Source organism: Mercurialis annua, linkage group LG3 (genome assembly GCF_937616625.2).
Source record: "Mercurialis annua linkage group LG3, ddMerAnnu1.2, whole genome shotgun sequence".
NCBI lineage: Eukaryota > Viridiplantae > Streptophyta > Magnoliopsida > Malpighiales > Euphorbiaceae > Mercurialis > Mercurialis annua.
In genome coordinates, this window is record NC_065572.1 from 66,834,495 (window position 1) to 66,896,271 (window position 61,777).

Here is a 61,777-nt window from a genome sequence, read left to right on the forward strand (position 1 = left end):
CCAAATGTCAACTGAAAATCAACACATGATCAACATACATACAACACTATAATATTATAAATATTTAAAAATCAACCATCATCAACAGGTCGTGTTGCATAATCAATTTTAAAGCATGTCGTATTTTAAGAAACATAAAATCAGCATAGTATTTTTAATAATACAAATCAAATGTTGTAGACGAAAATGAAAATGAAAAATGAAAGAAATTGCCTTGGAAAAGATTCTGGCGCAGCCTGAACCAGGAAGTCTTTCAACTTCAAAAATGGTAATGTGCATAACTCCATGAAGCAGAACAGGAGCCATCTTTAAAGCACAGTATTGTATAAGCAAAAGTTGTGTAAGATGAATGTCCAATCATGAACAGATGAAGCATTATAAGTATAACGATATCATTTATCACATGTCTCAAATATTGGTTTGGCTCAATTATTGGTTGTGTAGAGTTCAACTCATTTGTGGCTGTACAGTGTACACACTGATTCTCATTCTCATCAGTTTTAGATAAACTTGTATGTGGCTGAAAGTAGGGGTGTGGAAATATCCCAAAACCGAACCGAAAATATCAAGGATCGAAAAATAATAGTTAATCATTGACTTTTTTCGAACCGTACCAAAAAAATTATTGGTAGGATTCTGGATCTTAGATAGATAACCGTACCAAGAACCGTAACCGAACCGTATCAAATCGAAGAACCGAATTTATAACCGAATAACCAAAATTATATATATATAAACTATTATTTTATATAAAAATATAATTGTATAATTTTAAATTATATCAAATAAAAATTACTTATTTCAATGAAAGTTATATAAATTTGTTAAAGATCTAATAATTATTAAAAAATATTTTTCAAAATTTAATACAAGCAATTTAATAAAATGTTATTCTTTAAAAATAATAAAATAGTATTATCAATTTTTTAAAATTTGGATTATTTTTTAAAATAAACTTAAAAAACACGGTGAAATAAAATATATATTTATAATTTATATTTATATACTTATATAATTGAGAGAACTAAAAAACATTTTCACAAGTTTCCAATTTAGATAAAAAAAATACTTAAATAATTATTAAAAGTTGTTATTAATGGACAATTCTTATTACTTTTCCAATTTAAACTAAATATTTATACCAAATAAGTATTTTTATTAATTTTAAATTTAAGTAAAATATTTATTTAGTTTCTGAAAGTCATTATTAATAAGTAATCCATGTTAATTTTTTAAAATTGAATAAATTTTTTTACTTATTAGTTCATATTAGATTTTAGTCATTATTTATAAGTAGTTATTAATTAGATTTCGTGTAAATGCACGGACTTACAACTAGTATTTATGTAATTGAGAAAACCATAAAAACTCTCTCATTCATTATAAGTAAATATAATTTTTCTTTAATTTTCAGCAAATAGAGCATTTTAATTTTTCTAAATTACTTATTTAAATTATATTTATTTTAATGAGTGTTCTAATTTATATTAACTTCTAATATTTACATATCATAGTGTTCTAATATATAATAACTTTTACTTTCTATAAATTATTTATTTTATTGAATATTAATCTTTAAAAATAAAATTAATATAAAATTTTGACAAACTCACATTTCATATAAAACACTTATTCAAGAGTATTAATATTAGATATAGTCAATATTTTTAAAATTATTTATTTAATTTATAGTTATTTTAATAAGTGTTCTAATCTATATTAACTTCTAATCTCTACATATTAGAGTGTTTTAATATAACTTAATTTCTTATCTCTACAAATTATTTATTTTTTTGAATATTAATCATTAAAAAATAAAATTAATTCAAAATTTTGACAAACTCATTTTTTATATAAAATATTTATTTAATTTTTATCATTGTAATAGTATAGTTTGTTTGATTTTTATCTAACATAAAAGTTATTATTAACACAGTATTAATATTATAGATAGTCAGTATTTTCAAATAATTTATTAGTACTAATATATTATAGATAAATTAATATATGTGGTTCTAGTGATATCTGTATCCAACCGTGCAGAACCATTAGAACCGAATTTCTGAATCAAACCGTACCGAAAAATAAATTCTCTAAACCGAACTGAACCGATCATTAGAATGGATCTGGAAATCCCATTTTCACAATCGTTTTTAGTTTTGTTCCGAAAATTCGCTGATCCCCAGACTCCTCCGAACTGTGCTTACCCCTATTCAAAAGGGCTTATAGTTAATTGGTAATACGTGCTGGGGCCCATCCATCCCTCTGGGCTATTTTATTTGGGCTTTATCGAAAAGTATTGAATTTGTTCGATATATTGGGCTGGGTATACAAATTTCCTAAAAATAAGGCTTAGTTTTCATTTATGTATAATAAAATTTTGATTTTTTTACACATTATACGATCGGTCTCGGTGGCGGCGGGTTTCGAGATAATTAAAATTTATTTTAATAAAATATAATTCTAAATTAATTTTAATAAATTTATTATTTAAATTTAATTTCATAAAATATAATAAATAGCCAATTCTTTTTCATTTTTCTGAGGGATTAAAATTTATCACGAAGCGCAATTCAATTATCAAGAAGTGACGATAGATTTAAGATCTTTCAGTAATAAAATGGATTCGTCTATGAGCTATACTAATTTTATTTATTTATTAATGTTTGCCTTTTTATGAATATTTTACTTTGTCCTTTTTTTATGAGAGGTTTGTTGTCCTTTCTTTATGAAAGATTTGTTGTTTCCTTTTTAGAAGGAAATGTTGTCTCTTTTTTAGAAGGAGTTATATCAAGTGTTGATTGAATCGGATGATGTGAGTTTGCGGGTGTTTGGAGAAGTTTGAACGAAGAGTAATTAAAAACTGCACTTAATTCGCGAAACAGTTAGTAATTTATTTTTTATTTTCGTAAGTAAAGTCTGCGAATCAGGCAGCATGTTGTCTGTTTCATGTCAGGTCATCGGGTATAGTTTTCAAATTATCCCGAGTTTTTTACAAATGTAACGGTTTCGTATTCAATTTAATGACATCCGATGAATTCAAAAAAAAAAAATACAAGCTGGTGTTGATTTTTTTTTTTTAAAAAATGCATAGTCTAAAACAAAACAACCGACAAATAGATACATATATTAATTTTATGCAGCTGGTTACAATACTAAAGTAATAAATTGACAAATTGATCCTTAAATTTTGTTGAATGAGACCTCAATTCCATCAGCTGGAACTGGGTGCGGCAGATAAGTCATTGTCGCTTCAGGATTAATTAGTTCCCACCTGGAAAAAGGAAAATATTTTTTCAGTTCCAACCTAAAATAGAAAAAAAAAATTAAATATAGTGTTTTAAAAAATTAATAGATAACATATAATTTTATATTCATCCTCTTTTATTATATTAAATACATCACAATTAAAAAAATACAATTTACTTTTGAAAGACATTGATCAAAAAGAATAAAAATTAAAAATTAAAAATATCTAGTACATAAAAGCCATTAATTAGAATAGAATATAACATCCAAAATAAATAGTTTGTCAATTAGATTGGAGCTGAGAGTAATTAATTACTTGTATCCGACAGATAAATGGTGCAGAAGTAGTGCAAGTTGTAGCCGAGCGAGCATGTTTCCAGCACAGATTCTAGACCCGCCTCCGAAAACCTGGTAAGTTCCAGGCTTTGCGGAATTCTGATGAGATAACGGCCCTTAAGAAAGATAAATAGAAAAAGAAATATATATCGAAAGCAATCGTGTCGATTATATTAAGATTTATGAGCTTACATTCCATCTATCAGGATTAAAGCAGAGAGGATCTTCAAAGTTTTGAGGATCGGTATGCAGATAACGAGTCCACAAAACTACTTTCCACTTCTTAGGTATTCTATAACCTGAAAATTGTTAAAATGTTGTTCAACTAAATAATATGGTAATGATAATAATAATTTAGCAAATGTTTCGAATCTAGTTAAATACAAATGCAATAAAAGAAGTTACATTTTTCAGCTACTTCTTTTTTCCTGAATTGATAGATGGTTTAGAATAAAAATATAGTATATCAAAAAGTTTAGTTTTTTAAGGTAAATTGAGTTAATTTATAAAAATCTGTATTTTATAAATTTAATAAAAAATTAAATTAGACCAGCCTTTAAAAAACAAAGAGTGAAATTAAGCATAAATGACTCTGTAAAAACCTTTGTACTCGACTTCCTTGGTTACCAGTCTGAACATAACTTGTGCTACGTTGGCCATCCTTATTGTCTCCTCCACCACCTGCAAATCCATGTGTTAATTAAATTTTATTTCATTATTAAGATCAAACAAAATTTAAAAATTTACAATTTTATATCTAATAGATCCAAATTTTCTCATGACTCCATCTAGATTTGTATCCGTTATTCGAATTTCATTAATCAAATTAAATTAATTTAATTTTACGATATAAATTTAGGAAGTGGATTGACTCTTTCTTCATATTTTAGAGGATGTAGAAGTAATACCTTATTTGTGTACTTGAGTTTTGAAACATCTTCACTTGTAATGAAATCCCCTTTATTTTTGCATATAGCCATGTTCTCCTCCTACTTGATAGAATTCAAATATTTAGTATATGGTGTAATTAAGAAATAATTATAAAATAAATTATGAACTTTAGCGTATTTAGCACTTGTACCCTTAGTTTTTTTAGAACTTGAGGAAACTTGGCAAGATAATAAATAGCCCACATTGAGACACTGGAAGTAGATTCATATCCAGCAACAACAAGGCTCACAATGTTATCTACTACCTCTTCCTCACTTAATTGATTTCCCTCTTCATCTCTAATCTCCATTAACCCATCCATTAGATCATTTGTAATTCCATTTTTGTCCTTGTTGTTTCTCTTCTTCTCTAGTAGTACCCCTCTAAATATCGTATCAAGTTTTTTTCTACACTGTCACGTTGATCGTCATGTCAGTTTTATTTAAGGTGACAATTTATATAGCAGTATATATATTCTTAGAATATGCTAACACCGATTGTCAAATCAGTTTATCTTGATCCGAAAAAATTGAATTTTTTGTCTTTAAAGGAAAAATGAAGTTCTAATATAATACCACTTTGATATAAATTAATGTTTTGGTTTCAAATTGAAATATAAAATAAAATTTAGTTACCACTTAAGAATTTAACCTAATATTTTTTAAATTTAAATCATGACTTATTGTATGTGTAATTAGTTACAACTAACCTGAAGAGCATGATGATAAGCAGTTCCAGGAAAATTCAGTGGTTGAGCTCTAATGCCCTTCACCAACCCATAAAACAGCTTATCCATGGTATCCAACATGGGCCCTGGTTTCAAGCTTCCAAATAATTTTCCAATATTCTCAAATGTCACCTGTAAATCACCATTTATACATTACTATATCATCACTCATGAAATGTACAAAAGTAATCAAAAGCTTTTCTCCATCAAATATTTGATTTTTTGTTGTTTCGTTGAAAATAATATTGTGATTCGTTTATCTTGACAAACAATATTATTCCACAAATCGGAAAAGATAAATCTGTTTAAAAGAAAGCGCATGACATACGGGCATGACTCGGATCATTTCAGTTTATATCTTTATGTACTATTTCTGTTTAATCGAAATTTAGAGGGAAAAAGATCATTTATGCTCTTAACGTTTAACTCAAGGATCAAATAAGCTGGCAACGTCTAAAAAGGTTCAAATAATCCCAAACGTCTTAAAAATTGAACAAGCAGTCCCTCTGATTTTGACAATCACACCCCCAACGTCTCATTTAAAAGTCAAAATAGGGGTATGATTGTTCATTTTGTTAGACATTAGGGGCAATATTTAAACCCTTCCGGACGTTAAGGGCTCACTTGATCCTGTAAACAAACCTTAGGATCATAAATAACCCTATTTCCAAATTTTCATTTTTTTTTTTTTGCTTTTTTTTTTTATAAAATGCACCAAAACGATATATTAATCACTAAACTCCAAATACAACTCAGAGAAAATTACAAAGCTGCACTCAAAAGAACAGCGTATTATAACCTAACATAGTATAAATTATGAGCTTAATTATTAAGTTACCTTCTTGGTTTCCTTATATGCATTGATCTTACCGCTCTCCGCCCAAGACTGGAGGGCAGCCACCATGGCAGGTTGGACTTGAGCCGCTATGCGGCGGAGAGCATCAGGCTGATTGATGGCGGTGGTGACGTAGCTTCTGAGTCTGGCATGAGCTTTTCCATGAACTGCAACCAAGCTCTTAGAACCCACAGTTTCCACGTTTGGCCACTCCAAAATGAATTTATCATCGGATTGCAGTATAAATTTATTCACCGATGGTAAAAATGCAATGATCGATGGTGATCCAAACAGATAACTTCGGTATAATCCTACTCCGTCACCATACCTAGCGAAAGTGAAATATTGGTACGACATAGAATTATGAATTTTTTATATATATATTGTGACATAATGGCATTATATAGCTATAGTTTTAATGAAATTGACGAATTAACCTTTAAAAATGATTTGCGACTGTTTGATTCATTAATTTTACGAGTTCTGATAATCATTGAGGTACTAAATAAAAAAGATATAAATCTAATTGACAAAATAAAATATATTCTAATGGAAAATTAGTCCATAGCAAAAAACATTATTTAAAAATAATCAATCTTATTTTATAAAATATTATGTCTTATTATTCAAATAAATTGTTAGCGTAGAAAATTTTATGAATACATTCTTCACATATAGACTGTTTTATTATAAAAATTAATAGAAGATATGTAACTATTTAATTAGACTCCTCAATTATATTAGTTGCTTTTTTCCATATAATTTTCATAGTTTATAAAATTGATGATTAAAATAATTAAAAAAACTAAAAATATTTATATCAATTTAGTCAAATTATGGATACAAATAATCATTTTATCGGATACTACTAATTCGTGATTGAGCAAAAGCGATCTTACTTGCGTCTTTTATAATTGATGAAATCATCAGGACGACGAAGAATTTTGAAGTACCAAAAGAAGGTGAACATTTCTCCAAAATAGGGAAGGCCCATGTGGCCAGGTGGTAACTTTGCACAATTATCACCGGAAAATCTAAAATTGATCGGAAAAACATACCAAATTTCATTCCACCACCATAGTAGCAATCCCAGTAGTGGCAAACCCCCCAAAACATATCCCAACAGGTTCTCCATCAACTAGTATTACTTACACTAATTATAATTAGTATAAATGAATGAGTGTGTATATATATAATTAATTTGCAATTGCATATTGTAAATAGAGCTTTCGAAAAGATTCGTTGAATTTGATTCCCTACTTAAACTTTACAAATTGACAAACAAATTGTCCCAGTCGTTTTTGTTTTATTAGAAAAAAATAAAACAAATTAGATGAGTCCATTTCAGTAATTAAAAAAGTCATTGTATAGTGAATATACTCAGAATATATAGTTTGAGTATCGTTTCTTTGCTAGCTGCTAAATCAATTATATTATGATGGTATGATCAGGCAGACTGACTCAAATATTTTGCAGTTATATATCTAACTTAGCTATACTATTTTTGTAAAATGATTATCAATTTTTAAATTATTATACTTTAATAATTCAACATTCATTTTTAAAATATAAGAGATTATCCGATCATTTTAAGCCAACGAACTGCCACATAGATAAATTGGAAATGATTTGATTTAATAACCTTCCATTTTTAAAAAATAAATATTGAATCATCAAAATATAATAGATTAATTTTGATAATCTTTTCTAAAAAAGTAGCATAGTTGGGTAATTGTAAACTGAAATTGAAGGCAGGTGGACGGAATTTTAGTTTAAATCAAAATTTTATATTTATTATATTATTTATGAACGGACAATTAAATCCTAAGATTTTAAATATTTTAAATCTCGCATCCACAAATTTATAAACTCAAACTAATAGAAATTAAAAAAATCAAAAGATAATTACTTTATAAATTAATCAATTCATATAAAAATTAACACAATGATAATAAAAAATAAACTAGACATTCAAATAACTGAAAATTTATAATTTATTAAGTGCTAAATACTAAGGCATAATAGGCCAAACAAATCAAACCTTTCAAACTGTTTTAGTTCTCACTAAAGCTTTAAAATTTTATAATTTTAATCCAATTTATAATGTTTCGAAGCGATTCATTCAAATCCCTCTAATTACGCTTAAATTGTAAAAATTAAAATTTTAGTTAGAATTACAAAATGTCAAAAAAAGGTCAATTCACGGCGGCATAATTTTCTAACAACATGAAAGGCATGTGAAATTGAACACACACTATTAAATCGATTGAGTATTGATTAAAATTGATGCCAATGTTTGAAGTTGAACTAAAATTATAAAACTTTAAAGCTTTAGTTAGAATTATGAAAAGTTAAAAGGTTTATATTTTTCTAAACGATTAGGCTAAATATTAATGAATTTTAAAAAATAAACGAACATAAAAAATTTGTAAAAATTAATACTTACATTATAATTATCAAAAAATTATGTCAATTAAATTAAAATTTATGATTAATTAATTTTTTATTTTATATAGTGATTTGTATTAATGGTTGTCACATAGGTAAAATTATACTTAATTTATTTAATTAGAAAGAGTTTGCTAAAATTGAAATAAAATCCTTTCAAATATTAACAAAAATAAAAAAATTAGTTCTTTTTTTTTATAAAAAATTAGTTAGATTGATAAAAGTGTCGAATATTAATTTTTTTTGGATCATTAAACCTAGATTAAATAGATAATAAATTATCCCAAATTTTGTTTTGAAATAGAACACAATATAATACTAAAATAAAAACCAATTAATGTATTATTATATAAAAATTAAGTGTTCAGTGAAAATAAGCGGTATCATTAGAGGACCGGAGGAGAGAAAAGGAGGTCGGGAGAAAGGAGAGAGGAGAGGTAGTCGTGGGGCAGAATTAGCTGCCCCACCCTACTTCTGCCACCGGTTATAGTTAAAAGATCTATTTTTTTTGTTAAATTAATAATTTAACATTTTCCAATGAGAAAATAGCAATATCATATTGTTTTGCTAGCTACTAAATGGAATATTTTAGACAAAAAAATTAATATTCATTTTATTCTAAAATGAATAAAAATATTTCTTGATTATTAAATTTTTATAATTGCACTTATCAAAGAAATAATAATTTATGGTTGCTCAAATTTATTTTATTTTATTTTGTTTGTAAAACTATATATTTTTTATTAACATATTGAACTTTAAAACTATAAACAACTAAATGTTTTTAATGATTGCTTGCAGGCAAAATTAAGTCTAAGTGGCAACCAGATCTTTCCAAATCATGAAACAATAACTTTATTATTAACACAAAATAAAATAAAAATTTAGTGACTATAAAAATTAAAAAAATTATGATTAGTTTATTAAAAATATGGCGTGACAAGAATCTGTTGCCGTATAAACTATAGGGTAACAAGAAAATTATACAACGATAGTAGTTGCTCCTTATACTAACTATAAATTGTAAATCAAAGAATAGAAAATAATGTACGGAATTTGGAGTGCAAAAATGTCCAAATAACTTATACGGCAAATAACTGAAAATAAAATACTCAATTCATATAAAAATCAACACAGTGATAATAAAATATAAACTAAACATTCAAATAACTGAAAATTTATAATTTATTAAGTGCTAAATACTAAGGCATAATAGACCAAAAAAATCAAACCTTTCTAATTGTTTTAGTTCTCACTAAAGCTTTAAAATTTTATAGTTTTAATCCAATTTATAATGTTTCCAAGCAATTCATTCAAACCCCTCGCGCTTAAATTGTAAAAATTAAAATTTTGAGTAGAATTACAAAAGGTCAAAAAGAGGTTGTCGGCATAATTCTCTAATAACATGAAAGCCATGTGAAATTGAACACACACTATTAAATCGATTGGGTATTGACTAAAATTGATGCCAACATTTGAAGTTGAATTAAAATAATAAAATTTTAAAGCTTTAGTTAGAATTGTGAAAAGTTAAAAAGGTTTGAATTTTCTAAACGATTAGGCCACATATTAATGAATTATAAAAAATAAACGAACATAAAAATTTGTAAAAATTAATTTCACGAAAAAAAAAATTATTCAAATATAATTAAAATAATATTTACTTAAATTACAATTATTAAAAAATTATGTAAATTAAATTAAAATTTATGATTAATTAAATTTTTATTTTATATAGTGGTCTGTATTAATGGCTGTCTAATTTATTTAATTAGAAAGAGTTTGCTAAAATTGAAATAAAATCCTTTCAAATATTAAAAAAATAGAAAAAAGTAGTTAGAATTGATGAAAGTGTCGAAAATTAATTTTTTTGGATCATTAAGTCTAGATTAAATAGATAATAAATTATCCCAAATTTTGCTTTAATCATTAATAGAACACAATATAATATAAAATAAAAACCAATCCATTAATGTATCATTATATAAAAATTGAGTGTCCAGTGAAAATAAGCGGTATCATTATATGAAAGCCTGCAATCATTAAAAACATTTTTATGGTTGCTCAAATTTATTCTAAAATGAATAAAAATATTTCTTGAATATTAAATTTTTATGATTGCACTTATCAAAAGAATAATAATTTATGGTTGCTCAAATTTATTTTATTTTATTTTGTGTGTAAAACTATATTTTTTTATTAACATATTGAACTTCAAAACTATAAGCAACTAAATGTTTTTAATGATTGCAAGCAAAATTAAGTCTAAGTGGCAACCAGATCTTGCCACATCATAAAACAATAATTTTTATATTAACACAAAATAAAATAAAAATTTAGTGACTATAAAAATTACAAAATTTATGATTAGTTTATTAAAAATATGGCGTGACAAGAATCTGTTGCCGTATAAACTATAGGGTAACAAGAAAATTATACAACGATAGTAGTTGCTCCTTATACTAACTATATATAAATTGTAAATCAAAGAATAGAAAATAATGTACGGAATTTGGAGTGCAAAAATCTCCACCTATTTCTAAGTTAGGGACACTTCTGTTACAATATTAAATTCCCAATAAAGAAAAAGTACAGCAAAATCACAACTAACCTACATAATGATAGGGTTAGAACTTTTCTCATGGCTTCCTCTAAATACTCGGTACAAATTTAATCAGTCTGGTATTCTTCATGCATAGTAGCCAGTGTAGCCGCACATTGAAAATGATATTATTGCATGCATATATATTTATATATAATGACCATTCCTAACTTATGAAACAATAACTCACAAAGAAAACAGAAATGGAAGATTTGATTCGATTGCCGTCGTCGTCGTCGGTGTCATTATCTCGATCTCCTCCTCCTCCTCCACCCCCGCCTCCTCCTCCGCCGAGAAAAGTCGGAGGATGGAGAGCTATCAAATTCATTCTTGGTAAACTTTAGTTTTTAAATTTTGTTTGTGTTTTGGTGAATGTTTTGATTTGATTAACTTTTGTTTTGGTTTTTAATTTTTGAAGGTAATGAATCATTTGAGAAGCTGGCTTCAATGAGTTTGATAGCGAATATCATAGTATATCTGCAAAGTAGATATAATATGGAAGGAGTATTTAATGTAACAGTGTTTACTGTATGGTCTGGTTCTTCCAATATTACTTCTTTATTAGGTGCAGTTCTTGCTGATACTTATTTGGGCAGATTTTATACTCTTCTCTTTGGCAGCTTCTTTTCTCTTATGGTAAAATCTTTTCTCTTTTAATTTTATGCTTTTTTTTTTCACTTAATTTCCTGGATAACAATATGTTTTATTATTGGTATACCCAGATTTGAGCAATAGTTATCACTACATTTTGCATTTCCAGACTGTCCTAAATATCCTATAGCCATAAAACAATAAATTTGACCATTAAATATAGACAAAGTGAATTAACATATTCAAAACTATGACAAATTTAACCTATTAAACAAATTGTGTTAATTTGATGCAGCTATTTTGTGATTTGTATCTAGGGGTTTGCAAAAGCCAAACTAAACCTTTAAAAAACAGACTAACAAATTTAGTTTAATTTAATGTTATAAAAAAAAATATTTTTTTTGTTCGGTTTTGGATATTTAAAATTTAGTTAAGGTCTAATGTAAATCGAACTGAAAACCGACAGAACTGATCGGTTCGGTTTGATTTGAAAAAATTAATTTCTTAAAATTTTGGTCTAATTTATAAAATAATGTTTTAGTTCCTTAACTTTTATAATAAATTAGTACAAATAAATTAAAAACTTTTATATCCAATATTATCAAAATTATATATTATTATAAAAAAAATCAGGCAATTTTAGATTATTATCCAAGAAATTATGAACTTTTTAATGTATCATAAATATTAATGTTTGGCCACCGATTCTCGATTGGTCAACCACCGGTTTTTCAGCCATTAATAAATACCAACTTAAGATACTAGTATATTGTATCGCATTGTAATTAGATCTATTTTATTTGATGTTTAGACAAAATTGATATGAGCCATAATTTATTATATTAAACTGGCACATTTTTGTTATGAACAAAAATTTCCTGCAATTCATGTTGTTGGAAACTCCTGCTACTGTGTACGTGGCTAATATAGATAGGCTGCTGTTTGTTGAATGCATAACATGATAAAGAGTAATTTTACTCCTTAAATTTATTGTAAGTTCTATATCAAATATTTAGACTATATATATTTGAACAAAATTATATTGTAATAGTGGTTGCACAAAAGGCATGCTACTGTATATGTGGCAGTTGTAGATAGGCCAATATTGTTCCATCTTAACATATCAAATCTGATATAAAAAAAACAATATTTTTTAAATATTACATGCTTTAATTTAATTATTTAGACTATTTTGTACTTCTTATATTTTTTATTTTGACTAAACAACTATATCTGATATTTTTTCTCTTTAATTTTTATATTATTTTAAAAAAATAAATATTTTGTATTTTTTTAAGATGGTAAACTTATTTAGAATTATATATATAATTTTTTTGATGTGATTAGGATAATATCTTTTATATTATTAAAATATAAAATAATTTTATTTTTATTTTTATTGATATTTGAGTTAAATTTTTTAATTTTATTTTTATTTATGATAAGATATTAATAAAACATATATCATTCAAAAGGATATAATTAAAATAGTCTAAATATCTATTATAGAACTTTTACTAAATATGAGTGTTAAACAAATTATATTTAAAAAATAAAATTTTCTTTTCTGTAATATAATATTTGATTCTGTAAATAAAATTAAATTTTCTTAATCAATTATATATATAGATGAATATAAGTGTTAAACAAATTATATAATTACACTGACAATTAAAGATATTATTAGCTTTTACTAATTAAAAATTCACAATACATTATTTAGAAAAATATATATTTTACATATTTTGTAATTAATATAATGATGGTATGAGTATTTGGATTATATGGATCTTTTTATGTGATTGTTGCAATAGTAACTTTTAAATTATTAATTAATATATTAAAATTTTATTATTAATATACAGACTAAGTTTAATTAATTTAATTTTTGTATTCACGATGAAGTGTTAATATGATATATAATTTAAAGAAAAATAAAGTCTCATTATTAAAATATAATTTTTCATATACTGTAGGAATTAAACTGTAATTTTTTGCAAACTGATTTTGCAACTGAAACAGCCCATTTAGGGCTGCCACGTACAAGGAGCAGGAGTTTCCTGCAACTCAAACTGCGGGAGAATATTGTTCTTTTTTTATTTAGCATATGTTTACCGATTTCATTGTTAATTTGTTATTAATATTAGGGAAATTCTTATCTAGATCCGGTCCATAAATTTTCCATGCACTATTATTACAGATATTTTAATTTATTTTCCCTTATTTGCAGGGAATGGCAGGCATGACCCTAACGGCAGCAATACCAACCTTAACACCGCCTAGATGCCACGGATCCGGCGCCAATTGCCCCCAAGCAGATAAATGGCAGCTTGCCTTCCTCTTTGTAAGTCTCGGATTTCTGTCGATCGGAGCCGGCGGTATTCGGCCATGCAATATTGCATTCGGTGCCGATCAGTTCGACACCACAACAGCCAAAGGACGGTCACAGCTCGAGAGTTTTTTCAACTGGTGGTACTTCTTCTTCACAGTTGCTCTAGTCATAGCTCTTACAGTCGTTGTCTACATTCAGACCAGTGTCAGCTGGATGATCGGATTTATAATCCCGACCGCTTGTTTGTTCGTCTCCATTTCCATATTCTTGATCGGATATAATACTTACATTCGCAAAGCTCCGCGAGGCAGCGTTTTCGCTGATATGATCAATGTCACAATCGCTGCTTGTAGAAAGCGCAAGCTGACAATTACTTCGGATACTAAGTATTCCTTTTACGAACCTCCGATGGACGCGTCCGAGCTGCATCACAAACTCGCTCATACTGATCGGTTCAAATTCTTGGATAAGGCGGCTATGATAAGCGACCAGAGCGAACTAGATGATCGAGGAATTGCGAAGAATTCGACAAGATTATGCAGTTTACAGCAAGTGGAGCAACTGAAATGTTTAGTTGCAATCGGGCCTGTTTGGGTGTCAGGAATTCTCTGTTTTATACCAATGGATCAGCAGAATTCATTTGGTATCCTGCAAGCTATTCAGATGAACAGAACCGTTGGAAAAAAATTTGTAATTCCGCCAGGATGGATGGGTCTCACATCTATGATCGCTCTTTCGTTATGGATTTACTTCTACGAGCGGATTTACCTCCCGGGTTCGAAGAAATTCACCGGAAAAGAGAGACGAATGACTCTTCAGCAGAGAATTAAGGTCGGCATTGTAATGTCAATTCTCTGTATGTTAGTTGGTGGAGTTGTTGAGAAGCAGCGCCGTGACTCAGCTTTGAGAAACGGAACATTTACTGCCCCGTTATCAATCGTCGCGATTTTTCCCCAATTTGTCCTGTCAGGATTAATCGAAGCTTTTGGAGCGGTTGCTATAATGGAGTTTTACACCACCGGAATGCCTGAGAGCATGAGAACTGTTGCAGGAGCGGTTTTCTTTCTCAGTTTATCAATAACGAGCTATATAAGTACATTACTTATCAATATTATCCACTCTGTCACCGGAAAAAATGGAAAAACGCCGTGGATCGGCGGTCACGATCTCAATCATAACAGACTGGATCACTATTACTACCTGATCGCCTGTCTAGCAGTATTCAATTTAATTTATTTCAGCTGCTATGCCAGCCGCTACGTAGTGGCGAAAAAGCATCACAATACAGGAAGTATAAAATCGGAAACAGATACTTCAAACTCCTGCCATTATTCGAGCAATCTGAGCACTAAAGATTCAGTTCACGACGAGGAAAAAGAGTTGGAAACACGTGGCCGACATTGACAAGGAAGAAGAAGAAGAAGATTCAGACAATCGGATCGTGCAAATCCTGAAACAGAAATTCGATTGTCAGGTATAAATTTTGTAATGTTTTTAATACTTGTCTTTTTTAAGTAATTAATTTTCATTTTGAGAGCTTTTTATTTTTAGTTTGGTCCTATCAATCCTGACGATGATGGTGCGGAAGTTAATGTTATTAATTATAAATGAGTGATGTAAATATACGTACTTTATCATAAACAGATTATCAATTGGTTCAATGTCAGGATTGCAGTTTTCAGGTCGATTCAATCAATGAAAAATTTCAAATATTGTAGTATATTATTATTTAGCTTTTCCAAATTTTAAAAATTGCCTTCACCTATAATGCATATTGTCAAAATTTGATTAACAAATTGCAATTTTAGTCAAAATAAATAATTATAGCCATTAATATAATTAAATTTATTAAAAAAATTGATCAAAGCATTATACCAGTTTAGTCCAACAAGTTTATATTTTGTATCTATTATATTCAAGCAACTAATAAAAAGGAATGAAAGATCTAATTGATAAAAATACTATACAATCCAGTATCTTAAGTAATTTTATTGATAAATTACTCTATTTTGAAGAGAGAGAAAATCAAATTTTCTTTGATAGTAACTTAACTTTTAGAAAGAAAATTGATGATTGTTAAAAATTTAGATAAATTTAATGGATAACTTTTTAGATTTTTTAAGTTTTTAATTTTTTTTTTCAATCACAGAATAGTTTATCATAAAACAATTCGGGAACAAAAAGATATTTTATTTTCTCAATTGTATCCTCACCTCTTTTATTTTTTAGTTTTAATATAATTGGCACTAATTACAAAATTTATTGAATCAAACAAACAAAAAAAATTATATCTATAATAAACTTATCAAATTAATTATAATTCTAGATATATTAGTTCATTTTGTCTTAAAAATTTACATTTTACGCCGAATATAGTGGAGATTCTACTGTAGACAACAACATTAGTAATTATGATTATTATGAGTGCCAGAATCATAAATGTTTTTAAAGGGAATAATATAGATAAAATTATCATTTTGAAAGATTTCGTCGAAATTGTTCGTTTGAATTTTTTTCAAAAAGCTAATCATAGGTTCCTCTTTCTCCTTATCAAAACAGTAGAGCCGTCATACTCATTATTAAACTTGTTAAAGAGATGACATATAACGAAAGTATATCTTTTTGATCAGAGGTTGAATTGATCATCATACGAAGAATTAGACCAAAAATTAGGAGAGATATATATATTGAAAATGAAAAAAAAAAGTTTAAAAAATAAGAGAATTAAATGAAAATTATAGAAAAAAAAGTTAACTTTTAGCTTGGTCGACATCGAGGACAGGGATATTTTACTTCTGGGTTTGAAGCATTTTGATGTATTAGAAAATCTAAGTAAAGTTTGTAGAACTAATATTCTATTTTCCAATCATGAAAAGGACGGTCTGTTTATAAGTAGTAGAAGACAACATCACGCATCTATGTAAGAATCCTGCCAACATAGCAATTCATGAGCATATAAAACCAATAAATATGGGGTAATTGATCATATAAATATATCCAAACTATGGTTATTTTACAAGTTTGTAATTTAATTTTAATTTGTTTTATTTAAATTATTAAATTTCAATTTTATTTTCAACGATAAATTTTCTGATTAAAATAAATATTTGGCAGTTGAATTTTATTTTTACTTGAAATTTTAATGTGCATGAATAATTTGACATATGTAAATCTCTCCTTCCTAACATAACCCTATTGCGACGTGTCGAAATTCGGCTGCCCATATAGCCGGAAAATCTCATTTGAAATTAAATAAAAAATGAAATAAACAAAAAATTGGTAAAAAAAAATAGCAGTTTAGATACCTGAAGATGAATTACTCAACAAATATGACACCATTAGTTTCATAATTGGATCTCTAGGGATTTTGTTTGATACATATTGTAGGAATCCATAGATATTCAGAAATGTAGGTATACCTGCTTTCAAATTTATAAGGACCTGTCAAAGTCGACAATTATAATTTTGTTTCTTCCTTTTTCACTTTCAAGTGACAAATCTTTGTGTAGTCTAAGTAACACCTTGTAGATAAATGTGAAAATATTTAATATTAGTAAAATAACAATAATTAAAGATGATAAATACTCGAATACACAAATATGATTCGTCTAACACGAGAAATGTGAATTCTGCTTTAAATTGATAGATAATGGTTTTATTTTTTTATTTTAAATTATATATAGTCACGGGTTATTTAAATGATTAACTATTATATACTTCATCCGTAAATAAAAAGAATTCAACTTTCATAAAAATTAAAAATTTAATTTATTATGGTTAGATTATGATAATATTTTTTAATTGTGTTTTTAATTCTCTAAAATAAAACATTATGAATTAATGATTTACACAAATAACGCCGTTATAACAATGATTAAGAAAAACAAAATCATTGCATTGATGATTTATAAAAACTAAATCCATTATATAATATTATGTAATAAAATTTATTTGCATAAAATCATGCACTTTAACTATAATTTAATTAATCTCTATTTAAATAATTAAAATGTAGATTTAACATCGATTAAAAATATTATATTTACGACTACATGATATTTTAATAATTTTATATTTAACTAACATTATTTCTATTTATGGAACATAAAGAATAGTAATTTTTATAATTTTACGAGACTCATGGGGTATACACTCAGCACTGGCTATGGTTTCGGATTGTCGGTTCGTAACCGGCGATTTACGATCCCATCTTAAGTGGAACATGCCGATTTCAATTCTGATTAGGCCAATTCTTAAATTTAAGCTTGAACTTGATCTACATTATTAGGTTAGATTGTTCTAAAATTTAATCTTGAGGCTTGGGCTAAAACAAATATGTTGAAATTATAGGTTTTCTCTTCTAACCAAAGAGGGATATTGCAATATTTTATATCATGAGTAAAAAGAATGGGAAAATAATGAAAACTGAATCACAATTGCAAAACAGATATACCTAAAAAAACATATATCAAATGGTTCATCGCACTCATAAACAATAGCTCAAATAATATAAACACTAGGTAACAATATGTTAGGTTGTGAGTTTAATTTCTCCCACAAACATTTTACTTTTACGATTATAAAAATAAAAAAGTTCATAGCTAAGATATTTGGACTCAATCCATATGGCCCAAGTGACTTGCATGAAAGATGCCTAATTTTTTATTTTTTATTTTAAAATAATTTTAAAATTGGAACCAGCAATTTCAAATACAAAATCAGACTGAAACTGCCTCGTCTGCGATTCTTGACCAATTTCATTCCGGTTTTAGTTTTGATCAATTTTGAATCGATTTTGACCGGGTTGATTTTGGTGCGGTTTTAATTGAGAACCGCTTCATATTCAAGGTATACTCATTAATTTTAGTAAAATAAATTAAACAAGAAAAGTATTAAAAGATAAAAATTGCTATGACATTATGTAATTTTTTATTATTATATTTAGATAAACTGAATTTTTGAATACATTATTTATGCTAATTTTTTAATCAAATTATAATGGGAAAAATAGCTCCAACAAGTAATAATCAATCTATTAATTCCAATATCAATAATTAATCAATCATTCTAATACTTTTTAATATTCAATAGCTCTCACCTATTAATAGTGGATCAATAATTGTAATACCTTTAAAAAATTGTGTGGAGTGTGATCGGGTAAAAGATCTGAATATGGGAAGATATTGGAGGACTTGGTTGATTTATCATCAATGATTAATGACCCATTCTCAAACCAAATGAAAAACAAACTCTTTTTGGCAACAGAAGCGTAGCCTATCTTCTTAAATCTTTGAATAAACGAAATAAGACAAATTATATGTTTCTAGTGATTTGCCAGACTTGACAACTACGGATGAACCAACTCCACTAAAAAGAATTGCATTTAAAATTATCATTTTATAGGCGTTTTCTTTAGCTTTTATTGTTAGCTATTAGTAGTATTTTTTTAAGAATTTCATTTATGTATTTGATGAAGGATTTTTACGATTGCTACTGTTTTCTAAAAATCAAAAAAAAAATTGAATGTAAAAAGCATTATTTTAAAGTTTTGTTTTCAACGATGCCCTGAAAATGTAATTGAAAAATGGCTTTTGAAACTCGGTTTGTCGCTACTAGAGCTATTGTCTCGACATGAATCATCTCGGCAATACAAATAGAGGAGAAGTGATAACTAGATCAAAAGACTCAATTCAGCTGTTACGTTTGCAAGGCCGGATGTTTAGGGATCGGAATGCCAACTGACATCTATCATTGAATTCACCCGAGCCGAGAGTATCTATTTTATTTTGAAAACATTCGGTGCCACAACTGATAGTTATTACTCTCTCTATTTTAAAATAATTGGTCATTTAAACAAACACAAAGAAATAATTTTTTCCAAATACGTAGTTAAAAAAAAATTAATATAATTGTAGAAATTAAAAGATTTGGTCTTAATTCATAAAATACGTAAAGGTTTAGATATAAAAAATAATTAAACCTTTATTTTTATAATTTTTAGATATACAAAAAGTATATTAATAAATAATTTTTTTATTAGTTCATCTTATATTGAAATAAAAAATATTAATTTATTTGAAGACAACTATACAATTTTTATTATGATAAGACTTTTATACTTGTTTACTAAATATAAAAGGTTATCTATAATTTGAAGTGTTAAAAATAATAGCAAATGAATCCCAAGGCGCAGATAAGTTGGTAAAGCGCTCTTTTGACTAAGGTGAGGTTGCGGTTCGAACCGTACTCATATATACAGCCGTTTAAAATTTGGGCTAGGAATTTACCTCCCGCAAGGGAGTTACACGGAACGAGTGGGGATTAATCTGAATGTGAAATGTTTAAAGGTGTCATCTTATAGTTAAGACTCGTTCAGAAAATTTCATGAACCTGTACCAAAAAATAAAATAGCAAATGATATAAATGTTAGACAACAATCTGCTAGGTCGTGACTCACACAAACACTCCCTCCTCAATTATTAGGTAAAAAAAGTAGCCTATCAATTCGGTATAAAAGGACTATAACTTAATTAATTACTTCAACAAACTTGTTTATACTAAAATATAGTCAATTCAATATATAAATTTTTTTTATTTTTTTATTATTTAAAGCTGAAATAATTATATTATGTAGTTATATAGAGTTAATTAAATAATTAATTAAATTCTTTATTTATACTAACTATTAAATTAAAAAATATCATAAAAAATATTGATTATTTTCTATAAATTTAAGTTGATTCATTTATAACATAAAAATAAATATATTTTTGTTGATTATTTAATATTTGAGTAACATCTAATTAGATCTCACTAAATCAAGTTGAGTAAAAATTAGTCTAAATAATATATTATTATTAAAACTCATTTAAGAAACTCATGATTAAATGAGAAAAATTTTATTTTTTAAAATGAAAAAATGTTAAAGAGTATAAAGACAATTGATCAAACTAACATCAGATTTTAGTATAGAGAAGAAATGCGATTCTTGTCGTCTGCCTAATAAACATAGATAAAATGTATGAATATTATATTTTTGAAATCATGAAGGAAATTTTTTAAAACAGATTGCCATAGAAACGACACTTATGTTCAATGCTTTTCATGTGTGATTGACCCATCACATGCTTAACCGTTACATTACACACTTATAAATAACAAAAGCAAAAAATTTTATTATATAGTAATAATTGTGAAGAGGAGTGATTTCTTTATTGGTAAAATGAATTTTATATTTAAACATTATAGTATCAAATTGTTACTTATCTAAATAAAATCAACTGTCATTTAGTCAACCTCATAAACTATTTAAAAACTAAGCATGATACGTGACCAGCAGAGTTTATTACCCTAAAAAGCACCAATCTCGTGAAATAAAGCTTGGATTTTAATGCAGTTTTCGAGCCTCATTTGGTGCATAAACGTTCGTTGAAATAATGCTTCAAGGCTGAACATAAATAATAAAAAAAATTTAAAAAATAAAATAAAATTGGTAAAATCTATATTTGGATTCCTATTCTATTCAATATTTTTGAATTGAGTCTCTCTACTTTTTTGTCAAGATTAAATTCTTACACTTTTAATTTATAGAAATTACGTCTCTTTCTTTATGGAAATAAAAAGTGTGTGCTCCACTTGCTGTTAGTGCGATTGGAATAATTTCTTTATTCATTTTGTTTTTACATTACTTTTTATGCATTTTTATTTTTATTGAAATTAATCCTTCAATCGGTTTTCTTGTCTAAAATGTATTAATATTTTTTTGTGACAATGTCTATAAAACTAAAAATTTAAAGACTTAATGTATACAAATTATAATGGAGAGACCTAATTCAAAAAAGTAATATAACATATTAATAAGTAAGATCTCAAGTTTTAGCTTTTTGTATGTAGCAACTAATTTAGAAAAAAAAAGATTAAAAGAGTTTTATCGTCTTGATTGATTTTATCCGGCTCAATCTGAATTAGTTAGAACGACTCTAAAAACATTGAGCGACGCTGCGAAAGTATTATACCAAGAAAAATAGCATATATTTGAGCAGAAAATAAATCGGTCCCTGAGCCATTATCCTAGCTAGTCTCAATACCACATTTTGTGTGGCTCATAATGACACCACCCAGGCTTCAAGGGGATGAGCATTGTGATCAACCAGCTAATTTAGACCACATAACATCAAATCAGTCGGTCATGATTTTACAGCCGACCTTGTAATTATATGGCCAATTTCATATATTTTTTATAACCAGGAGTAGCGTTTGTAAGAAAAATTAATTTTTTTTAATATCATATTAAATTGTGCAAACCAAATTTATTGGTTTAGTTTCATTATTCGATTTAATTTAGTTCTTACATATTCTTAATCTTATCATATATCATGACATAGAATGAATTAAAAAATTAATTATTCATACTCATCTAGCTAATCAGAATATCATCTACCTCATTTGTAATTCAGCATCTACATTATTCTAAAACGTAACAAACAGATCACAAAATCCAAAAAAACTTACATAAAAGGGAACAGAACTCACATGCATTATCTTTTTATCTTTTGAACTAATGGAAACAAATTCACAATAGAATTTTCATAAATAATTTTCTTGGCAGACAGAGATATTAATAGTTGACGTGACAACGACTGAACTGATGAATATGTGCACCAATGAACACCAAGAATGTTAAAAATGTGACCAACCCGCACTATGATTGAACTCTGTAATAACTTCTTCATTTCACACTTACTGTCACTCACCACCATTATAAAGATAATGCTTCTTCACCATTAAATAATCAGTAGCTAAGTTACAGAAAAAAAAACAAGAAAAACATGGAGAAAAATGAAAATTTGAAAGAAAATTCTCAGAAAAAATCCATGGAGACTCATGAGAAAGATGATGAAAATGTCCAGCTTAACTACAGAGGATGGAAAGCTATGCCGTATATTATAGGTAAGTGAAATTTAACTTATTTAAAGGCTGATCTTGTTAATTTTTTAATGTTTTTTTTGTTGATTTTGGTTGTTTGTTGTTGAAGGAAATGAAACTTTTGAGAAACTAGGAGCAATCGGAACATTAGCAAATCTGTTGATATATCTAACGACAGTGTTCAACATGAAGACTATTACAGCAACAACTATAATTAATGTCTTCAATGGCACGGCTAATCTCGGTACTATGATCGGAGCGTTTCTTTCGGACACATACTTCGGTCGGTACAACACCTTGGGGTTTGCTACTGTTGCATCTTTTCTGGTACTAAAAATTAGTCCTGTTTTTTGAGTTTTTCGCTTATTCTGATCGGCTTAAACTAAAGTGTTTTTTCGGTTTCTTGAAGGGGTTACTTGTGATAGACTTAACAGCAGTGATCCCCAAGCTGCATCCTGCAAAATGTGATAAAAACAGTTCAACATGTAGCGACCCAACAACCGGTCAGCTGGCCGTTTTGTATATAGGATTCGGGCTTATGATCATCGGAGCAGGCGGTGTTCGTCCGTGTAATTTAGCATTCGGAGCAGATCAGTTTAACCCGAAAACAGAATCTGGAAAAAGGGGTATTAATAGTTTCTTCAATTGGTACTTCTTCATGCTGATGTTTGCTCAGATGATTTCTTTGACTCTCATCATTTATGTTCAAGCCAATGTGAGTTGGGCAATAGGTTTGGCAATTCCGGCAATTTTGATGTTTATAGCTTGTGTAGTGTACTATGTGGGTTCTAGTATTTATGTTAAAGTGAAAGCTTGTGGTAGTCCGGTGACCGGTGTGGTTCAGGTTTTAGTTGTTGCAGTCAAGAAAAGAAGGTTGGTGCTGGTTGAACAGCCTTGGCTCTCACTTTTCAATTATATTCCTGCTCAGACTATTAATGCTCAGCTTTCTTACACCGATCAGTTCAGGTAATTGTCCGGTTTTAAGTTATGTTTCACGGAAATGGAAACGTTTGAACTGAATTTTTTGAAACGGAAAGCAGCGGAAATGATATTTTTCGCAAGTATATGCTATAAATATGAAGTTTCAGAATTTTAGAAGCGTTTCAGAAATGGAAATGAGAATGAAATTCTGGGACATATTAGTCCGATTTGAAGTACTTTCAAACACTAAGCCCCTCTATTGTACGAAAAAAATTGAATCCTGAGTTTTCCCATTTTCATTTTCTGTTTCTGCTTCTGAATTTCGGAGTCTTAGAAGTGTTTGCGGCAACGGAAACAAAACACCAAAACATAAGAGTCTAGATTTCAAGTAATTTCAATAATGGAAATGTTTTTGATTCCCATGTTTCTGTATTTTTTTTTCTGTTTCTAAAAACACTTCGAAGACTCAGAAACTCTAAATTTATAAACTTATTCTTATAAAAAATAAATACTGTGTTCTGCCGTTTATAGTGTTACTAAGACTAATTTGATAAAAATGTTACAGATGCCTTGATAAAGCAGCAATTAAGACTCCTGAGGACGAAATAAACCCGGATGGATCGCCAGTTAATCCATGGAACCTTTGCAGTTTGCAGCAAGTCGAAGAAGCGAAATGCGTAATCAGAGTGCTTCCTATTTGGGTATCGGCCGTGATATTCTACACGGCGATAGTCCAACAGAATACATATGCAGTTTTTCAAGCAGTTCAAAGCGATAGACGCCTCGGAAGCAGCAACTTCAGCATTCCAGCAGCAACTCACACTGTGTTTCTGATGCTAAGCATGAGCATATTCTTGCCTATTTACGACCGAATCTTAGTTCCGTTTCTCCAGAGAATGACAGGAAAAGAAGGCGGCATTACGCTTCTTCAAAGAATCGGATTCGGCATAGCATTCTCGACTCTCTCCATGATAGTCTCCGCTTTCGTCGAACAACAGAGAAGGACTATAGCTCTAACTCAACCGACTCTCGGGATTGCACCGAGACGCGGTGCGATTTCCGCAATGCATAGCTTATGGTTAGTCCCTCAGCTAGCTGTAGCCGGATTAGCCGAGGCGTTCGGCGCAATAGGCCTAGTCGAATTCTACTACAAGCAATTTCCAGAGAACATGAGAAGCATTGCAGGGTCCATATTTTTCTGTGGGCTAGCTGGTGCAAGTTACTTGAGCAGTTTGATAATAGCTGTCGTTCATCGAACCACCGAAAAAACCGCCACCGGAAACTGGTTAGCCGAAGATCTAAACAAAGGGAGATTAGACTATTACTACTACTTGATTGCTGCTCTTGGTGTAGTCAACTTTGGTTATTTTTTGATGTGTGCAAAGTGGTATAAGTATAAAGGAGGACAAGCTGTTGGTATTGAGATGATAGGAGACACTAAGCTGTCGGGAAAACATTCAGCTTGATGTTGTTTTAAATTAAGAGTAGAAATTTTCGAGTCGTTTTAGATCAGAATAAGACGATCTGCTCGGGTTTTATGGCTCTAGAGATGAATGTAATTAGCAGCAGTTTAGTATAGCTTTAGCAACACTTTAATACTTGAAAAAAATGTGCCTTACTTGCTCTAGCATGTGTTATTTTCATTTTGAGTAGGTTTTATGTATTGTTTTAGCAAATCATAGAAAATAACCCCCAAATTTCTTAAAATAAACATGTTCATAGCCGTGATGACTCTATTTGGAGGTCGATTAACTTAAAACTAGAGAAAATTATCCCTAATTAAGTAAAATTGTTAAATATGAGTTAATTGACTGACACACTTAACAATTTCAATAGATTAAGAACATACTCTCTAATTTTAGGTTAATTCGTCCCAAAATTATATAAAATAAACTCATTCACAAACCACGAACGGACCGTCACCAGAAACTGGTTATCCGAAAATTTGATCAAAATTAAAAAATTTAATTCATAATTGAATAAAATGGCTAAATATGAATTGATTGAACCGTCACACTTAGCCATTCTAGCTATACTTGCTCACTTTGATTAATTTTAGCTATACTTTCTCATTTTTAAATCAATCAACCTCCAATTTGTACCAAATAAAGCATCACAAGCAAGGTAGCACAATTTTAATATTAGTCAATCTAAAATTACAAAAAAAAAATGTTTAGAATTGATTAAAATGACTAACTATGAATTAATTGACCTCGACTTGCAAATTCAAAAGAATATCCCCTTTGCATTTAAAATAAGCATCATAGTAGCTATTCATAAAAAATTAAAAGAAAAACTCAATTAATTGGAGATAAATTCAAAAGCATATCAGCTAGATATACATTAAGTCATTAGTCAAAGCATTAGAAACATGGCATACGAATGGTGACAATGGAGATAAGAACTGAAAAATGCAAATTGATCACTAAATTATCATAAGTTCAAAAGTTTCCAACTATATGATTGAATTCTAGTAGCTTTCATATGTAATACAACAAAGAAAAGTAAAGAAAATGACTCATAATCTTGCTAATATAGACAGAATAATAGAAAAGTAAATAAAAAATATAAGCTTTCCCCCCTCTCGAAAGGACATTCGCAAGGTAAGAAAGATGAGCTACAAAATAAATAGACCAACAGTACTCTTCAAACCTCGGAACTCGAAAAACGATGCCAACATCGTTGTTCCAAGATAACTCAAGAAAATACTGCTTACAGGTTTCTTCAGGATCATTTATTGTCCTTGTAAACTCGGCTAATCTTCAGACTGTGTATGCTTGTTGAATCGTGTCTATATCGAGACCCTTCAATCTCACCACTGATTCTACATGACCCTTGAGCGTATGGAGTTCTCTCAGTCTGTCACCAAATATGATAAATTATGAACACATGAATAATTATTCTGATGAACCAATTTACAGAGGCTTTCGACAAAGACAGAAATAGTATAGATTTTGAAGGGCAATTCTGCTCTTACAAAAGAAAATTAGTCAGCCTAAAAAGACGTTCAACCATTATTCGTGCATACCTTGCAATTTCAGCTCTTCTTTTAGCTTCTTCAGCCATATTGTTAAGGTCTGTGAAATGAGGTCTCTCTGTGAACATCTTGGTGTCCGGTGGCTGCAACCCATGCAATGTTCTTTGTGCGTGTGCCCACTGAAGCTCACGTTGTTCCTTTCCAAAGTCCTTTTGCCTAGTGAAAGCAATCTGAACAAAACATAAAAGAAATAGATCATTAACATATAGATTAATAACAGAACTTCATCCAAGACCTGTTGCAGCAAGCAAAATGTCAGTCATACCCTCTGCTCAATAACAAGATCCCAAGCCCTTCCGCTCAATGCATAACGTATAAAGAACTTGATGAAGTCGAGGGGGATGTAGAAAATGATGTTGTAAAGCCAAATAACACCAGCCCAACCCCAGCCAATTCCTTCAATTGCTGCGAAGCTCCAATTCGCATAGACTGCAATAAGCGTAGCAACCTACAGAAAATGGAAACGTGAAGAATAAAGGTTAATAGTTGTTCCAAATTATTAAAAAGCTGGCAAGTAAATAGATAAAACAGTAGCTCACCAGTTGAGCAATCACAAAAGCCACCATAAGCAATATTCCAGGGCGTTCAACGAAAGACCAACTTCGAGATCGAGTCACGAAAATCAAAGCCTGACTAACAATGCTCACTTGCAAATATATAGCTGATGCAAGCTTTCTAAAGTCGTCATGGGCTGTTTTCTCTAGGCTTGATACTCCAAATACCCTCTGAAGAATTACCAGGACGAGAATCAATTACTCAGAAGTCTATTACACAATAATTGTCCAAGTTATAGCGGTCATTAATCATGAATCCTCAATCGCAAGTTCACAACCAATAGCTAAAATACAATAATTACGCACACTAATAATACAGGATATAAGGTACATGCTAGAGCACTATGTGAAAACATGTGCATTTCCAGAACTTGTCAGACTTCACAAAGCCAGATCATGATTTTATTCCCATTAAACCTCACCACTATAGCCCTAAACTATGCTATCCGTACCCAAGTTCATGTCACATTGGCCCTAAATAATATTTAGACCAAGAAATATCAGTCCAAAAATAGTAGTGACACGACTAAAAAAATAGTAAATTAAAGGAAATAAGAACATGTTAGGAACTAGGAAACTATAAGACATCCCAGAACAAATTTACGTTGATGTCACAGGCAAATGCATCACCATGATATGAAAACAAGAGCACATAAACCGCCATAACATTATAAAGAAAGGCACGGAATCTTACTGGGAAGAAATCTGTTTTGTATGCAGCCCAAAAAAATATGACAGTCATCATTGCCAGGTAACTACCAAGGACAATGCCAGTTGTGAAAATCTCAGACAACTTCCAGCTGTCTGGCAGAGGAGATGGTTTCACTCTATCCTTAGATATGGTCATAATGGTACCTGAAATCATACAGCGAAAGTAAGCATCTAAAGAGAAGACGAGGCAAGAGAAATAAGCACTGCATCGAGAAGTAAATTTACAAAATTCCGAGAAGATTAAAAAAAATTGCTTATGCAATTACAAGGCTGCAATTCCTCGAGAAAAGACAATAAACCTCATCTCAGATTTACAAAATTTCAATCTCAACCAAAGCAGAATGAGTAAGGATTGTCATGTATGTTTCAGAGAAAAAGAGACCAACCGTCATTCAGAATTGCAATAATAAGCACCATAAAAGGTGGAAAGTCAAACTTCCATATGAGAGCCAGTAGCATGAAACCAAGCTGTAACAGAATTAAAGCAATGTCAGATAAGGAAATCAGTGAAAAGGCTGTATTGATAATCGATAAATATGTGCATGTAGATAGGAAATACAGAGAGAGAGAGAAAGCATGCTCTTGCTTACCACTATACGGATGGTAATGGAAACTGCATATATCTGAGAGATGAAAACGGAATAGATTTCAGTTGATGATAATAAAGTACAGGCTACAGCTGCAAATATATGCTTCTATACTATTAAGCAGTATATCAAAGACCAAAAACAATGCTTACAGTGTAATTTTTCATCCTCTGGAAAATTGCTCGACTTGTCAACACCGCACTAATGATGACACTGAGGCCAGGTTCAGTAAGCACAATGTCAGAAGCACTACGAGCAGCATCAGTTGCGTCGGCCACAGCAATCCCAATGTCAGCCTTCTTTAAAGCAGGAGCATCATTGACTCCATCACCTGTCATCCCACATATGTGTTTCCTAGCTTGCAAGCGTTTCACTATCTCATATTTGTGCTCTGAAACATGACAAATTTCAAGCCCATAAATGTTATATTATAGAAAAAAATTAGATATGGCCAAGAGAAATGAGAATAAAATGAGTGCAGCAAAAGGGAAGTACCGGGAAATACACCAGCAAAACCATCAGCTTTTTCAATCAGTTCATCAATTGGTAAAGCCACAATAGACTCATCCTTGTCTTGTCCAAGCAATGCGGATGATGGGTACATATTGGTTCCCATCCCCAAACGACGTCCAGTTTCCTTCCCAATCGCCAGTTGATCCCCTGACAGAAACCATCAGGGCTCAGAAACAAAAACGAAAAAAATTGAATTATCCTCTTACTGTAAAGATTCTAGATGCACTACTACAAAGGACCTACGTATACAGCTAAACAATCCCAGCCTCTTCTTATGAGCAACCCAGTAATAAAATTAGTTTCACCAAATTAAAAGTTAATAGATGGAAAAGCAAGAGTACATATATTACTTTCACTGATCGATTAAAAAATAAAGAAATTTGCAAACCAGATAAAAGTTTCAGTGCCAGGTGATTCATAACACTACTAAGCACATGCATTTGATGCAATAAAAAATATACATAGAACTTAAGGCAGCAATACAGGTGTGCCATTAAAAGAAATATAAGTATTAAAAGTTAATAATATCATTTTAATTCAAAGTAAATGGAATAGATAAAAAAAAAAAAAAAAAAAAACTGTAGTTTCTTCAAAGGTACTCAAAGCCTTATATTTTGATAGAACATGTGTGGAGGAATGAATTGCAAGAATCAAACAACAAACCTGTGATCATTTTAACATTGACACCAAGATTCAAAGCCCTCCTAATTGTTTCAGCGCTATCATGCCTGGGTGGATCAAAAAGGGGCATAAGGCCAATAAACTGCCAAGGACCCCCTAGACTCTCTTTCCTCTTTTCAGGAACTTCCTGCACAATATGATGTTAATACCCAATTAGTGCCAGTAATGCCAAGAGAATAGCAAGAAAATAGAAGGAAACATAAAAATGTATTAAAAAACAAAAATAGAGGATCAGAAAAGATAAATAGATTTCAATTACTTGATATGCAACAGCAAGAGACCGTAAACCTCTCTCTGCAAACTTGTCAATCACAGCATGAACTCTTCGCTCAATGTCCGACTTATTGTGTGAAAGATTTAGAATCTAAAAGCATATTACAGACGAGAATTAGAGTATGATCCAACTTCCAAGAGCATACACTGCAACAAAAAATATAAGACGACAGGTTACCTGCTCAGGTGCACCTTTGCTAACTCTGTGCATTTTACCATCGGCGTCAAGGTAAGTTAAGGCTGTTCGCTTATCAGTAGGATTGAAGGGAAGGAAATGAATTTCTTGAATTCCAGCACGAGCCTGTTGCGAGAAACAGAAAAAAGGAGGGAGGGGAGTGCAGGGAGCATAATTAGTTTCACAAAAACATAAAAATTAAGCTCACAAAAAAGAAAAAGAAAATAAGCATTTGTTAATTACCTCTTTCGGGTCAGCCAGCATTCCAACAATAGCAGCATCAATTGCATCTTGATTCTCTGTCCTAGAGGCCCGAGCTGCCATCAGAACAACAGTATCTGCATCTACTCCTTTGGCAAAAACCTGAAGTACAATTTCAAGATTCAGCAAAAACCTGAAAATTAACTTGAAAGTTCACGCTCTAGCATAAGTGCTCAAGCATATAGCATTGCAAACCAACCTCTACAAGACTCTTGTCAACGGTAAGCTTGTTCAATGTCAAAGTTCCAGTCTTATCACTGCAAAGCACATCCATGCCAGCCATCTCTTCAATTGCAGTCATTCTCTTTGTGATGGCACCCTATATTACATATCACATATTTGTCAAACTTTCATCCTGCTGTAGCCATGCTCAAATTAAGACATTAGGTAGAATGTTTCGAACCTGCTGAGATAACCTATGAGAACCAATAGCCATGGTTACTGATAGGACAGTTGGCATAGCAATTGGAATTCCTCCAATGAGAAGTACAAGAAGATTGTCAATCCCAGGACGATACTCCCGATCTTGAATGGGGTACATGACAATAATCTCTATGATCATACCCACAGCAATTGAACATATGCAGAAATTCCCTATCGCAGTCAAGACCTGCGCAGCAAGTAACAGTGAAGAAGTAATACTAAAATCGCACAAATAAAGAATCAAACATCAGGAAGAAGGTCCAATGTTTATTTCAATCACATTACCTTTTGGAAATGGCCAACTTGGTTGGTGGTATCCACAAGATGAGCAGCTTTTCCAAAGAAGGTATGTACACCAGTACCAATGACCACTGCTTCAATTTCTCCTTGTTTACAAGTAGAACCAGAATACACACCGTCTCCAGGTCCTTTTGTCACAGGAAGAGACTCACCGGTTAGCGCAGACTGCCAAGTAAAACAGAGACAGAAAGAGCAATGAGTACACCAGAATTACAAGAACCCAAATTTTTAAAATACAATAATTGTCCACCCACCTGGTCAATTTTGAGCGGGTCACCATCTAATAAACGAGCATCAGCTGGAACAATATCTCCAAGCTTGATACTAACAATGTCACCAGGAACTAAAACAGCAGCATCCTGCTCACTCCACCTTCCATCGCGAAGAACCTTTATAACAAGATTCAGCAAGAAAATCAATTAATGATCTCTTTAGTCAATCTATTTCGTTCTCAGCCAAATTTGGATGACATTAAACACCAAACCACAAGCGCAATTTCCAGAATAATCCAAAACATAAAACGCAGTCAGGATTCTCGAGTAAACCTTCGCTTTCGGAGCAAGACTAGCCATGAGAGCAGCAGCAGCATTACCAGCATTATTCTCCTCAATAAAACTGATAGTCGAGTTAATCAGCAGCAAAGTAATAATTCCGACGAAATCCTGCCAATCTGGAGGCTTCCCCTGAAAAAATAACAAACATCCCAAATCAATCAAATGATAAAATCAAACAAATTAACATGACAGCTTGTTTTGCACCACATATAATAATATAAACCTATAACTTACTCCTCCATTTGCAAGAGCAATAGCCATAATAGCAGCAGCCTCCATAACCCATGATAAAGGATTCCACATAAACCCCAAAAACTTCAACAATTTGCTCTCCTGAACCACACCAAGATAATAGTAACACAAAAAACAAACTGAATTATCATCAATTCAAACCTGCTAACTATAATTAACATAAAGATTATAACTTTTTGTTACCCTTTTCTCTTCTAGCTTGTTATGGCCAAATATGGCGAGCCTTTCTTCAGCAGCAGCAGTAGTTAAGCCTTCTTTGCTACATCTCAAATTCTCAAACACTTCATCAATGGGTATATTTTCCTGAACTCAAAACAAACAACAAAAACAAACTTCAAACCAAAAAACAAACACAAACAACACAAAATTATGAATGCTTATGAACTCAGATGACAGATCTATTACCAAATCCACAGCTTCCTTCAACACGGCCTCAAGAACTTCACCTTTGTCTTCACCTTTGTCTTCCATCTTCACCAAACTTCAAACCAAATTATACAACTTCACAGCCACACCAAACCCACCATCCAAACCAAATAAAGACAAAAACTTGAACCTTACAAAATATAAACTTCACAAAATTATGGGATACCCAGTTAAAAAGACTGGATTTTGAGCAGGAAAAATAGTTCAATGGCGAAATTGAAGGCAGCCCACCAACAACACCAAATCTACAGAGAAAAGAGTTTTAAGTTTTAACTTAAACAATTAGAGTAGGAGCAAAGAGTGTGCAAGTTAAACACTTTTGTATAGAAGTTAAACAATATCCCACTACTAATTTTCTTATTTCTAATTTGCTCCCCGAATTTTTAGCTTCACGTACTTGTAGTTGTATGTAGTTGTACTTGATGTCTTTTCGGTTTTCAGTTCGGTTCAGAAATGAAATTATCAAAATCGATCGGATTTTTAAGAATTTAAAAACCAAATTTTAAGAAAAAAACTGGTTCAAAAAAATTAATACTTCTTTATTAAAATTTTATTTTATAAAAAATTAAAATAAAATTAAAAATTTTGCATTTAAAAATCAAATCTAAATTAGTTGTAATATCTTATATATTTTAGTATTTAAAAATAAAGTAAATTAGTATTACTTTCCAAAAAATAATACTAACAATTTTTAATATATATATATATATATATATATATATATATATATATATTTGCTTTTTAAAATTTAAAACCAAACCGAAATGTATAAAAATCATAATTTTCAAATTTAACCGGCTACTTTCAGTTTTGGTTTTGATTCGGTTCGTCTTTATAGTTTGGTAATATTTACAATTTTGAGCTTTTTGGAGGACTTGTGATAATTTGGAAATGATTTTCTTGATTTTTTTGGGATTTTTTTATTTGAAAATTAAATTTTTGTGGATGCAGACACCAACCATAAGCCATCAATAATCTGCACATGCACCACACAAGCCTATCCTCTATTTTAACATTTTTAGAATTTTAAAATTGATTTTTTGGAGAAGTATTTTATTATTTGAATAGAAAAATACATTTGCTTTTTGATTAAGACGCGTGTCGAGGAGAATCGCCGGAGGATAATTACAGCGAGTAGGGAATACGTTTTATAATTTATGTCCTTTTCTTAAAAAAAACGGCTTTTGCATTTATGCCCTTATGCTTATCCCTTTTTGCTTAAAAGTAACTGTATGTTACTACTTTTGCACTAAAGGCTAAAGGAATGTTTGGCTGAAGAAAATTACTTTAAAAAATAACTTTGTTACTAATTTTTTCCAATTTTGAATCACAGTAGAATAACATTACAGCTTTTTAAATACTACTAAAATATACTACACCCACAATAAAACTATATTAAAATTACATTAATTTAATATTTTATTGGATATGTTGTTTGCTTTTAAAATTACATAAAAGATATCAAAAATATTTATCTTTTATCTCATCATTATTATTATTACTAAAAAATAAAATTAAAAAATTGAATATAAAAAAAAGGAAAGTAACGGCTAAAAAAAGAAGACGGCATAAAGATAGTAATAAGAAAATAGTGACATCAATGACTTTAAAAAAAGAAGAAGAAATATTAAAAAATTAAAAATGATAAAATATAAATTTAGAAAGTAAAGGGGTTAATTAAATTTAAATAAAAAGACAAAAGTATTTTTAAAAATAGAGTCATCTATAGAATTTTTGCTTCAGTTCCAATTTTGATATTAATTACTGTAAGCATAGAATAACGGCAGTAATTATTAGTATTTCAAGAATTGAATAATGTTTTTAACTTTTGTTATAATTTATAACAGATGTTACTCGTCGTTAATTTAATAATAACGATGGAGTAACTGAGTTTGATATTTTAATATTTTCTTGATTATAAAGAAACATCCAAATTAAAATAATACTATGATTAGCATGTTACTTGAAAAAAATAAAACAAGTAAAGAATTGTATAGTATTACTACTGGTTTCTTTATTAGTTTGAAAGTAAGTAAATGAGACCGTTGAAAGTTGAAAATTGAAAGGGATTGAAATCCAATGCTGGCAAGTCCCACAGTCTTTGCTCCCTAAATCCTGCTTATTTTTCGTCACAGCTTTTATTATTCTTTAATCCTTTGTTTGCTTACTCATCTCTCCTTACCTATCTCACAATAATAAATATTTTCATTAATAAAAATAGAAATATGATTCGATTTGAAATAATAAAAGTGTTACCGATCAATATATCGGAGTTCCACGAGCAAATTAGGCGAACCAAGTAAGCGTCCGTCTAAGTGTTACCGATCAATATATAATGAGTCCCGACGAACCAAGTAAGGGTCCGCCTAATTGATCACAAACAAACCATATCTAATACCTAAATAATATCGTGTGATCGTGGCACCTCCACTTTGAAAAATACGTTGAACGTTGGCAATGCACATCCAAACCGCTATCCATATATCCTAAGAGCTATTAATGGATTTACATTTGCACCTGCCGATGTTAATCACTTTTACAAAACACTTACCTTATTCATTCATAGTATCCAAATTATGGCAACTTTGTCCTGACAGAGTAGTCTGATTTCTTTAAATATTGTTGCTTGTGTAGGTACTCGCCAAAACGAAGGTAACAATAAGATTTTCATAACCCTGACGTAAAAAACTTACAAAAATATTATACCAAAAGCATAATACAATTTGGTGTCTCATTTTAACAAAGTATTTACAAATCTAACCTAACTAGCATAATGAAGAAAAAACGTCAACAACTAATTAACTCGAAAAACTATAAAAAATTATTTCCACCGCCATTGCCATCAAAAGCTCAAAAGATTGAAGTTTGATAAGAATCTTGAATCCCCATCGACATCACTAGTAAAATTTAATATCTGTAAAAAACGGTGGAAGACAAAGAGGAAGCCATAATTTTGGTAGGAGCAGAAGTTGAATAAGACGAAGAAGATGAAAAAGCCGATGAAGAAGATCCTGAAAAATTTATACCTTTAACAAAAGCAAAAGTTAAATAAGATAATGAAGATAATTGGACCAGGAGTTGAATATGACAACAAAGATGACAACATTCTCTATATCTATATAAAAAACGCAATTTAAAAAAACAAATAAATATTAGAAAACTTGCAAGTAAATTTAAGTAATTTTTAATTGTTTTTAAGTATATTTTGAATGTATCTTTGGTGTTTCTGGGTGTATTTAAAGTGAGAATATGCAGAGAAAATACAATGCATTTAAAGTAGATCTTTAGCATATTATAAGTTGATGTTCATTGAAGCTGGCTATCATCATCGATAAAGAAATCAAATTTTTTACCTTTGATTGTCGCCAAGGAAAAAAAGAACTACTCGGTCAATTTTTTTGAAAAAAGAACAAAAATAATATCCTTGTATAAATCACACTTTACTCAAATACATAGAAAGCTGAATTTTTACATTCATGACAAAATAGCGAAATTCTTTATATTAATAAATAAGAAACACATGGCACGCATAAAATAAAAAATGTTAAAAAGAAACACGTCCAAAACGCATCAAAACGCGTTAAAAACACGTCAACGATGTGTCAAAAACGCGTTTTACAAGCGTGTCACATCAATCACGCATTAGCGCGTGTTAAGATGTCAGAAATATTTAAATATGTATAATTTATTTATCTCTTATGTATCAAATATGCATCACAAATATATTTGATTATCATTTTCTCATATTTTTAAAACAGATTCGTAGAGAGGTTCAAAACTGGGAAAAACTTGTAAGTGTAGGTTTTGAAAACAAAATGGGTATTTTTGTTTAATTTTGTTTTGTTTTGATTTAGTTGTTGCAAAGAGTTTTGATTGTTAATTGGCTTAATACATTATTTGACTCCTAAACTATACCGTTTTATTCTCTGCGACCTCTAAACTAATTTCGTGTTCTTTTTGACCTCTTAAATCTTTTTTTTGTTCTATTTTACCCCTCATTCGGAATGTGCATACCACGCGCGATGACGTGGGTAAAATTGTTGACATGACTTTGCTGACATGGAGTTAAACAGAATAAAAAAAATAGTTAAGAGGTCCAATGGAACACTAAAATAGTTTAGAGGTCATAGGAAATAAAAGGGTAAGGTTTAGGGGTCAAAAAATATAAAGCCTAATTTTTTTTTATTTAAAATAAAAAGTGATTGAAAAAATCATTTAAGGCTTTAAAAATCATGAAATTTAGCGTGTTTTCCACTTTTAACACAAATTTTAAAAATTCATAATTGATTTGAAAAGTTTGATATTGCAAAAAATTAAAAGCTGATGTATTGAAATTTTTAAAATTGGAAATTGTTAAACACACTAAAAATTATAATTTTTTTTAAAAATTTAATATTATCACAGTATAGTAAATTTATATATTTTATAATATCGTTAAAAACAGATAAACTTCATTTATTATTATTCAAATATAAACAAATATTTACATTGAAGTTATATTATGTAATTATTTGACTAAATTTCAATTTTTTTTATTTTTTTAGAAGATTAAATGGATGAAAATTAAATAATTGTATTTTCGAGAAGGTTAAATGGGTAAAAATTAAAAATTTGAAGGTATAATAGGAAAATAAAATACGTTCAGGGGTCAAATAGAACAAAATAGTGTAGTTCGGGGGTTCAATAGAACAATTTATGCACTTTAGTTATTCTTCACGCGCTTCAAAGTGTTTGAAAACACGCGTTTTTGCCACGTTGGATGAAAAAGGTCAGATCGGCAAAAAAGTTGCAGTTGACGGGTTAAATAGAACAAAAAATAAAGTTCAGAGGTCCAATAAAATATCAAATTAGTTTAAGAGTCTTAGAGAATAAAAGTGTATAGTTTAGGGGTCAAATGATATATTAAGCATTGTTAATTAGAGGATTTTGATGATATTTTGAAGTATGAAGACTTGTTTTTTAGTCATTGAAAAATTATTGGAAGTTATCGTTAATTAAAATTTTATTATTATTCTTTCTTTTTTATAATTATGATGTAGCAGCTGTATCGCTCATTTTTAAATTTATTTCGTTGAAAATAATCATCCTGAGTTGGAGATTAATTTTAGAAATATATAAATTATATATATACGAAGTGTATTTTGTTAAAATAATAATAAAAGAAGAAAAGAATATATATCTACAATATACTATTAGTGTTATATCTATGATATATCGATGATTTATCTAAAATGTATTAGTGATGCATATACGTCGTTGATGTATCCAATATGTATATACACAATGTAGACATAATAAACTGAACTAATAACTATGTCTTCATTAAATTTATTAACAGCTGAAGTTAATCTTACACATACGAGTTTATATCAAAAATGTAAATATTTATAATTGTATAGTTACATAAGAAATCAAATCTCATAAATATCTCATATACATCTCAGAAAACAAGTCATATACATTTTAAAAATATTTCAAATACATCTAAAAAACAACCAAAATACATCTATGAACCAACTCAACTACATTTTTCGAAATAAAAGAAAGTAGTCTAAACTTTTTGAAAAAAATATTGATGAAACCATCATACTACAAAATAAAACAAAAATAGAAGAGAAACATCCTAAGAAACAAAAGAGAGACATTAGTGTGTAAAATCTAGCTCTTGTCTTGTTTTTGTTTTTTTAATCAACATAGGGATCATTGTATTAACTCGGAACAAAAGCAGTTACATTGTAAGAGTCAGGATGAACCTGTAGATCTGACAAAAAAAATAGGTGAAAACAAATAAATGCGCTGAAGCTGAATATAAGGTTGATTTTTCAAGAAATTGGAATCCAACAAAATTGAAATGTCACAATTGCTGAGACCAACATAAATCTATAACAACAAGTTTAAACCCAAGAAGAAACTTGAAAAAAATCAAAAAAAACTGTATAAACAAAATTCAACAAAAATTGAGACACTCTTTTAATCCCACTTTCTTCTATCATACGGTTTTGCGTCATCTATAGTGTTTCCCCGATTTTTATTCTTTGACTCTGCTTGCACTGCCTACAAACACTACTCCTGCCTTCTGAAACTCCTTCAATTTGGAATTCTAAATATTATCCTATTGAAAAAATAGTTTAGAAAATAAAATTATATATTTGGAACAAATCTAAAAATCCAGAAAATAATGGAAGAAAAAATAATAGAGAATAGAGAAATTCAAAAAAAATAGCAAAAAGAGATAAAGTTGGAATTTTCAGAATCATACTGACATTAATTTTGGAGAAGAGAATAAGAAAGTGAGAATTTGTTTTTTCTTTTTTTCATCAAACCAAAATAATGGACACGTGTAGGTTTAAGAAGTGAGGTTAAATTATAAAATAAATAGGACCGGGTCATCAAACGCAAATCAGAAATATAAACATTTGACCAGCATTTGAGAAGAAGAAAAAATGATTTTGTAAATTTTGAATAAATTTCTCTAAATTATTTTAGAACACACAAAAAAGAAAAATGAAATTAATTTAAAAGGCCCTATTATATGATTAAAAGATGTAGCTTAATTGTTTTTAATTTTACATCCTATGATTAAGATAAAATTTAAACTAAACTTGGACAATATCTAAGATTATTTGACACCAATTGCATTGGCTTTCTTAATTAGGTGACCAATCCCATCAAATATTCAACAACTTTCACACTATCTTCTTTTAATAAAAATACAAAAAAATAAAAGCTATTTTTTGAAAAATAAGATTTATAGCCAACTAATTACGTTTTGTAATAATTAGTTCATCTAAATAGCAACATTGTCAATATGCAGGTTTATACCACAAATATTTTCCACAACAGAAAACTGAGATTTGGTGGCTATTATTTTCAATATATAGTTCAACATCATTGAACTACATTCAATTTATATTAGTTCACAGTCTTTGGATTGTGAAGAAAAAGTTTGATTAATATTCAAAGACTAATTAGGTGGAATTTAGACTTCCACCATTTTAATAATAAATCCAAATTTTTCCTTCTCTCCTACTTCACATGGCTGAAAATAGTGTTCTTCTTCACATGTATCTAACCTAATACATAAATCCAAATTTCATTTATTTCTTGCCTAATATTTCAACTTTTCAATTATTAATTATTAATTATACTTCTTGCAAAAAAAATTTATTAATTATACTAAGCAGCCACTCCAAAAGAATAGAGCAAAATTAAAAGTTGAGTCTGAAAATTACAAAAAGAATAAGATTTATTAGAAGTTTGATTTGATATAAATTAAGATAAATGGAAAATTCATATGATATTGTATAAATTAAGATAAATTGACAATGATAATTTTAATAAGGCGTAATGGCAAAAAAAAGTCAAACCTTTACGACTTGTTGCAATTATATCCAAACCTTTTAATTTTTGCAATAATATCCAAATTGCATTTTTTGTAGCAATAATAGTCAAATTGATGGCTAAATTTGTTGTTTTCAATTAAGATATTAGGATATTATTAATGTTTGATGTATAATAATATAGTAAAAGTCCCCAAAAATGGCAAAAAACTCAAAAAAATTCACATAAAAAGTACAATTTGGATATTATTGCAACAAAATAATGCAATTTGGATATTATTGCAAAAATTAAAAGGTTTGGATATAATTGCAACAAATCGTAAAGGTTTGGTTTTTTTTTACCATTAAGCCTTTTAATAATTCATAATTTTATAAATTTAGTATATATTATAGTATGTATTTTATAATTTATGTAGAATAGGGGGTCCCAATGGTTGCATGGGCATGTGGCTTGGTACAGGTCATGGCCTAACATGCACGTGGGCGACGCCCCATTGGGTGGACTGATACACGTAAATATGATAAAAATAAGCGGTTGAATTGTTTTTTTGGAGGGGCAATGGATGACACTATAAAAGGCAAAAAAATTATAAAAATAGTAAAAGGGACAAAAACACATGAAAATTGTCCCTTTCTCCTAACTTAAGGTACAATCCGTACCTAGCCGTAACACCTCATCTTATTCCATTATGTTTTTTCACCACCAATAACCCTAAATCATTAGGTTTTGATGCCAACTTCTACTAACTACTCTCCCTAATTATTTACTTTTTAAAAATATAATCAAATAAATATTTATTTATTTATTATTTATATCATCATACTCAATAATAGAAAATAAATTAAACTCTCGAATATTACTTTTTATATGAGCTTGAAAAACACACACAATAATTTTAAAAATTGATTTTCGCGATAAATTTTTTTAACAAAACGCAGACTAAACAATTGCGAAAATACATTATAATTATATTTCTGATTTTAATAATAACAATAAAAAATTATTAAATTATAATTATATTTCTGATTTTATTAATGTGATAAAAAAATATTTAAAAGTTTTATAGACTTTAAAAAATATATAATACTATGCGAAAACAACATATCTAACAATTTCATATATCTTTGTTATAATTTTAAACTTTTATTATTTTAATTGGTAATGATATAAACTAAATAAGGGAATAACTCATTTTTAGGTCCTTAAATTATACATGTTTTGTTTTTGATCCTTAAACTATTTTTTGTCTTTATCTGGTCCTTCAATTAAGCGAAAATGCATTTTCAAGTCTCTGAATGATAAAACGACGTCGTGCAATTATTTTTTAAAATGCAAATTGATACCCTAAACAACGTCGTTTTTATCAATCAGGGACTGAAAAATAATTTTTTACTAAGTTGAAGGATCAAATAAGAATAAAAAGACAATTTAAGGACCATATAAAGAAAATAAATGTAGTTTATATATCTGAAAATGAGATTTTTTTTTAAAAAAACTGTAATAATGTCCGGATCATACATGACTAATTTGATTGGTAACAGTCTAACAGATAAATACACATTATGCGTGCAAGTTGAATATTATCTTGCTTTTTTTTGATGGTAAATGAAATTTCATTAATAGTCCAAAGAAGTTACAGCTGTGAGGTACTCAGGAAAGTGACAAAACCACTCCTGATGTCCTGAAATGGACCGAGCATGTTGCGCTAAAGAATGCGCTGCTTGATTCGCAGAACGTCTCACAAAAATAAATAAAACATTACTTAATTGCTTCTCTAAATCCAAACAATCCTCCACAAGAAAATCCGGCTCGATGAGACTCGGGTTACGAATCTCTAAAATCACCTCCATAGCATCTGATTCAATAACCACTTTATTAAATCCCTTAAGCCAACTCAGCGCTTCCCTAATCCCGATCGTCTCAGCTTCACGAGCTGAATAGCAGCCCTGAAACTTTATGTTTCTCGCCTGCACTAACTCTCCCTTCCAGTCTCACCACCACCCCAACTCCTATACCCCCGCCGTTGACAAAGACAGCAGCGTCTATATTGACTTTCAACCAACCTTCATCTGGCGGAACCCATTTGTCTACTCCATCACCCTTAACTGCTCCTGCCAGCTTAATCTCCCCAGAACGAAGATGAGCAATTCTCCATGCAGCTAGCTGCGAACAAGCCTGTGCGATGATAACATCCGCACCAACACCTCTCTTCTGCCACACTAGAGAGTTTCTATTCAACCATAACTGCCAACAAATCAACGCAACAAGAGCTGGTTCATCACCATTCATCACCTGGAACCATTTTCCAACCCACTCCTTAAAACTGTTGTGCTCCTCATAAATAGGAACTGAAACACGATGCCAACAATCCTGCGCAGTAGCACAGAAATAAAATAAATGCATCGGATTATCCACCCCGAGAAATTTCCTTTCGGTTCGAAGATCCAACTCCACCCATCTTCAATATTGCGATGGCTAACAGGGATAGCCAAAATATTTTCAGCATCACTTGCATTAAAAACATCGCGAACCAGCAGCTCATCCCATTTCTGCTCACCTACTTCAAACAGATTACAAACTTTAATATCTCGCAAATAATCAGGTTTAGGGGTTGTAACATAACCTGTCGACCCCTTCAGCCAAGGACTACCCCAAACCGAAGTCTTAGCCCCATTCCCAATCCGGACACGCGCACCTTTATTCATCACCGATTTACACTCAAAAAAGCTCCGCCAAACATAACTAGGATTCGATCCCATTTTCGCCTCCAAGAATGACGTAGTAGGAAAATACTTCGCTTTGAACACTTTTACCATGAGGTTATTTTCCAAACTAATAAACCGCCACGCTTATCTAGCTAACATAGCGATGTTAAACTCACGAACACGTTTGAAACCCATACCGCCAAACTTCTTCGGAATACAAAGCTTTTCCCATCTAGCCCAATTGATTCCTTTCTTTTTTTCTTGATCTCTACCCCACCAAAAAGAATTAAGCATTCTTTCAAGTTCATCACAAAGCCGAAGCGGGATCAAAAAAACGTTCATCACATAATTTGGCATCGATTGCGCTACCGTCTTAATCAAGACTTCTTTCCCTCCCCTCGATAAAAACTTAGAGTTCCACCCTTTAACCTTACTCCAAACTCTATCTTTGATAAAAAAAAAATTTGGGTTTTATTACGCCCTACTAACGAAGGAAGACCCAAGTATTTCCCGCTATCTACAAGTTCTTCCACATTCATAACTGCTCGCACATTCATTCTAACTTCACTTGACACAATTGGAGCTGAAAATAATGTTAGATTTGTTGAAGTTCACCTTTTGCCCCGAATACAGCTCATACACATCTAGCACATTTTTAACCACCAACATTTCTTCCACTGAGGCTCTAAAGAATAGAAAACAATCATCTGCGAAAAACAAATGGCTAATAGAGGGGGCACCTCGACAAATGACTGCACCATGGATTGAACCAACAGACTCCTCATGCTTAAGCAAAATACTCAAAGCCTCCGCACAAATACTAAATAAATACGGAGATAGAGGGTCCCCTTGCCTCAACCCCCTACTCGGCTTAATCGGCTCCGTCAAGTCACACTCCCCAATACTGGAAAAACGAACCGAAGAAATACAGTACATGATCAAAGATACCCACTTCTCATAAAACCCGAGCTTCTTGAGCATGAGACCCACAAAATCCCACCTCACTCTATCATACGCTTTACTCATATCAATTTTTAAAGCCGCCATACCGAGCTTTCCCCTCCGTTTGCATCTCAAATAGTGCCCAATCTCATACGCAATAAGGAAATTATCAGTAATCAAACGGTTTTCTACAAACGCACTTTGATTTTCAGAAATAAGTCTAGGCATTAGTTTTTTCATTCTATTAACCAAAACTTTAGATAAAACTTTGTAAGCCACATTACACAAAGCAATTGGTCTAAGGTCAGTTACAACTTCTGGACTACTAACCTTCAGAATTAACACCAAAGCAGTATCATTCAACCCGTCCATAAAGCTACCACTCGTAAGAAAGTCTGAACAAAGCTTTACAAGATCGCCTCCTACCACTCCCCAATTGGCTTTATAAAAAGCCGGGCTAAAACCATCCGGCCCCGGCGATTTGCCATTGTGCATGCTAAAGACTGCCTTTCTCACCTCTGTCTCCGAGATCGGTCTCAATAAGCATTCGTTATCTAAGGCAGTAACACGAGGACTGATATCAATAAAATCGAGCGCCACATGATCCGAATCAGAAAATAACTCTCGATAGTACCTTAAAATAATATCATCCAATTCACGTTTCGTACTCTGCCAGTTACCAGCTTCATCTCTCAATCTGGAAATGCGATTTCTTCTTTGCCTAGCCGACGCAAAGTTGTGGAAGTACCGCGTGTTCGCATCCCCTCCAATCAACCAGAAACTTTTTGAACGCTGCTTCCAATAAACTTCTTCATCCCACAACAACTGTTGATATTCCTTAGACAATCTCGAGAAAATTTGAATACTACGCTCGTCATTCCTGCACTGGGCATTGCCTATCTTCCTTCTCAACTTGTCCAGACGTTTTCTATAGTTAACACCTGACTGGCCATCCCAACTTCTAAGAGAACTTTCAGTCGCCTTCAGTTTGTTGACCAGGCTCAGCCCCTCCGCTCCCCTCCACACTGAACTCACAACCGATTTACAGTCTTTCCTCGCAAGCCAGACATTATTAAACCGGAATTTTCTAGGTGCCTGCTCTTCATTCTGGACTGAAAAATTTAGAAAAATGGGTAAATGATCTGACGTTGAGGTTTCCTGGTTCATAAGGACAGCGTTAGGAAAAATCTCAAGCCAATCATCTGAAACCAAAGCCCTATCTAGACGCTCTTCAACTGCACCCAGTCTACCCCGTCCTCTCGACCAAGTAAATTTATACCCCACCATTCTAACTTCCATCAAGCCACAATCAATTAACGTCTCCTTAAAGCCGTTTATCAACCAGTTAGGGTGAACAGCCCCTCCTTGTTTCTCCTCATGGGAAGCAATGTCATTAAAGTCTCCAACCATACACCACGGAATAGAGGAAACCTCATACAGACTCTTTATGAGACTCCACGAATCCTTCCTTCTCCATCTCTCCGGATAGCCATAGAAACCCGTTAGCCTCCAATTACGATTGTCCACATCAACAACAAATAGATCAATGAAGTTTGCACAAGAGTCATTAACAGTTACAGCAAACTCTTTTTTCCACATGAACGCAATCCCTCCCTTCCTCCGCACACTATCCACCGCAAAACAGAAATCAAACCCCATCACATCCTTCAGAACATCCACTCTCGTACCAGGAATCATAGTTTCACATAAGAAAAGAAAAGAAGGATTAAGCCTTCTGACCAAATCACGTAAGAACCGTATGGCACGTGGGCTGGCCAACCCACGACAGTTCCAACTTAAGCAACTCATTGCTTTGGGCCGGCCTGATTATCAAGGCCCGCCGGTCTGTAACTTGAAGAGTCAACAATCATATCCGTATATTGAAAGCTTGACCCGACTTCTTACTGTCCACTTCCCATACCCAAACCCGAATTAGCTCGTTTTCTTTTTGGATCCGCTGCCACATCACCATCAAACACACTTGGCAACTTTGAACTTCCATTTTTCAAAATTATTTGATTTGATCTAATTCCCTCTCTGATCACCAAATCATTTTTCTTACCTTCCTGGATCCCTTTATCACTCAACTTCTTATTTTGAAATTCAAACACTGGAATGGAAGTTGTTAGACTCAGATTTTCGGAGATTCTGACATTCAAACTTTCCACCTCCACCTCAGCCACCCGTTCTCCACCACCTTCCGCCTCCATCTCCGCCTCCGGGCCCTTCTGACGTAACCAGTTACCTGACATAGGCTTAGGTTGCTTCTTCAAAATGAACCTCATATCCGAACCATAAGGCAATTGTTCCTTAGGTATAGGATTATCAAAGTACTTCGCGCAGTATTTTTCGGAATGGCCCATAACACCACAATAGAAACAGAACATTGGAATTCTCTCGTATTGGAAATAAATCCAGCTTAACGTGTTCATACTCGTTTTAATCTTCATCCTTCTCTTCAATGGCTTCCTAACATCGATCCCGACTCTTATTCTCATAGAGCTTCCTTCCATAGCTTTAACTGCTCGATTGTCATGGCTGACAAACGTACCTAATATTGAGACTATGATCTTAAAACCGCTTAATTCTTCAAACTTTTCAAATCTCATCGTCAATATAGATCCAAAAGTTATATTTAGATCGGTAGAATCGTTGAAATTTCATGTTTTCCGATCTTCATCTTTAGCGAGATTCTAAAAACATAAACTTTCATCTTCAACATACCTTCGATCATCAAAACAAAAGAAACCAACAAACACTATAATAAAACTTAATAAAATCTAGATCAAAAGAAATCTCAAATAAATATTTTTAAAGACTTATTTAAACAAATGCTGATATATAGGCTTTGGTTTAGGTTCAATCTTATAAGTTTAGCAGCGTACCTGAAACCGTGCCAACCAAGGGAAGCCTATGAGAACCCTTATCTCCTCGAAACTTCCTATTCTTATGATCTAACTGCCTTTCTTCATCCCCTTGCATTAAGCCTAGATCTGTACTCGGCTAACCTTCTTTCCTTCCTCTAATTTGGTCCCAGAGGTTTGACTGGGAATATAAGTCCGAGGCACATCTTCTCGATAGGCGAGTCTGTTCCTTCGGAGGATGGATTTCTAAAAATTCACCTAAATTTATATTACTAATATAACTAATATATATATATATATATATATTTCAATTGGAAATCTCTAAAAAGTACTGTTCTTATTAAAATTCAATTTATATGTGTGTGTGTGTGTGTAAATGGCCGAACCGAGCCAAATTCAAGCTCGAACATAGTTAGAATTTTAAATTTTAGTTCAACCTTAAAAAATATTCGAACTACTCAAATTCAATTAAAAAAATATTGAAAAAATTATTATATTTGACGTATTTTAAACTTTTTTTATAATTGGAGAGGAAAAACGCTTGTGGACGCCTTTTTAACTGGTACATGAGTAGTTTGATTTCGATTCGACCTTTTTAAGCTAATCTCAAATTTTTTTGAATTGATTCCGAGCGATTCATGAGAAGATCGCCTCGTTTATGACCTTAGGAAATACATTTTTCTAAGGATAAGCTTAATATACATTAGCCTTCAAATAAAAATGAATAAAACAATTGGAGGTTGCTTCTAAAATCATGACTTTTCGAATTCAAGTTTCAACTGAATTGATTAATAAAAAAATATCACATGAATTATTTTAATTTCTGTCACAATAAAAAATATTTAGATATAAAATTCTACATTTCAATTTGAGAAATGTTGGTTTTATAATGATTTCGAAAAAAAATTGGGGATGCCTTGTGTATTATGAAATTCAATATTATTTTAATTTATCAAGAAAAAAATAGAAAAAATTGGCTATTTATTATATTATATGAAATTAAAATAAAATAAATAAATGGATGGCTACCGTCAACGGAAAAATTAAGTCATTGACAATTGTCGGAAAAAAAAATTCTTGACGGCTAGAAAGAAGTTTGTAGTTAGTTCTTCACTTTATTTGTATTCTGATATAAAATATAAATACTTATTATTTTGGAGTATAATTGACTAAGCATAGTTTAAATGAAATAAAAATCAAGCTAACTTGCTTTCTATCAAGTTCAAGTACAAAAGAATTTTAATAGAAAATCAAGTTTTAAGTGCAAGCAAAGTAGACATTAAATTAGTAACTGTAATATTATGTGTTGATAGGCAATACTTTTTTTTTTTGATAATTTGATAGGCAATACTTCGATCTCCTTATATAATAGTAAAATGAAGGAAAATACATAATAGTTTTTGAATACAATTAGGATTCATATATCATAATAGATGTAGTTTGAATATGACTCTCTAAAATATTTTCTGGATGATTCAAGTCTTCTATACGACAATAGAATCTTCTAAATTGATTTAAAGTTGTATTCAGACAAAAAAATCCATAATTTAATATCCAAAGTGATGTTTTTACCCAATCCTATAGGGTTCGATCTTGGTTGGACAAATTCTAAAAGGTTTGCCTTTAATAGGCAAATCCTTAGGAATTCGATCATTCATTTAATTAAGGTTTTATAAAATACCGTCCCTAAATTAATAGGTACCGCCCCTTTTTAATCTCTTTACCTTTTTAATAAATAACAAAAAAAAAATAGACGTTTGCGGTAAACATCTCCCCAGAGGGGGAGACGTTTTCATGAAAGTCTCCCCCTCATGAAAACGTCCCTATGAGATTTTAAAAAAAAATTATTTTTCAAAAATTACATTTTGAAATTAAATAAAAAAACATGCCGTGCTATCTCCTACTCTTTTCCGGTTAGATTTACATTTTCATCCGAGATTTTTATTATCTGTTTTTTGTGTTTGAATGAGTTGAGATAATTTCAATGTGAATTTAAAATTTGGAAAAAATAAAAGAGTATTTAGGTAAAAAAGAAGAAGGGCGGTACATAATAATTTAGAGATAATATTTAATAGTCCACTTTAATTATTGAGTTGATTTTCTATGATAAGGTTCAGAAACATATATCTGGTATTTGGACTGATAGATCCAATTCCTATCAAACCCTAACTTTCTACTTATACTACTGGGAGGTGGTTTTGGCTTCCATAGCCAAAATCACCTCCCACCCCTTAAATTTCTCACCTTTTAAAAATAATTTTCTTTTATTATATATATTTCAGTTTTTTCTGTCATTTTCTTTGATTTTTCTATCTTATGTGGGTGTTCCTTTTCTCCAAGAATGAAACTTATGTTAGAGATTGTCTAGGTTCGGTTTGAAGACCAGTTTACGGTTTAGAAGATCAATTTATAGATATAAACATTTGCAATGTATTAAAATTTTAGAATTTTATAGATCTATAACTTTTATGTTACAAGTTTTTAGATTTATAAATTTTATAATATTTGTAATTGTATTTAGGTGATTTTTGATGGTTAGTATAGCCCTATTTGATGACAGATTTTACCGCTCTCATCATATCCTCTAGAATAGTTTACTCAATGTGTTAAGAAACCGTTTATATTTATAATTTTTATTATTAATGAAAGTTTTAGTCTTTGAAAAAAAAATCCTATCAGTTATTTTATTTTTGACAAAGTAAATATTATTTTATTCATTTATCATCGTTAAATAAATAATTATTACTTTTATATAACAGTTAAATGAATAAAGTATACCTAAAAAATCACAATTAAAAAAATCTGATTAGGATCATAAAATACAAAAAAAAAATAGATTTTGTTAGGAAAATACAAGAAGAAGATATAAAGTTGGAAATGAGAGAAGATGATAAATATGAAGCGGGTGATTGAAATAGAGGGATGTGTAATGTGTGGATCATAATAACTTTATCCAATTTAGTCCATCACCATATATCAAAGAGAATCATTCATAATTAAGCTTAAAAATTAAAAAAATGGTCTATAATACAGCCACATAAATTTTTCATACACATATCTAATAAGGTGTTAGAAAATTTAACACAATTTTCTTTTTTTTTAATTATTTTTTTTTCTTTTTTTATTTCTCTAACACTTTATTGGATAGGTTTATAATTTTTTTTATAAACGGTCTAAATAAAAATTTCCCAAATGATATAAGTTTTATCACTTTAAATCTAACCTAGCAACTAAGATTATGGAAAGTTTAAGATTTGATGGATCTTGTTGAATTGAAACAACACCGACCAGCTTTTCTCATCAATTATCACAAATCACAATCGGCCCCTCCTATTTATTCATCCCCTGACACCAATTTAATGGTCTACAATACAACCACATGAAATGCTAGCTCTACATTTTTCTAATTTATTGGAGTAAAAACTATACAAATTCAAATAGTTCATCTTCTTATATAAAGTATAAACCATAAATATGATAAATTTTTAATGGAGCGGTGTTAAGATTCAAAAAACGGCTAAATGTACAATATTGACTAATATAAACTTACTAGCTGTGTGGTCCAATGACATTAAAAAAAACCAAACATTTGGTATAACCGGATTAAACCGGTTAATTTGAGCTAAATTGTTGGTTGACCTGTTTAAACCAGCGTGAAATCGATTACACTGTAACACATATCTATTTTTTATATATAATTCATTTGATCGGTTAAACCAATAATTGAACCGACAATTCAACCAATAGATAACCTGAAAACCAATTTAGCAATCCAATTCATCACAGGATGGAGGAAATAAGACTAAACTTGACGTCACATCATGAGAACAATGGTGGAACCAAAAAAAAATTATAGTTCGAGCTAATTAATATGTAAAAAATAAATAGTTTTGACGTAATTATGCACATGCTTATAATTCTAAAATAATTTCAATAAAAAATTATTCATATTTTGTTAATTTTGGATCATTTTACACTCTAATGAATTTTTTGTGAAATTGTAAAACTTTTTTTTTATTTTGTCTTAAATAAGACGCTAAATGAATTTTTATTGATTTTTTTTTTTGCAACTGCAAAGAATAAAAAGTGACAAATTCCTCTAGGTTTTAGTAAAATAAAATACAATGATATTTAACATAGTAAACATAAAATCGAACCTAAGACTTATAAACAAGAAATGTACTTTTTATCCGTTGAGTCAAAGCACCCATAGTCATTTGTTTTTACATAAAATACATATATATTTCAGTTCGGACTAGAGCCTATCCAAGTCTTAATGTGGTTCCGCCACTGATGAGGACCGGTCTAATTTTGCTTTTGTGCTTCTCGTTCTCGCATTCGACTGTATAACTACAAATTTTGCTAAATTTTGAAAGTTCCATCAAAGATCATGGTCTCTCACTTATTTTACTCATGTGCAGCCATTCATTTTTCCTGTTTGGAGGCTCTTCAGCCAAAATGCAGTACGGTTCAAGCCCCACGAAAAATTTAGTCGTTCCTTATTATATTCCCGTCTTCTTAAAATCTCATACAAAATCCTTCATACTTTTTTTTACGAATGAGGTGGGGGTAACTCGAGTGAAATGTTGGAGAGGCATTTGGTCATTCCATGGTCTTTCCAGTTTGGTTTTTAAATACTGCCTGCTAGCTAGGTAGCACGGACACGGATACGGGGAAACGGGACATTTGGACACGGCAAAACGGTATAATTTTAAAATTTCCTATGTAAAAAATGAAGTTTCGTGTCTGAAACGTTGAGTGTCCGAAACGTTTCCGAAACGGACAACGTCGATTGAATGAAGTGTCCGTGCTACTTAGCCTGCTAGTTAAGTTAAATTCTTACTTATAGCTACTATTTAGTCTATTTTTGTTATTGTGATATGCTCAGTCATTCAGTCATCAGTAGCCTATGAGATGCCAATTATTGAAAATAATAAATCACGGGAGTATTTTCTCAATTTTTAACACTAGAAAATTGAGAAATAGTTGATCGACAAAAGCCCGCAATAACCGTAGCATAAAGCCAAATTTTGATGATTAGCAATAATGTTAGTGCAAGAGTCGATAGGCATGAACCCGTGTTATAAAAAGGAGAAAACTGAAAGGGAAAGTATTGTTTAAAATGGAATTCATGGTAATTCTTTTTCATATGAATTGTGAGATTCATGATTGATTTAGTCTATCAATTTTTTTTAATTATAAATAGAAGTGTACATTTGATTCAAATCGAATCAAACTATATTTTTAAAAGAAAATTAAATCGAGTTCATAAAAACTTAAACATTTTAAGTTATTCAATTCATGTAATTTTTTAAATTTACACCAAAAGTAAATTGCATTATCTTTTTACTTTTAAAAATCAAACGGAGCAAAATTAATTATTTTTATAGTTTTAACTCAACCAAATTATTATTTTTGTATGCAACCGTTGCGTCATGTAATTCATGCAACAAACCAGTGATGCGTTTAACCAAATTATTATTTTCGCACGCAACCGTTACGTCATTGTCTTTCTGCAACAAACCAATGATATGTTAGTCATGAGAAAAAAAATAAAAAAAATTAAATAGTTTGTTGTAAATATGATATGCCACAACTAATATATGCGATAAACACTCTTATTTTTCATTCGGTTTTAAATTATTCAATTTATTTTGGAGTTTGTTAACCTAATGACAAGTGGCTTTAGACACCCAAAAAAAGCCTTGTCATTATTCCAATTACCTTTCAATCTTCTTAGAAAAGAAAAAGTGTATATATCATTTTCATCCTCAATTATTGAATAGCCTAAAGTGATATTAAGGAAAAAAATAGTAAAGAAAAAGGATGGCCTTATGACAAGGCCTATCCAAAAAAAGGTACACCCTTTTGAGAGTAGTGGGCTGTGAAGAGATATGGGATATTGCCTTTATCTATTCCACATTTATAATCTCTTTTCCCATACTTTCATTTTCCTTCCTCAACTTGCCTTCCACTTACTTTATATACTTTACTTTCATGCAAAATGTGATAAATGTTGATGATCTCTTTTTTTTACCCCAAGTAAATCGAACAATAATGACAAATTAAAACATTAAAATAAGACTAAAGTATATAAGAAAAAAGAAACAACATAACAAAAGTTTAAAAGTAAAATTTTAACGACGCAATAAACAGAAGAGGAGTTATTGGGATGGCTAATTTGTACAAAATAAAATTTGAGGGAGCTATTGTATATAAACTAAAATTTAGTAACCATGTTTTTTTTTTTAAAATCAAAACTTGTAGGGGTAATTTTGCACAAAAAAATTGAGGGTATGGGCATTATCTCATCCCAAAGGCTGGGTCCGTCCCTGACAATAAACTAAAAAAAATTGAGCATCATTTGTAATCTTAAAACTTCCATCTTCAAGAGTGTTAAACTGCAAAAACTTTGATTCATTAAAAATCTTCAACTTGAAACTTGAACAAACGCAAATTTTTTATTATCTAATCAAGAATTTACAAGCAGAAACACAAAACAACACCATAAAAACAAGCAAATTTCCATGACATATCAATCGTAGTGTAGAGAAATGAGTAAAACTTATAAATATATATCGACATAAGAGAAGATAGACGGTCAATTTTTTACTAAAGCCAAAAGCCCCCTTCCCACAATGAACTCGGTGAAAGAACATGTTATATCTATTCAAATGTTGTTGCTGATCTCTTGCAAGCAAACAACACAAGTAATTTTTATAGAGGTCCAGCAGATTAATCATAATGTTACCGTTAGAAATAATTTATTATTGGAGCTAAAATTATCGTGATTGCCGGTATCAAATTTGCGCTTAAATTCTTGTTAAGAAGTTTAAAATGTACTCATTCCAATTACCAGACTCAAAAAGTAGTATATTATTATTTCTTTTTACTAATTTTTTGAGCTAGGGCTTGGATGAGACTCCAATAATAAAATAGTAACTGTGGATTGAGTCAAAATTCAATCAAGAAAGTTAAATGCCAAACACTGTGGACATAAATTCATCAACACATAATAATATTATAGCCATATATTTCCATCTCTTTTTGTTTTTGCTTCCATGGGCATAGTACCTTTAAGTTGCACTTTACACGCAGACCACTTTTGGCTTAAGCTGTATATAGCTTCAGCATTACTATGGTTGAAAAAGATGGCCACTTTCAAAACAAAACTATGAATTTTTCTTAAATTTAAAACGAGATGCAACTGATGAAGCATATGCAGTTGTTGTTTTCTGTCTTGGCCGAACATTAGGAACAACAAAACATGGGCAGCTGCCAGCAAAGGATATAACCAGATACCTCTGTTCCTTCCATTAAAGGCAACTTACACGATAACGCAAAAAAAGAAAATCGCATCATCGGTTTACAAAATCAAAGACATTATAACACATTAACCAAATAATGTCACTAATGAAATTTAGCTAATTAGACTTTTTACACATTTAATAACATGGTGAAATATATCATTCCCTCAGTCCACAGATGATACGGTGGATAGATAGAGTTTATGTAAGTATTTCTCCATGTTGAAAATAAAATTGAAAACAAATGCCCACATCACAAGTCTTAAAAATCAATTTTAGAGGTATTTCCAGAGATTAAAAATATCAATAGTGAAATCAAGCTATTGAAACATAAAGGTTTAACAAATAAATTAAATTCCTAGAATATAAAAAGAACACAATAAAAGATCAACTCCTATTCAAGAATCGGAATCTAAATATAATTTATAGCATCCAGAATAAAAGCAAAAGATGCTAAGACAAAAATGATAGGAACCGGGTTGTATTTGTCTACCTGTTCCCTTCAGTTAGAATGATGCTAATGCCATGTAAGAAATCCAACCAACAGATGCATCAAACACTCTTTTCTCCCCTCTAAGCTTCGCAATCTACAGCCACGTCGATGCACCATATTTACATCCAATACTTATCACGATAATTACACGAGTCAATTTAGTCCAGCTTCTCTCTTCAAAGCGATAGGCCATCATGAAACTCCTCCTAAAACTCTTTTTAGCTCAGATTTCTGTTCTGAGGTAAGCCTTGATGGGTACTTAACATCAATCTTGATTCTCAAATTACCCTTCTTTCCAGGTACTTTAAGAAATGGCATCCCTTCGTTTGGGACCACTACCTCAGCACCCGGTTTGACAATTTCTGAAAGTGGGATCATGAGATCTTTACCTTCAAGTGTAGTTAGGCGAAGAGTCTTACCCGTGAGGGACTCCAGCAGAGTTATTTCCTGCTTCAACACTAGATCGTTACCATCCCTCTTGTAAACAGCATGTGGTTTTTCATCTACTATAAACACGAGATCTGCAGGAATAATACCAGGCTCCTGGTTACCCTTTTCTTCAAATTTGATCTTTGTTCCCTTCTTCCAACCAGGTTTTACCTTGATTGTCAGTATTTCTTCAACAGTTCGAACCAGACTACAAGAAGATTGTTCATGAATCAAGTCAGAGACGAGTTAACTGATTCTCAGTCTGAGTCAATGCAGACTTCATAAATAACTTAATACATGTATGGATAAAATTTATACATTCCTCACACTGTTATAAAATTAACATGAATTTACGATAAGATGCAAAACTTTTCAATTGCGCTCACAAGATATCACGTCTAAAAGCCAAACCTGGGAAGGGAAACTACTGAGCTGAAGGCAATCTATTATCTCTTAGGTTGGACACAGACTTTATCTTAATTTTTCTTATAATTCATCAACTGTGATACTGAACTATGTAATATGCTTACTGAGTACTAAGATGGTTTAAAAGGTCTTCGTCATTCTGCTTCACTGTATTATTTCCTGGTTGCTAGACGCTACAAAGCTCTCTGTTTTGCTTCATATTCTTTCATTTGTTACTCAGAGAAAGAAAATAATAGTTTGTTTAATAACAGTAAACATGCAGAAAGGCCTTCAAGTTGCGGAATATAAATAGAATAGAAGACAAACAATAGTACCGATATCGGATGAGACACTTATTTCGTAGAGTAAAATATTGCTGCACTAGCTACTGGAGGAGGCAAAAAAGGTCATGGAAAAATAGCTAGGTTGTTTGGCTTTTTGTCAGCCCAACAGCTTGCATCGTGAAGGAAATAAAACGGGCCTAAACATCAAAATGTGGGAAGTTCCATTCAACAAATTACTTATCCTCCCCCCACCTACATCACCTTACAGAGGCAATTAGTCTTCGCTCTTTATTAGATTGGTTGCTTGTAAAAATACATAAAACATTTCTATTTTATTCCCACTTGCAATATATCCAAATTGTTCGATGTCACAATATTTGTATGTAGCCTAAAGGCCAAAGAGTGCATGACTAGCAAAAGCATGCCCTAAATTTCCTACATGTATGTATATATCAGCAACAATATATAATGGCAGTGATATTCCTGATCAGAGTTAGCACTGAGATGCATTGAAACATTCTTGAATGTTATTCTATACTCATATTGATCAACCAAAAAAATTAGGAGTGCCCTGCTCCTATATAATCCAGAATTACTCTCACGTCTTTATTTACCATGATAACATTATCTTTCTCTGAATTGAATCAAGGAGATATACTATTATCATAAATCAATAGTGAGCTACAAAAAATTTATCTTCCGTTTCCTCATATTTTCACTTGGATGGTCCACAAAAAGACATCTGGTCTCTCCACATCACAAGGCACATATCTACCTTACAATCACATCGACTTTGTGTAGCATTTTAGCCTAAGAGAACATCTAGGAATATTCACATAAAACCATTATTTAACGAGTAAGCTAAAAATATCAAAAGTCTATACATGAAACAAAATGTGCAGTACAGTTGCAGGCCAAGAATCAAGATAACACAAAACCAGCGGTCCTATGGTTAAAAAGAACGATGCCGACATGTTGAAACAAAAAGAGATAAAATTGACCAGTATGTTACTTGCCTGGAAAAAGCTGTACAACTGCATGAGAAACATATACTCCAACATAGTAAAGCGTTTCCATGAGGTAACTTTAGAGAAGATACTTAATATAGCCCATGTAACCACATTATGTGATGGATGTTCCAAGATGTTCCAAGGGACACACAACTAGGACAATGTACATTTACATTTGAATTAATAATAACAGTTCCTACAATGAGAGTATCAAACAATGACCCACTGCACACTATGAAAGCCCATAAATGAAAGTGACATTTGACAAATTTTACAATGTCAATCTAAAAGGATTTTTTCGAATAGCTATGGGGAAGGGTGTGAAGCCATTTTTCTTTACACATCTTCAGAAATGTTTTTTAGAAATAATTAAATTCATATCTCTATGTTATAAATAATAGATAAAGAAACTGCATCTCGCGACTTATTCTACCATAAGAACATCAACAAAAATCAACCTCCCATGTCTGCACTTTTCTCTGCTAAAAATAGCACCCAGGTCCCACCCAGTCACTAGAATTACGTCGAGAAAACTCCAAACAGTTTTCACCACCTCCAAATGTACAAGAGAACAATTAATTTGTCTACATTGCATGAGTGTGTGCTTGCTATCAGTTTATTATTTACAGAAAATAAATGTTACCAGAACTTTCCTCCTTTGTCAAATTTTCGCAGGTCACAAAGACTTTACAACATAAAAGACACTACAAAAGGACTTTTGTCCTTCGGATAGCTTTACAACGTCAAACTGTTTCCAACTCCCAATTATGCAAATTCCTTCTAACGACAGAAAAACACCTCTCAGTAATGGATTCTTGAGAAAGCACAAATTGTGATAAACACAAAATTAATGACCCTCATCCTCTCAAAAATTGCAAGTAGACTCCAATTCACCCTAATATAACTTCCAAAACCCTCAGACACGAGGAGTGTTTTACTATATCATCACCATCCCATTTATTTCCTTCACTTAACAGCTCTCAAAAAACTACTCACTCGAACCGAAATTCCTAACAATCATAGTCTATGTTAAAACAGAATTAGCCTGAAATAAATTAAATTAACTAAAGACAGCGTTAAGTAACAAAAATTACGTACCCAGAAGAATCAAAAATCTCTCTCAAAATCCGCATTTTCTTCTCACACCCCTTGAACAGCTCCTCCAAGCTACACGGCAACAAATTCTCAATCGGGGCCGCCTTTCTCGTCTCTCGACCTCCATGTCCATTAGCATAATGAAAATTATTCGTAGTACTCCTAAAGAAATTCCGATTACTCCCTACACCGCCTCCGCCGGCCTTCTCCGATCCAAACAGCTCCTCATAAATATCCTCAGCATTTCTAGGTTGAAACCTGAACGACGGATTCGGATGCTGCCGCTGATGATAGTAATGCTTCGACGACGACGGAGCAGCAGCTGACGTGGAAGCCGGAGTCGGAAACTGCCCCGATTTCAACGCTTCTTCCCCCCACAAATCATAGATCTGACGCTTCTGCGGATCGCTGAGCACATCGTACGCTTCCGATATCTGTTTGAACTTCGCCTCCGCCTCCGTTCGCTTAGCAGTAGGGTTTTTATCAGGATGCCATATCATCGCGAGGCGTTTGTAAGCTTTCTTGAGATCCTCCTCGGTGGCATTTCGGTTAACTTTTAGTATGTTGTAGTAATCGGCGCCCATGCCTGTCTGCCGGAGAAATGGTGACCGTTGAATTGGAAGATCTGACGGTTACGAGAGGGACATTGATGGATATATTTGAGTTAAGGTGAGGTGAGGTCGTGGTGGTGGTGATTGAAACGGATGAAGAAGAAGAAGGACGACGTGTCGCACGGAGAAATAAAACAGCAAATTGTAGTGTATATTTATGTGGGGCCGGGTATAACGTGCTCATAAAATATACGTTACTATAGGTTTGATTTCTGGGGTCCAGTTGAAAATCATTTATTGGGAAATACTTGGATGTTAAGGAATTATGAGTAAGTTTTAGATTGTACTTAAAAAATTTTATTATAGTAGTTTTAGATTGTACTTAAAAAATTACTTGCTTTCATAATCACTCACTATTATTCTCTTATGAAAAATAAAATTTAGTTTGACTTCTTCTTTTCACAACACCTATAGAATTATAAAAAAGAAATAGATATGATATCATATTATATGTAATCAGTTATATTTTCTAATATAAACTTTAAAATAAAACTTAAAATTTTAATTAAATGTAATAAATTTCAATTCTGTATAGAACTTTAGAACTTAATATGTTTCCATTTGAACATATTCTTTTAGAAAATGAGTTGAGAATTGGGCTGACAAAATGAACTAAGATTTTAAAATTAGACAAAATTTAATATCTGATTCGATTTAATTTAACTATTTTAAAATTTTCTAAAATATAGATCATTACAATTTTTATGATTCGGTTAAAAGGTGGAAATTAGATTACAAGTTCGGACGAGATTTAAATGGATTTTTTTTAGAGCTATGGAAGGAGGGGGAAATGCTAATTTATATTGGATGAATTGCTCGTAAGACCTAATTCAAATAATTAATCTTTTTAAAGTCTATCTTTCGAACTTCATTATAGTCAGTTGTTTTGACTGATTTAATTTAAAATCATACCTTTATCACTAATAGCTAATCTGGTTAGATTTTACTCACTAAAAAAACTGTGGAGTCTATTCTTACCTACAGTCAGGTAGATTTTATAATTCCAAGTCTAATTAATTTAATTAATCACGTGAAGTGCTACACTCTGAAAGAGGTGTACGTGTTAATGTGTATTGATTTATTGAATCTTGGATTATTGGAGTTATTTAGGGACCTAAATAGTAATTTGCTCCTTTAATTTGTGAGGAATGAGTAATTAATATATAAATTAATTTTATGGAAAAAAATCATTTATGTTTCTAAGATTAGCCTTTAGGATCAAGTCAACCCTCAACGTCGGAAAATATTCAAATATGCTCCTAACATTTTTAAAAATTAATAAACATGCCCCCGATTTGGACAAAGATGCCCCTAACGTTTCATTTATGCGTCAAAATGAAGGGCTTTATTGTTCACATTTTAAGGCGTTAGGGGCATATTTAAACCTTTTTGAATGTTGAGTGCTTATTCAATTTTAGAGTTAAATTTTAAGGGAATAAATGACTCTTTTTCCTAATTTTATAGATAAATTAGTTTTAAAGTTGAAAGCTATAGTCAATTAGCTCCGTTTTTGCAATTTTATCTCCTAAATTTATAAGTTAATTGCCTCATCAATTACCATCCAAAGGAAAAAACCCTAGCCGTCTCTCTTTTTTTTTTTTGAGAATTATGAAAATTTCATTAATAGAGAAATAAAAATACAACTTGATCAAATATTGAACAAATCAATACATTCAAGAAGTACAATAATAGAACATCAGTAAAATAACAGAAAATCATATCTAATTTCTTCAATCGCATTGATGGAGCTCTTTGAATATGCAACTCGGCGATCCGCCCGCTCCACTCGAAGGTTATGTTAAACCAGAAATCGACTCTTTGGTCTTTGAATGAGTCCGATTGAGAGAATATTAAAAATAAGATTTCTACTGATAGCACTTCAGATCTACGCTCCGTAGATAATTCCATCAAGGAAATAGCAGAACCCATAAAGGGTAAGAGCCAGAACTCCACAAAGGAAGACAAAACATCCATAAATGAAGAAATAAAAATACCAACAGATCTCAGATCTGTGATTATTGACGCAAATTAAACTAAATACGAGATTTGAACAGAAAACGAGAAGGTAGGGAGGTGATTTTGAACCAAAAAATGGCCAAAATCACCTCCCTCTTGTTGCGGCTAGGGTTTCTGAAAAGAAAAAGAGAGTTTAGAGAGATGAGAGAGAAAAATAAGATTTCTAGCCGTCTCTCTTTTTTGAAAAACCTCTCAAACCCTAATAAGTTTTCTTCTTATTGTTCATTTGGGGGGTGGTTTTCGGCCATTTTTGGCCAAAAATCACCCCGCCAATCTATCAAATTTAATTTTTTCATAGTTATTGAATAAAGTTTCTTTCTTGGCCAATTTTGGTCTAGATTTAGAAATTATTTTCTACCATAATATTTTAATTGAGATTAGATCTAATCTAATTGAAATTAAGAGTAGTTTTTTTCATCTTTCAAGATGAAATTGTTTTTTGCGGTGCAAACGACTTGTATCTCTGAAACAATTATAGGCAGCATCTTACAACGGATTTCATCAAGTACATGTATGTTTTGCGTCAATATCGATGTTGTTGTTAATTTTCAAGAGAACAGATGTATCACAGAAGATGTGATCAGTCGTGCATTCGAAGTTAGAATTCCTTAGAACGTTCAATAAATCTAAATTTTATTATTATATCTAGTTTTAGTCTACAAATTTGCGTGACCCTTGGTGGTTAGTTTAGCCCTAGTCGATGACTGTATTTTTACAGCTCTCATCATCTTTTCTAGAATAGTTGACTCAGTATGTTGAGAAACCGTTCATGTAATTTTCGTTATTATTAATGGAAATTTTAGCCTTTGTTAAAAAAAAAATTGCCTCATCAATTAGCAATTTGCCTCTTTAACTTATAAGCTAATTTATAAAAATAGAATTAATTAACTATTAATTTATCCATAAAATTAATTTATACGTTAATTGTTCATTACTTACAAATTAAAGGAGTAAATTATCGGTGGTTTTAAATAATGCTATTAAAGACAGATAACTTAGAAGAGTGTGGATTTGGAAGGAATACCCAACTGCTTTCTTACCTAATTTAATTAGGAAAACGACTTTTATGTCCTTAATTACGCTCATAGAATTTGATTTTGAGCAACCCCAATCAATGAGAATGGGCCACGCTGAGATTTTTTTACAAGAGACTTAGAATTTTGGATTGGTTGGGAAGATCATAGATAAACAACAGAAAATAATATCATCTCAGTATCAACATTGAATATATTAGCATTATATTTAATTAATTATTCATATTATTAGCATCAATTAATTTTATAAGTTCTATCATATAGTGGACAGAGTCTATGTTAAAATTTACTTGTTACTTGTATTGCACAATCACAAGATTTTGCATCAGCACATAAAGAAAACAGTCGATGAGAAAACTTACTGTAATTGATTTGCACTCAAGAATATACAAATGGAATTGCCTTGCAAACAAGTGCAGAAACTACAACATTTGGCACCACCTCAAACTTCTCATCACAAACCATCTTCTGCATCAACTCAGAAAATCAAATAAAAGAACACCACCATCTTATCACCACCAAGAACCAAAATATACAAAGCACGGCAACGCTAGTTTGAATCCGCGACAAATGTGACGCCTAACTACTGTGATCAAAT

The 61,777-nt window shown here is 30.8% G+C and overlaps 6 protein-coding genes and 1 pseudogene across 6 annotated transcripts in view; 2 read left to right on the forward strand and 5 right to left on the reverse strand.

Annotated features, from left to right (window-relative positions):
* The window catches only part of LOC126674574 (phospholipase D alpha 1-like), a 4,195-nt pseudogene extending 3,723 nt beyond the window's left edge, over positions 1-472 (reverse strand).
* Positions 473-3,096: 2,624 nt separating this feature from the next.
* Positions 3,097-7,252, reverse strand: LOC126671711 (ent-kaurenoic acid oxidase-like). The gene is made up of 9 exons (XM_050365500.1): positions 6,977-7,252; positions 6,081-6,405; positions 5,225-5,374; positions 4,667-4,927; positions 4,494-4,574; positions 4,188-4,266; positions 3,778-3,884; positions 3,566-3,684; positions 3,097-3,274 (listed from the first exon to the last, which is right to left on the reverse strand). The coding sequence occupies exons 1-9, from the start codon at positions 7,210-7,212 to the stop codon at positions 3,184-3,186; spliced, it is 1,449 nt and encodes a 482-aa protein (XP_050221457.1). The 5' UTR covers positions 7,213-7,252; the 3' UTR covers positions 3,097-3,183.
* A 3,997-nt stretch (positions 7,253-11,249) lies between these two features.
* On the forward strand, positions 11,250-15,711 carry LOC126671595 (protein NRT1/ PTR FAMILY 2.8). The gene is made up of 3 exons (XM_050365378.2): positions 11,250-11,460; positions 11,546-11,763; positions 13,949-15,711. The coding sequence occupies exons 1-3, from the start codon at positions 11,331-11,333 to the stop codon at positions 15,452-15,454; spliced, it is 1,854 nt and encodes a 617-aa protein (XP_050221335.1). The 5' UTR covers positions 11,250-11,330; the 3' UTR covers positions 15,455-15,711.
* Positions 15,712-22,730: 7,019 nt separating this feature from the next.
* On the forward strand, positions 22,731-25,523 carry LOC126673840 (protein NRT1/ PTR FAMILY 2.11-like). Its single transcript, XM_050368144.2, has 4 exons — positions 22,731-22,999; positions 23,085-23,302; positions 23,385-23,941; positions 24,462-25,523. Exons 1-4 carry the CDS (start codon positions 22,879-22,881, stop codon positions 25,360-25,362), a joined length of 1,797 nt encoding a protein of 598 aa, XP_050224101.1. The 5' UTR covers positions 22,731-22,878; the 3' UTR covers positions 25,363-25,523.
* Positions 25,524-26,301: 778 nt separating this feature from the next.
* On the reverse strand, positions 26,302-33,004 carry LOC126675230 (ATPase 4, plasma membrane-type). Its single transcript, XM_050369839.2, has 21 exons — positions 32,623-33,004; positions 32,401-32,520; positions 32,200-32,298; positions 31,957-32,094; positions 31,666-31,800; positions 31,397-31,576; positions 31,092-31,298; positions 30,888-31,007; positions 30,671-30,790; positions 30,431-30,553; positions 30,239-30,343; positions 29,962-30,106; positions 29,281-29,445; positions 28,938-29,176; positions 28,789-28,821; positions 28,585-28,666; positions 28,182-28,342; positions 27,473-27,658; positions 27,199-27,381; positions 26,925-27,103; positions 26,302-26,755 (listed from the first exon to the last, which is right to left on the reverse strand). The coding sequence occupies exons 1-21, from the start codon at positions 32,686-32,688 to the stop codon at positions 26,659-26,661; spliced, it is 2,883 nt and encodes a 960-aa protein (XP_050225796.1). The 5' UTR covers positions 32,689-33,004; the 3' UTR covers positions 26,302-26,658.
* A 21,082-nt stretch (positions 33,005-54,086) lies between these two features.
* LOC126671725 (uncharacterized) lies at positions 54,087-58,318 on the reverse strand. Its single transcript, XM_050365513.2, has 2 exons — positions 57,522-58,318; positions 54,087-54,932 (listed from the first exon to the last, which is right to left on the reverse strand). The coding sequence occupies exons 1-2, from the start codon at positions 58,100-58,102 to the stop codon at positions 54,488-54,490; spliced, it is 1,026 nt and encodes a 341-aa protein (XP_050221470.1). The 5' UTR covers positions 58,103-58,318; the 3' UTR covers positions 54,087-54,487.
* Positions 58,319-61,528: 3,210 nt separating this feature from the next.
* The window catches only part of LOC126671724 (calcium-dependent protein kinase 10-like), a 3,903-nt gene continuing 3,654 nt past the window's right edge, over positions 61,529-61,777 (reverse strand). Inside the window, exon 7 of the mRNA XM_050365512.2 lies at positions 61,529-61,777. This exon is cut by the window's right edge and continues 323 nt beyond it. The gene's annotated coding sequence lies outside the window, so the exon portion shown is untranslated.

Bases quoted from the DNA above. Each gene is read 5' to 3' on its own strand.
- LOC126675230 (XM_050369839.2), bottom strand. From the start codon at position 32,688: ATGGAAGACAAAGGTGAAGACAAAGGTGAAGTTCTTGAGGCCGTGTTG. The intron at 32,299-32,400 runs GTAACAAAAAGT...GGTGTGGTTCAG, and splicing joins ACAAGCTAGAAGAGAAAAGG to GAGAGCAAATTGTTGAAGTT. The intron at 28,343-28,584 runs GTTGGTCTCTTT...GTATGATTTCAG, and splicing joins TATTGCAATTCTGAATGACG to GTACCATTATGACCATATCT.
- LOC126671711 (XM_050365500.1), bottom strand. From the start codon at position 7,212: ATGGAGAACCTGTTGGGATATGTTTTGGGGGGTTTGCCACTACTGGGA. The intron at 4,575-4,666 runs GTACAAGTGCTA...TCTATCAAGTAG, and splicing joins AAGTTCTAAAAAAACTAAGG to GAGGAGAACATGGCTATATG. The intron at 4,267-4,493 runs GTATTACTTCTA...ATGGATTTGCAG, and splicing joins AACTCAAGTACACAAATAAG to GTGGTGGAGGAGACAATAAG.
- LOC126671595 (XM_050365378.2), top strand. From the start codon at position 11,331: ATGGAAGATTTGATTCGATTGCCGTCGTCGTCGTCGGTGTCATTATCT. The intron at 11,461-11,545 runs GTAAACTTTAGT...TAATTTTTGAAG, and splicing joins AGCTATCAAATTCATTCTTG to GTAATGAATCATTTGAGAAG. The intron at 11,764-13,948 runs GTAAAATCTTTT...CCTTATTTGCAG, and splicing joins GCAGCTTCTTTTCTCTTATG to GGAATGGCAGGCATGACCCT.
- LOC126671725 (XM_050365513.2), bottom strand. From the start codon at position 58,102: ATGGGCGCCGATTACTACAACATACTAAAAGTTAACCGAAATGCCACC. The intron at 54,933-57,521 runs GTACGTAATTTT...ATCTTCTTGTAG, and splicing joins GAGATTTTTGATTCTTCTGG to TCTGGTTCGAACTGTTGAAG.
- LOC126673840 (XM_050368144.2), top strand. From the start codon at position 22,879: ATGGAGAAAAATGAAAATTTGAAAGAAAATTCTCAGAAAAAATCCATG. The intron at 23,303-23,384 runs GTACTAAAAATT...GGTTTCTTGAAG, and splicing joins CTACTGTTGCATCTTTTCTG to GGGTTACTTGTGATAGACTT. The intron at 23,942-24,461 runs GTAATTGTCCGG...AAAATGTTACAG, and splicing joins TCTTACACCGATCAGTTCAG to ATGCCTTGATAAAGCAGCAA.